The sequence below is a fragment of the Daphnia pulex genome, chromosome 8 (assembly GCF_021134715.1).
Source record: "Daphnia pulex isolate KAP4 chromosome 8, ASM2113471v1".
NCBI lineage: Eukaryota > Metazoa > Arthropoda > Branchiopoda > Diplostraca > Daphniidae > Daphnia > Daphnia pulex.
In genome coordinates this window covers 3,644,230-3,712,120 of record NC_060024.1, presented here as the reverse complement: position 1 = coordinate 3,712,120, position 67,891 = coordinate 3,644,230, and the positions used below count along the sequence as shown (strand labels likewise).

At 38.9% G+C, this 67,891-nt stretch overlaps 7 protein-coding genes, 4 long non-coding RNA genes and 1 other non-coding gene across 19 annotated transcripts; 6 read left to right on the top strand and 6 right to left on the bottom strand.

Annotated features, from left to right (window-relative positions):
* Positions 1-13,992: 13,992 nt before the first annotated feature.
* LOC124200497 lies at positions 13,993-15,566 on the bottom strand. Its single transcript, XR_006877331.1, has 2 exons — positions 14,898-15,566; positions 13,993-14,308 (listed from the first exon to the last, which is right to left on the bottom strand). It is a non-coding gene; the product is annotated as an uncharacterized LOC124200497 (long non-coding RNA).
* A 1,569-nt stretch (positions 15,567-17,135) lies between these two features.
* Positions 17,136-20,300, top strand: LOC124200496. Of its 3 annotated transcripts, XM_046596762.1 has the most exons (13): positions 17,173-17,277; positions 17,341-17,390; positions 17,477-17,982; positions 18,111-18,146; positions 18,215-18,268; positions 18,341-18,394; positions 18,463-18,531; positions 18,600-18,674; positions 18,739-18,813; positions 18,918-18,990; positions 19,167-19,274; positions 19,540-19,689; positions 19,755-20,300. In XM_046596762.1, the coding sequence occupies exons 3-10, from the start codon at positions 17,526-17,528 to the stop codon at positions 18,938-18,940; spliced, it is 843 nt and encodes a 280-aa protein (XP_046452718.1). In that variant the 5' UTR covers positions 17,173-17,277; positions 17,341-17,390; positions 17,477-17,525; the 3' UTR covers positions 18,941-18,990; positions 19,167-19,274; positions 19,540-19,689; positions 19,755-20,300. The 3 variants fall into 3 exon arrangements, with proteins under 3 accessions (XP_046452717.1, XP_046452716.1, XP_046452718.1); XM_046596761.1 differs by having other exon boundaries at positions 17,136-17,277; positions 17,341-17,982; positions 19,177-19,274; XM_046596760.1 differs by having other exon boundaries at positions 17,136-17,277; positions 17,341-17,982.
* Positions 20,301-20,593: 293 nt separating this feature from the next.
* On the top strand, positions 20,594-23,236 carry LOC124200495 (nucleoporin p58/p45-like). Of its 3 annotated transcripts, none has more exons than XM_046596757.1 (10): positions 20,595-20,777; positions 20,847-21,121; positions 21,459-21,590; positions 21,653-21,740; positions 21,807-21,981; positions 22,046-22,176; positions 22,233-22,300; positions 22,358-22,585; positions 22,678-22,845; positions 23,048-23,236. In XM_046596757.1, the coding sequence occupies exons 1-10, from the start codon at positions 20,710-20,712 to the stop codon at positions 23,140-23,142; spliced, it is 1,428 nt and encodes a 475-aa protein (XP_046452713.1). In that variant the 5' UTR covers positions 20,595-20,709; the 3' UTR covers positions 23,143-23,236. The 3 variants fall into 3 exon arrangements, with proteins under 3 accessions (XP_046452715.1, XP_046452713.1, XP_046452714.1); XM_046596758.1 differs by having other exon boundaries at positions 23,034-23,236; XM_046596759.1 differs by lacking the exon at positions 22,678-22,845 and having other exon boundaries at positions 20,594-20,777.
* Positions 23,237-24,369: 1,133 nt separating this feature from the next.
* On the top strand, positions 24,370-31,491 carry LOC124200490 (oxysterol-binding protein-related protein 8-like). Of its 3 annotated transcripts, XM_046596753.1 has the most exons (14): positions 24,373-24,882; positions 26,539-26,593; positions 26,779-26,918; positions 26,982-27,177; positions 27,251-27,336; positions 27,410-27,548; positions 27,633-27,899; positions 28,327-28,556; positions 28,639-28,817; positions 28,877-29,151; positions 29,224-29,420; positions 29,493-29,762; positions 29,834-30,318; positions 30,381-31,491. In XM_046596753.1, the coding sequence occupies exons 3-14, from the start codon at positions 26,808-26,810 to the stop codon at positions 30,595-30,597; spliced, it is 2,652 nt and encodes an 883-aa protein (XP_046452709.1). In that variant the 5' UTR covers positions 24,373-24,882; positions 26,539-26,593; positions 26,779-26,807; the 3' UTR covers positions 30,598-31,491. The 3 variants fall into 3 exon arrangements, with proteins under 3 accessions (XP_046452708.1, XP_046452707.1, XP_046452709.1); XM_046596752.1 differs by having other exon boundaries at positions 24,370-24,882; positions 26,539-26,549; positions 26,779-27,177; XM_046596751.1 differs by having other exon boundaries at positions 24,372-24,882; positions 26,779-27,177.
* LOC124200527 lies at positions 25,203-26,202 on the top strand. The gene is made up of 2 exons (XM_046596797.1): positions 25,203-25,944; positions 25,991-26,202. The coding sequence occupies exons 1-2, from the start codon at positions 25,203-25,205 to the stop codon at positions 26,200-26,202; spliced, it is 954 nt and encodes a 317-aa protein (XP_046452753.1).
* Positions 31,492-31,587: 96 nt separating the features above from the next.
* Positions 31,588-31,661, bottom strand: Trnan-guu. The gene has a single exon. It is a non-coding gene; the product is annotated as a tRNA-Asn (tRNA).
* Positions 31,662-31,774: 113 nt separating this feature from the next.
* Positions 31,775-32,644, top strand: LOC124200493. The gene is made up of 2 exons (XR_006877329.1): positions 31,775-32,029; positions 32,185-32,644. It is a non-coding gene; the product is annotated as an uncharacterized LOC124200493 (long non-coding RNA).
* Positions 32,645-32,863: 219 nt separating this feature from the next.
* Positions 32,864-36,291, bottom strand: LOC124200491. Its single transcript, XM_046596754.1, has 9 exons — positions 35,776-36,291; positions 35,024-35,687; positions 34,506-34,619; positions 34,339-34,436; positions 34,104-34,255; positions 33,800-34,027; positions 33,584-33,731; positions 33,341-33,503; positions 32,864-33,276 (listed from the first exon to the last, which is right to left on the bottom strand). Exons 2-9 carry the CDS (start codon positions 35,100-35,102, stop codon positions 33,020-33,022), a joined length of 1,239 nt encoding a protein of 412 aa, XP_046452710.1. The 5' UTR covers positions 35,103-35,687; positions 35,776-36,291; the 3' UTR covers positions 32,864-33,019.
* Positions 36,292-41,681: 5,390 nt separating this feature from the next.
* On the top strand, positions 41,682-44,909 carry LOC124200492 (tribbles homolog 2-like). The gene is made up of 3 exons (XM_046596755.1): positions 41,682-42,088; positions 43,264-44,116; positions 44,184-44,909. Exons 2-3 carry the CDS (start codon positions 43,458-43,460, stop codon positions 44,695-44,697), a joined length of 1,173 nt encoding a protein of 390 aa, XP_046452711.1. The 5' UTR covers positions 41,682-42,088; positions 43,264-43,457; the 3' UTR covers positions 44,698-44,909.
* LOC124200494 lies at positions 44,469-46,288 on the bottom strand. Its single transcript, XR_006877330.1, has 2 exons — positions 46,253-46,288; positions 44,469-45,324 (listed from the first exon to the last, which is right to left on the bottom strand). It is a non-coding gene; the product is annotated as an uncharacterized LOC124200494 (long non-coding RNA).
* A 268-nt stretch (positions 46,289-46,556) lies between these two features.
* Positions 46,557-47,090, bottom strand: LOC124200526 (glycoprotein 3-alpha-L-fucosyltransferase A-like). The gene has a single exon (XM_046596796.1). It carries the CDS (start codon positions 47,088-47,090, stop codon positions 46,557-46,559), a length of 534 nt encoding a protein of 177 aa, XP_046452752.1.
* A 10,522-nt stretch (positions 47,091-57,612) lies between these two features.
* LOC124200357 lies at positions 57,613-59,199 on the bottom strand. 2 transcript variants are annotated; one of them, XR_006877287.1, is made up of 3 exons: positions 58,776-59,199; positions 58,627-58,714; positions 57,613-57,654 (listed from the first exon to the last, which is right to left on the bottom strand). It is a non-coding gene; the product is annotated as an uncharacterized LOC124200357 (long non-coding RNA). The 2 variants fall into 2 exon arrangements; XR_006877286.1 differs by lacking the exon at positions 57,613-57,654 and adding an exon at positions 58,254-58,568.
* Positions 59,200-67,891: the final 8,692 nt, after the last annotated feature.

Below are 67,891 nucleotides of genomic sequence, written 5' to 3'. Positions count from 1 at the left end.
TAAAAAAATGATAGAAAAATGATAGGAAATTATTAATAATTATCAATGAAATGATTTCATTGACGTCACGACATTCGGTCAAAATTGACTTGCATGAAAAGTGATTCAAAGCAACATTACGATAACTTTGAATTTTTCCCGCTTTATGGTGCAGGATTTGGACAGCTTTTTCCTTTTCTCGTCACTTGTCGAAAGATTGACGCTGAGCCTAAGGCTATTGCAATGCGGTTATTCGTTTTAACCCACAAAGGAAATTCCGGACAGTCTGTCTGGTTTCATTCATAATTTGTTGAGGGGGAAAGCTATGACCATTGGCTAAATGAGCCTATTATTCCTTTTTCTTTCTCCCCACCTTTCGCTTTGTTCCTAGCCCCCCAAATTTAGGACCAAAAGTTAAACATAGTTTCCCGCAATTTGGGTAGGTGGCTTTCAAAATAAAATCGCTGTTCGGATTTTTGTGGACCATACTGTACATCATAATCTGACATTTCTACACAGTGTTCAATGTAGCTGTGATGAATAATTTGTTGAATTGAGAGGTTGTCCATCAAATTGACAAGCAAATCTTGAAAATACTTGACAAACGCAATCATTTATCTTTTTGTTTGAATGATTTCCTGTTCCCAGCGTTTAGTCAGCATCCATGAATCAATAAGGTTGTAGGTTTTCATGAAGTTCAGTATTGTTTACAAAGATCAAAACGTGAAATCGTATGGAAGTAGATTCAAAATAAATCAATTAATTCAGTCATACTCTCGTTGGTATCATTCCAAGGGAAAAGCCTGGTTGCGTACATCTCTCTTGTCATTTTGTAATTATTCATCTCATTAATGAGATCTACTAGAGCGTAAGCTTTAGTGTTCGCTTGTTCCATTTTGGAGCGAAACTTTTCCCTTGCGGAGGTTGAATCTTATAGAAAAAAGACTAAATTAAGGGTTTGTTTAAAAAAAGAGATTTCTTATTTTTACCTCCATAGTGGTTCATCTGTTTTCGAGCCCAGGCAGCCGTCATACGATAACCTTCCAGATTGGTTTTAAAAGATACAGGCAATTTCTTACCTAATTTTTTATCGTCCACGTTTTTGTCGGACGATTCAACGGTCTTATCGGCAACATTATTCTTTACCATAGGATCGAGTGCTGTGCTCGAATCTAAAAATAAGTACTACTCGGTTATTTCAGCTTTATACTTAGAATTTATGTCAAACTCACTTTTCTTTTCTAAAGCTGATTGCTGCAACTGTTGAAGAATAGCTGGCAGGTCCTTTTCTTCTAGGCCAAGCAATACTAAAGAATTTTGTAATTTCTTGGCATAATCAGCCACTTTCTTGTTGGCCTGTTAATAATAATTACTACAAATGAACACACGAAGATACTTATTAAATGGATCATACTTTTATAAGCCTCTTTACTAATGACTGCACCATGCCCGTTGTGGTAAAATATCGCTTCAGAGAGGTGGTCTTGACGAGCTCAATTTATTTAAGGATTTTTAGTCATTAATTGATTGACAATTTTTTTATAAAACTAATTACATGCTGGGCTCATATGTTTGGTAACTGAGCCATACCTCGACAACTTAGCAAACACTAGCTCTTGCTCTTCTCCTAATGACGAAGCAGCTCCATGTTTCCATCTTCCATTATGAATAACCTATATTGAATGAAATTGAAATTTAAAAAAAAAAATAAAAAAAATTGAACGTTTCAACCAAATCACCTGAAAATCCCAAGCATGGGTCCGCCCATGAAGTACACTTAGAAAACCAGTCATTTCTGTACTCATTCGATTAGAATCTTCGTGATTCGGATTTCCAGCAGATAGCTTAGCAACATTCTTAGCAAATGTTGAATAGTTACAGATCACATCATAACAGAAATATAGGTATCCTAGTGCCCATAAAATTTTATGGAAGTGATGCACGAAACAGTAGCTTTCTCCAGTCTTTAAATTTCCTGTAACAAGAATGTTTAAATGCCGACAACATGCAGAGCCAAGTCCGGTTTCATCTTGAGTACGAAAGCGAGAACTACTTTCTCGTCCTGCTTTGTATGTAGTGTTTCCACACGAATCATGCCCTCTTTTCTGCATGACCACATAAGGATATGTTAGTTTACACCAGACCTATAAATCTAATAAAAATATTGAGTACCTGAGGTTTAAACGAATTTATCATTTCCATATGCGTTTGAATGTCTTCGTCCAATTCCATGGCTTCATTGCCATACAGAGAATCCATGTAGCCACTGTGAGAGACACAAAGTTTCACATGAAATAATGTGCAATTTTTTTGTCGTGTTCTTTTACTTTCCGGCAGACTCATATCGGTATAACTTCATCACGACATCAAAATGCGTGTACAAGCAAGGTCAACGCAACATTTACATTTCATCTTTTCTCGTTTTTTTTATATCAGCTTCAATCCTGTGACGAATATACGAGAAATACGTACTAGCCGTTTTGAACATCACCGGGTTTATTGTGGAGATCTAGAATAGAAATAAAATTAGATTGGTGAACATATTTTGATTCATTATAATCATTTAAACATACTATAGACTATTAGAGTCCTTACTCTTCCTGATTCAGCCGACATTTTTTCAAGCATTTCTATACATTTCAAAGCAGCGGTTGCTGAAGTTTTGTGTTTTAAATGGAACCATTGGATCAGAACTGACTTGGTGAAAAGAGTACAACTTCCAGTGGAAGAACCAGGCCACAGTCCAGATAACACATATTCTCTCATCGATGCCAGGACAGGTTCCTTATGATATTTGCAGTTAGGGTTGAGGCATCGAAATGATGCAGCATTGAGATCGAACCGACCTGCATTTAGAAATTAATAAGTAAATTTTACTGTTTAATTAAATGCTGATACAGAATACATGCTGTTTTCACTAACCTTCAAGAGTACAGACAATCATCGTAACTTCTTTTGAAGGTTCTAGGGTGAGTGTACTCTTGTAATCACAACCAGCGCACTGCAATGGAATAAAGCAGGGAACAGAGACTTCTGAAGACTTTTAGAAAATTTACATTAAATGTGCAAAAATAAAATAATTTTGGATTCCAAATTTACCAACCTTTAAAAATCACCACTTCTTTTGAGGAATCCCAAAACTCCTTCGCTTTCAACTTGATTAGATTGCAATTCTGCATAACTTCACGGTTGTGAAGTGTGGTTGTTGTATGAAAAGAAATGTCACAGTGACTGCAATAGACCTTCACACAAGTTGAACAGCGGATGTAGCTTTATTTTGCAAATCCAACATGTAATTGGCACTGTAGCGTTACTTTCTATTAATGCCTTCATGGCTAAATTAAGGTTGTCCTCACAATACTTAGAAATCTGGCCCATCCTTTTGGCATGCTGCTTCTTAACTTCAACCTTTTCCTTGTGCAGCAGTTCAAGGTGCTTCATTTCGCTCGCTGTGAAGTGACATTCTTGTGCAATGTCCTTTAGAATTGTTTCTAGTTCCAATGAAGCTTGACCAGAAGGAAGATCCACATCAGAAGGAAGATCCACATTAACTGAAGATTCTTCGGGAGAAATTTCACTTTTTTTTCTTTGACTGTTTGGGCACTGAAGGATCTAGGGAATAACGTTGTTTGTAAACCCGCTTTGAACCATGAAAAGAGTCAGGTATTGTTTTTTCTTTTCTTTTTTCACGTTTTAACTTTTTCATCACAGACTTAAACAATATTTTATCACTTTCATTTCCTTTAAGTGATTTACGTTTCCCCATTTTTAGCTTAGCAGCCAAAAATGGCGAAAAATGTTGTTGTTTTTCTGAAAATCCGAGAACGGATCTATGGCCGATCTCGGAAGCTTTAAGCAAAAACCCAGAAACGAGTTGAAAAGGGGTTGGGCTGGCCAGATCAGTCTATGCTCCGTTTTTCTCCTCTAGAGGATCCGTGTTAAGGAACATCGAGATTGGAGCATAGTCCGTTCTCGGTCGAAGTTCATGTTGCATGTGGACAAGTTTGGGCCATCTAAATTGTTTTGAAAATTGAGTTGCACAACAATACTCAAGACTCTTCAGTTTTGGTAACGCTTTTATGTATTATTTCGATTTTAGAAGCAAAATCAGAGGATTCTCACAGAACAGTGACAATTTGCACTTTCCCCATTAGCTTAGCATGAGCAGGGTAACTGTAAGCATAACCCTTAACGGAATTTGTGTTTCCATAGCCATTTAGCGTTCTTGATTACCTGATTCAATGTGGAAGATGCTTGAGAAAGATGAAAAATGTCTTTGACGGTTACAATGGGCAAAAAGACAATATGTCCTGAAATAATGTCTTCCGAGCAGTTGAAGACTCACTTTGAAAGGAAAATGTAGAACTAGTTGGTTGATTGTGGTGGAAGCGGATAATATTTTACTTTCTGAAAAGAATGGATTTCTTTCGTTTGAAAATGTTTTCGTTTATTATATGGCGTCGTCTTGTCGCTGTGTTGCAATTGATTTTTAGATGTTGAGTTGGTTGTTTGAATGCAGGTAACCTTTTCAGAAATATGTCGCTTTTACGTTTTATTTTCAGAAAATCGTTTGGACGTTGTTCAATCTCATTGGTTTGTCGTCTAGCTGTATATCGCCTTTTGCTTCCTAGTGTTAAATGGCGTTTCAACATTCAAATGGCGTTGGAAAACATTTTGAATCCTGTGTAGTGACGACGAAGTTTCTGAAAGAGGTTACAACAAATCAATCGTAAGTTTGTGATTTTTCAATGGTTTCATTATTTCATAGAATTATTGACAACTAATTGGTAAATCCTGTTTAGATATAGTGTCATGGTCCGCATCGCGTCTGTTTAATATACGTATCGCTGCAAAAATGGAAGTTTTTGTGTAATTTTTTAAGTTGTCGATCAGGAAAACACGCGAGCCCGTGTAAGTTTTTACAGTCTCAATAAGGCTTTGTGTGAGCGGTATCCTTTCTCCGTCGGATCTCGGTTAGCTTCTACTATCTTGATTATTAATTTCCCCGCTTGAGCACTACTGCTCACCCGTTCACGGTTCCTTACGCCTCTCTTAGCCTGAAAGAGCGTTGGTTAGTGTAAGGGTGGTGGGGGGTAGAGAATTAAGATGCATCTTCAACAGCACGTGACTGATTTTCCTACCTTTTTAAATTCGTTCCAGTCACTAAAGTTATCGGTTTTAAAGTGAATTACGTTGTTAAACTGCATAGATTCAATGTCAAGCGTGTTTCACCGCAGTACAGAATTGGCGATTTCCCATTCGACATTCAGTTGACTGAGTTTTCAAATGTCACCGCTGTTGCTGACGAAGTGGGGAGTGTGATTCTTCCAATCACTTTTTCTTAAATTTCAATATCAAACATAGCAGATCACCACGGGTCGGATCTGTCATCAGTAAAAAAATCCTTATCTTTATCAATAATGTAATTTTTCTGATTACTTTTTTTTTATTTCTATGGGTTACCTGGTATTCATTCAAAGCGTTGGTGAGCTCGTCGTTGAGGACGGATGTTCCCCTCCCAGGATGACGTGAATGATTCGAGTAGCTGACGAGTACAATGACCAGGTGAGTCAAGCTAGACTCTGTTTTTTTTTATATAATTAATGTGACCATAACTTTTTAAAGAGATCAATTTCACTTTGTGGAACGACCGGGCAAAAATTGGAAGCTTAAAGAACGAAGTATTATTGCTATTCAGTGTGCTAAAGTGTCATCGTATCAGGGGCTGTCTTCTCACGCCAACAGTGGAAATCAAAAAGTGGTATGATGGTTAATTGATTTCTGTTTGAAGCAATAGAGAGTATGACTTTTGGAACTAAGGTTGATTCTCCGGATATTGAACAAGTAAAAAATTGTTTTCCATTATCGCGTCAAGAAGGAAAGCTTGTGGCGGTGATGTCGGTAACGCTTCAAACTCTGGTCACGTTGTTTTGGAGCAAGTCAACATCAATAGTCTTGGAAAGGATCTGGTAATGTTTAATGGTGGAGGGATGTAATGTTTATCTTAATCGAATCATCCTTACCTCTCTGCGGTATTCCTGGATGGAAGCGGTGAAATAAAAGCTATAGCTTGTCGTGAGTCACGACTCGTGTGAAAGCAGCTTCTGTTGCCGGACTGTCCAGAATTAAAGCCAGAATTGAAAGAGGAACCTTTCCAGCCGCTTCTAGAACCGCGAGAGCATCCTGACTTGGGTCTAGTCGAAGAGTTGCTTGACCCATTAGCACCACCAGACCGACCAAGGCTTATTAGTTTCTGATCATCCGACGCTTCCTTAACCATCTGCTTCAGAAAGGAACGGCCAAAGAGAGTGCCACACTCCTCTGGTTCGAAACGATTGGTTTCTGAAAGGAGAGCCTCAAAACGGGGATCGGTTAGTTTAAGAATATTTTCTTTGCGTTTGATTGTCACACTGTGGAAGGCATGACCCCACAACTGGAGCGCGGAAACAGCTGCTGCCGCCATCGGGGTGTTTTTCAGATTGTCGTCCGATGTAACGGCGCTTCAAAGATACAGAAGAGGACGAGAAACATCCAGAAGTTTGAACTGATGCGCCACGACAGACTTTTCCTTCGCCTCTGTCTTGGCCGCCTCTCCACCTTTAACTTCCTTAACCCGACGGCCCATCGTATGGTCAAGTTTTACCTGGTTAGAGCGGCGCGTGGCCTCAATTTCCGAGGAAGACGAAGAGGGGGAGGATCTAATTCTAGGCATGTTCACACAATGAAAGCTTAAAACGGTCTGAGAAAGCCGAGTCGGCTAGGCCCTGAGGTGATTTCGCACGTCTTTTGTTTTTTTGTTCATACTTTGAAATAGCTACATCAATACAAGGTAAACACAAAATCAAGGTCTCGATATTATTCATCAATCTAAACTGCTCATCGTTCGCTGACGCGAACTCGAGCAATTATTCAATTGTTCATATCGACTGAAATTGAATGAGGAGTACACAATCTTCAATTTTCAAATACAAAACACTTCATAATACATTTTTACCTGGTATTGGTTCCTTGGATTGTTTGCTAATTACGTATTTGAGTATTGAATTTGTAACTTTCATACATCTGTATTTGTAATAAACTACTCAAATTTATTTTTACAGTTTTTTGCGTCCTTTATTTCAATTCCAGAATGGGAATTGGACTTGGAAGATGGGGGAGGTGGGATTCTAAGAATGAAGGAGGGATACTAGCGGCGTGCCTATAGCTATCTTGTGGTTATTATGTGACGTACGAAGGTGTAGTACGTAACGTACTAACGCTTAGTACCCGGTGGTACGAAGAGATGTTAGTGCCCCCAATACTAGTTAGTACCCTCGTAGTGCTATTAGAATAACAAAGCCAAGTTAGGTCTTTCATTTTCTGGAGTTAATATTTATTCTGATTTGATGTTAACATAATGGGAGAATGAAAGAGCAAAACATTTGTTCAAGGATTGTGACTAAGTTTTTAAATGAGAAAGTAAATATAAGCAGGGTATCTGGGTTGTTGGTGGTGATGGTTCACCAGTTAAGTCTGGTTCCATCATTGAAGTGTTCATTCGAAACCAAGAAAACAGTATCTTTCCCTGCTGATGATGTTATAATAATAAGTGATATGTATTATAAACTTTTCATGCATATTTTTGAACGGTCTAACATTTTGTCCAACACTTTTCTTTTTAAAGACCGTTGTGATGCCTTCAAGATTCAACATTATAGTAGTTGCTTCTTCAGAGGATAGGGTAGACCGGGGTCACTTGGTATACAGGGTAAGATGCTCGTTCGGCTCTTATTTGTATCCATTTGAAATGTCGCTTTTTTTAGAATAGCCATAATGTGTATTTTTATTCAAAGATGGCCTCCATCAAAAAAAATTTCGTCTGCACTTCATTCGTAAAGTTTTGTCGTCAAAAACGTGATACAGTTTTGCCGACCAACTTTTTTTCGCGGACTATTTTCCTTTTTCAAACACATAATCAATACATATTCATTTCATGATGTGCATACATTTGAGCATTGCTAGAAACCTCTTTTCTTGGTCAATAAGTTCTCAAAAGTTTAAAAAGTGTCAACACTGGAACAATCCTTGTACTCAGTCTGTGCTGATCCTGGTAAAAATAGCTGTTACTAAATGAGGGGGGGGTGAAACCTTTACCCGTTTTCTAATAAGGTTTAACGACATTAAATTCTTCTTTTTTTTAATTGTACAATTTCGGGAAATCACGCAGAACCGAAATAATTAAGTTGAAAGAATACTAGACTGTGTGCACTGAAACAAACTGGATACACTGTCTGAAACAAGTCAGTTTTAGATGGCTGGCTTAACCTTTTGCTGTCTTTAACTATTAGAGATAAAAAGTGACAAATGTTTGCTGGGTCCCACCTTGAATCCTGGGAAATCCTTAGCATTTAATACCAGATGTTCCATTTAGTGACAAAAAGAAGGTCATCACTGCAACTAAGGATCCATGAATGTACACAAGGATGCAGAGAAGAGGGGAGATGAAATAGGTTGGCTGCTATCAGTGGAAGAACCAACCAATTGGTCGAGATGTTCTTCTAGACAATAAATACAAAAATTATCATTATTTAAAAATTATCTAGACAACAACTCAAAGCGAGATCTTAAGGATATGCATTTCAATTTTCTGACTGCTAACCACTATAAAAAATCATTCAGTAGTCAATACAGTGGATCCATTCAACATCTTTGTGCAATTATTGCTCATTACCCATCACCAAAATCGGCTGTGCACATGTGGATTTTTCTTGCTCATTGGACAACGTGCTAACAGTACAGCGCGCGTGGTACTGATTACTGAGCGTACAGTTACAGTAATACATTTTTTTTTAAATGATATTAGAAATTTACTTTAAACCGTCAAAAATTTTGAGATAAACGCAATGCCTTTCAGTGGATTATTACGCTGGGACCATGCTGAACCAAACATAATATGAATTAATATGAATCAAACCTCAAGGTACAACAGCATTTTGAAAAGGAATACATATGTATCAGAACTCAGAAGCAAAGGAAATATTAGAAGAATGACAAAATGAAGTAAAAATTGTTCTTTCAAAAGTTTTCCTAATGATTCTACAGTTGGCAAAATACCATTTAAAAAATATATATATTGAAATAACCAATGAAAACGAAATCATGTAAAAACTACATTTTTGATTGAAGCAGATAACGAAAGTAAACAACATCTTACTGTTGGTTCAATGAATATTCAACCTTTTTACCTGTATTATTATGCTTTTCTACACAGTGCGTGCAATACTGGTCGGTACAATCACCAACGACAGCACCCGGATTACGAGCAGCTCACCACCCCTACACCAAAAACTGCATGCAGCAGCCGCAGCAGCCACACCAGCTGGATGTAAAAAAAAAAAAAAAAAAAAAAAAGAATATGAGCATGCATTGCATATCGTTTTAGAGGAAGGGAGAATTTTGTCTACACGTGGCGAGAAAATTCAGTGCCCCTAGTTCTACCTTGAGATTTGGTCGATATGAACAATATCTTCTCGTTGCCCCTTAGAATAAAGAGGTTGGGTACGAATAATTTTGTTTTATTAAAACAGCCACTGGGTTCGAATTGCACGGAGAGAACGCGCAGGGGTTAAACATGGGGGTATATAAAGGAAAGGGATAGACCCTTCACACCATCACTCTTGAACTGGACAAATCAGGGTAAGCTATTGTATGAATGTTTTCTGTGTTTCATCTTCGGGTATGCCTGCTTGCTAGGGTTACATTAAATTTACTTATTACTTTCATCTAACGGCAAAAAATTGTTTAAATTAAGAAAATAAATGAGTAGGTCTATCTTGGACGTTTTCCCTCATGATCGCTTCGGTCACTTCCCTTTAAAAACCAAAGAAGACTTAACGGAATTGAATACTCTTTTGGAATCGGACGATAATCTCTTGGAAAATCTATTTGTAAGATATTAGATAATGGATTTAGATAATACTTATTCCCCTTTTTAATAGATTAAAAAGTGCCATTTTGATCTAGATAATACTTATTCCCCTTGTTAATAGATTATGAAGTGCCATTTTGTTTGCGGAATCGTCCTCCATGATCAAAACAATGTTCCTTTCTTAACACGCAAAATGCTAGACTATTTTTTGGAAAAAAATAAAGTTGTGAAAGAATGGTGTGAAACTTCCTTCAGAGAATCACAGCTGTCCAAGGGGATTCATGGTAATTAGGTCTACCCTCTACTAAATATTCTTTTCTGTTTTAAACTTTTTTTGGTTTTCAATATAGGTACTTTACAGTTGAAATTCAAAGGCATGGATAACTTAATTTATCAAGGGGCTGTCAATGATTGGATTACGGAAATAATAGCTGTTTAGACGCTTCCTGTGATTTTTCCGTTGATTTTTTTGGTTGGAGAAAATAAATTTTTTTTTTATGTTCTGTTTCGTAACGTATACTTTTATTCATCAAATCGATTGGAAATCGTCCTGTTTCCAGAAAAATGGGGGGCTATCAGGAATAGGGAGTGTAATTCTTGTTATCCCTAACTTTGAAAACATTATAAGGTATGAGAAACATATTTTTGTAGTGATCTTTCGTAGATAGCTTATTCCACAAGCTATTTTACCGTTCAATTTTTTTTGCTGTAGTTAAATTTAATCAGATTCTATTTTAAAAATTCTATGAAAATGACTCATGGGGAAGGTTGGCCATTTTTCCATGGGGCAAGTTGGCCAACATGGGTGCGTCTGGCAAAGTGAGGCTATTCAAATTTTCTTCTTTTTTTTCAGAAAAATGAGAAACTACGTTAGAACAACTGAAAAAGTAAAGTCCCCATCTGATGTAATTGACAGAGCAGTTGCAATGGTGTTGGATGATGGAAAATCATTGTGTAGTGTGGCTATTCTTTTTCGACATTGCTAGAAGAAGTCTAACTAGATATGTTGAAAAGAAGAAGTCAGGTCTAGAAGAACAAAACATGCCTAATAGTGTTTCTCCAACCCATCATGGGTATTCATCTGTGCGCCAGGTAACAGTTGTGTTATAGTTTATGTTTATATGAGGTTATGTGTGTAAACATTTATCGTGCATGTTTTCAACAAGGAAGATGGGACTCTGACAGCTAATTACCTTCACCCTTCAGCAGATATTTACTTTGCATTGTCCCCAATTGATGTTATAAAGCTGGCGTTTATTAGTTGCCACAAAGCTGAATCTAAAAATTCCACCTTCGTGGACTGAAAAACTTGCAGCTGGACCAGATTTGTTTGCATCATTCATGAAACGCCATCCTACCCTGGCAATAAGAAAACCTGAGGCTACTTCCCTGGCAAGAACAGTCATCATTTAACATGCACAATAGTAATTTGTTCTTTGACAAATATCAAAGAGTGTTGGTGAGAGAGAAAATTGGGCTTGAGTGCGTCTGCAACATGGACGAACTTGGTGTAACTACAGTTTCACCACCTGAGAAGATTGTAGGTCGAAAAGGCCAGAAACAAATACGTAAGTTTTTTGTAGCCTATAGCCTAGTCTTTCATTGCTTATGATTAATTATGCATACAATTTGCATTCATTTGCCATGATCAATATTTTTTAAGGAGAAAGAGGGGTGTTGGTGACGGTTGTTTGTGAAGTTTCCAGCTACGGCAATACTATTCCACCCTTCTTTGTCTTTCCTCGGTAAATACCATTATTTGTAATAAAGTTATTTGTCTTTTCTTAAATTTCTTTTTGATCTATTTCAGAGTGAATTTCAAAAATCATTTTCTCGTAGGGGGACCTCTAGGTTGCGACGGTACAGCCAACAAATCAGGTTGGATGAATGATGCTAGCATGGACCTTTGGATTAAACATTTCATTAAATTTGTTCGTCCAAGTAAGGAACGACCCGTCCTCCTTCTTCTGGACAATCACTCGTCCCACATGTTAGTCAATGCATTAAACATCGCCAAAAAAAACTATGTGCATTTTCTATCGTTACTGGCCCATTGCTCTCATAGATTGCAGCCATTGGACGTGTCTGTTTATGGTCCAATGAAAAAATACGTCAGTAGTGCTTCTGCAAGTTGGATGTTGAACAATCCCGGGAAAACAATGGCGATTTACGACATACCTGGCATTCTCAACAAGGCATTTCCTCTCTCTTCCACACCTTAAAATATTACAGCCGGATTCAAGAAAGCTGGGATTGTCCCATTCGACCGTGAAGGATTTCATGACACAGCAGATTATAACCCTGGATTTGTGACTGATGGAGCTGATCCTGAGAACGTTACTGTTTCACTTGAAATGGATTTGCCCCCTGAAAACCAACCATTTGAAGTGTCACCGTACTTTTTTGTTGATGTCGAGCTGACAATGGAACCGATTGCGGAGCCGACTGTGCTGGAACAAACTGTGGAACCGACTGTAAAGTTGAATGAAAAAACGACTGTAGAACCCACTGTTGAGGCAAATAATCCTAAGAAACGTAGTGCAAGCGGCCCAAAAGCTAATAATTCACCTACTCCTTCTTCAATTTCTTCAGCCAGTTCTTCTTCTTCTACAGCTTCAATAATTGAAGAACTACGACCTTTTCCAAAAGCTGGACCTCACACAGCTCCGAAAGCAAATAATGGTAGAAGGAAGAGAACATCTGCTGTACTCTCGGACACTCCAATCAAAGATGTAATCGAATCTAAGAAAACAGCTGTTAAAACCACAGCGGCAAGAAAAATTTTTGCATCCAAAGAACCGACCAAAACTAAACCAATCAAACCCAAACAAACAAGGAGAAAGAAAGAGAAGGGTGAATCGTTCTGCCCAGAATATGCCGGGCGTTATTCAACAACAAAAGAAGATTGGATCCATTGTTTAAACAATTGCGGTTTATGGGCATGCGAGAACTGCGTCAACGACAGATGAAAAGATGACGCAAGTTATGTTTGCTCAAATTGCTCTAAGATGGCTCTGTAGTAGGCCCTATGTCGAATGTAAGGCCAACTTACCTCAGCAATGGGACGAATGGGAGGGAGAAGGGCGTACGAAAAAAAAGGGGATCCACGTTTCCTCTTCTCCTCCATTCGTCCCGTTCTCCCTCTTCTCCCCGTTCTCGCGCTACAAAAGTCTGCAGCCATGCTGCGTTGCCAGATAAAACGGCAAAAGAAAACAGATCCGAAAGAGCCCTATACAGTAAATTTTAAACTAATGACGCTAAAATGAAATAAAAAATACTGGGGAAAACAAAACATGGGGGAATTATCTTATTTTTTAAAGATTGGAGAAAAAAACTTATACGTAAAAAACCAAAACTGCCCCAAATAGCCCCAGTCTCCCTAAAGCCCCCATATTTTTTAGTAAAAAAATTTTAAAAATTACGGAAAAAATACAGACAAATAAAACATTTTTTTTTTAAATATACATGTATTATTTTAACCCATTTTCCCCCTTCTATCCCATCTTGCGGTGTTGCCGGGATTTCTCTTTTGTTTTGTTTTTGCGGTGAGAAAATTTCGCCTTTAGGGGATGTTTACCCCTCCTACGAAAACAAAACAAAGGAGAAATTGCGGCATCACCGCGGGATAGGATAGAAGAGGGAAATGGGCTAATATGATAAAGTCAATTTTTAATTCAAAATTCACTAGGCCTATATTAAATGTGAATAAAAAATTAAATTAGCACATTTTATTTTGACCCTTTTCGCGTTGTTATAACCTAATTACTTCCCTTTTCATAGACCAGCAAAGTAACCGGATTTTGATAAGCTCTTACGGCGTGTTCCCAAACTTTTACATCCACTTATAGCTACCCTGTCCTTAAAAAGAAAAATCTGAAAGGAATTCAGGAAGTAAGCCAAACCCCATGTATACTTTTTTTAAAAATTGTTGTCCTCCGTCAAAATTTTGATTTTTGGGAACGCCGCGAAAATTGCCTTTTTACATAAGGTTCTCTCACGCGTTAACTTCGGGTAGGTACTGTATATTTTTTTATTTTTTTATTCGTAGGCTACATCCAAATACCGAGTCGACAACTCCTCGAACTTGCATGACTAAATAAAAGCGATCTCAGTTAGTTCTCGTGTATTTCTTTAAGATTTTTTATGAGATTTTTCCGTAACGGTCAATGGAAATGAATGTTTTTCGAGAACAGAAGAAACTGATGCTGAATCCACGATAAATAGGGCCTATTGCTTTCAGCATTGGAAGCCAGTCAGTTGTCGGATAATTTTAATTTTTCAACGCGTCAATAAAATTTTCAAGTGACAATCGTCAACAATATATATGTACATGTATATATACATTTATTTATTTCACGAAGAGAATCCATCTTGAAGCTCACCATACTTTCTTACAATTTCAGCCGAAGAAATCTAATAGGCCTAAGTCAATAGAAAATTGCATTTATAACTTATATAATAAATTTTGAATAAATTCAGTAAATGCAACATTGTAACACTTGATTTAAAGCGAAATTTATGATTATAGTAACATTTTTTAATTCGTAAGAAACAAAAATTCAGGGATTTTAGAATGAAAAATTATTAATATTTCACCAGAAGAAAACTAATTGGTTATAGTAATAACTTCCGTAATGTTCAATGATTTATTGCAAACTAGACTTTTTTTACCCGTGGTGGCGTTTTCCAGTTGAAAATGAATATATAGTATGAATAAAAAAATATAGGCCTAACCCGAAAGGTCGAGAATCGTAATTGCAAAACTTAAGGCTGCTGCTTTATAAATGTGTGACTAAAACCCATGCGAACCCACGTAGTCTTTAAGGGCATAATGTCGAAGTTTATCAGTCTGTTGTCATTATTTACAGCACATCAGTCTATTATAATATGCAAAATATACTTTATCGCCATGCAACATTTCCTACGCATTTCGTCTACATTATGAATAATAAACTTATTGCCACGTCAAATCACATATAGAAAAAAGTAGCAATATCACTATAGAATTCACCTGGGTACGTGTCGAAGTTTCCTGAAGTTTCTCGTTTAGAAGTTTGAATATAAAAAGAAATAAAAACTCTTTTATGCTAGAAAATGCCGTTTTCCATCACAGGGCGAACTCCGAGCTGCCATTGTGGAATAGGCTTTGGAAATGATTGGATCGTGGAGTCGATCGTATTCGTTTCGAACAGTACGGTAACGACGACTAGCATAGCGAATATTGCGGACTAGCCTTTTCAGTATTTCACTGACGGTTTCTGTTTGATTTTGCCAGTAGGTTGACAAAGTATTGTTCGAACTACTTAAAGACATTTGTGAAGAAGAAGTAGTTTCCTGAAAAATCAACTGATCTTTTAATTACAATAACAACGCTTCAGCACTATTTATTTTTCCACATCCAGCTATGTGTGATTTCTACCAACTGAATCGTCTGGGCTGAAAGAGGCCATCTTTATACGCTTCGCGTGGGGTGTTCCTCATTTTAAGCTGTTTATGTGTACCAACACATTATTGCAACCATGTAAGGACGAGCTGCTTAAAACTTTGCTATGCGCTGCGTATATGTAATGGGATGAATTGGCTTAGTCTACTTTCGTACCTCTTGAAATCCAATTAAAGGCTATACTCGAAAACTGTTCGAAAACCGTAGAGTGATATATTCCGTCTACGCCAACTTTACTCGTCCGCCAAAAGCTCTGCAAGTTTAAGACTTCTTGAATCCGCGTTGTCGTAACTCCAGTTCATGCGGTGTCTGCGTGACGCCATAATAACTGAACTGAATATTAATGTGCATGCATGTATATCACAGCGAGTGGCCATAATAGGATGCTTATTGCGTATTGTCTGCATGCTGTGTAAATTGAAATCTGTTGATTGCAGTATACTACTGAATGTATAAAAGTCTTGATTTAAATTTTGGTTTTTACCATAAGGAGTGCGTTACTCTATTATTATACGGTCGATAAATTAAAATAAATTTCCACTGTGCCTTTTATTTTACAATGAATGAAGCTGAAAACGAAAATTACGGTAAATGCTGACGATTTCTAGCGAGATTTCTAGCAGCCTACAGTATCATCTATACAGGCTAATTAATAGAAGCTTTATATACATAACCACCGGTATAAACCATTTTCTTTCACAGATTTACAATAATAATTGTTTAGCCTACTACTTTTTTTTCTATTTAAAAATAAATTTAAACTGGGGCGGTTCTGGTTCATTTCCTAATATTTTATTGATATTATTTAAGTTATTTAGCTTATAACTAATCGTCTTGACTGAAATTTTAAATTTTAGTTTAATTTATTTTAGTACCGCTGCATAAGCTTTGCATCAACAGTGCCATTGTAGCGGATTTTTTAGGTACTAAAATTTAAAAAATCAATCAGTCACTGGCGCGGTCAGTGGTCTGATTGATTAATAAAATTCTTTCGTATAATATAATACGTATTTCAAATCAGATGTTCGAATAACACTGTAAAAATATATTTTCAACGCTATTTTTATTCATAATTTGAGGTTCCGTTGTATATTTTTATGCTCTTATTATATGTCGATAGAATGAAGGAAGAAAACTAGTCGTCGCTCTAGCTGTCAATCTTTATTGGGGATGGTTTGTTCCTCCTAAACCACTTAATGAGAATTGGATGCTAAGATGTTGAGGGAAATTTGAATTTGGAGTATTTATTTCCGTGCGCTGGAGAGAGACGTTGGGAGAGTGGTTAAGGGACTATCGTCAATATTGGGATCGATCCAATCACGCCCCAGGTAATTACGGCGAAGAAACCAGTTTAAGTTTGCCCGTCCCTTCATCCCTATCAGTTCAGGTGAAAAACCTTTAGAATCAACAACAGGACGATTAAAAGTTTTGAAACTCTTTTAATTGTATAATAAAATGATGTGTCAGCTTTTATACCATCGCCCAGTTAAATTTTTTTTTTATTGGAAATTTAAATTGTCAGGTATCCATACACTGGTCGTCCACATATACCAGTCGATTCGAATTTACGGACGCCCTGACGAAAGGGCATGGAAAACTCGTTTTGATAGCAAGATTTACAGAAAAATAAATTTTTATTTATTGATTTTTCTTTGCTCTCTTTAAAAGAAAACACGAGGTTTAGAATATTTTCAAAACTACAGTCCATATTTTTCTCTGGGGCTTTGGCTACTGGGATGTTTTTCCTCAGGCGCTGCTGGCGAGTGACGAGTAGTCACAATAAGATCGGAGATCCTGTTATATGACCGACTATGACAAGAATAAGGGCAGCACAAAACTTCGTTGTAGTTTTTTTATACAACCCTAATACGATGAGTTCATAGCTTCACATCTTCAGCTGTACTGTTCCCTTAAGCAACCGCACAGATTGTCGTTCTATTTCAGATAGGTAATTAATGTTAAACATTTTTTCATCCATAAGCCTACTGAAATGTCATTTCGAAAATGTAAGCTGTCATTTACAGCGATTTACAGATGGATATTTTTTTGTCGTGGCAACTGGTAGTTACATCGATTCTTTTTCTGACAAGTGTTGCTTACTCGGAATTGGAATTATCCGAATTATTTGATCCCCCAATCGATTCTAGCCCATACTACCAAACTCTTAAGGATAAAACGGCAATTAAATTCTCCTCCATGCTGTACAAATCTGTCTGTGTCAATATTTACGACAGTCAAACCACTTCAAACAACAAGAAAATCTATTTCTTTTCGCCGATCGCTCTCCTAAATAACTTGGACGTCGCTTCTATTCACAATCTAACGGTTCCCCAGGTCAGTGTCGGTTTTTCAATTTGGAATCAAGAAGTCAGAAAAGAAGTCACCGAACACCTCAACCAGCTACTCAGTGAAAAAATCGAGCCCAGTCACGTGAAAGTCCTTCCCTTCAACAGTGTTAGGCTGACCAGCAAAGTGCAATCTGCTGATTTCTCAATGACCAATGAGTGGCTCCCGTATGGCAATCAGCAATTACTCAGGTTTACCTTGATTTGTCCGACACGGGAAGATTGCAATCGAGTGAAAAGTGAAATGGAAATCAACCCTAAACAATTTGAGCATTTGCAACTTGATTTCAAACCTCAGTTGAAGGATGGTATGGTAGGCCTACGATGTTTTTTGGTTTTTAATTTTTTGTTTTAACTATAAATTTATAAAATAAGATGATTCGCTAAATTTTATTTCCATTTCTTAAAAAATTTGTTTCAATGATGGACTATAAAGGAATAGCTCCGAAAGATTTTTCAACACAAGTGGAAGGTATTTAATTGAAAATTTCACGACATAAAATTATAGAAGGATGAAGGAAAACATTGAAATATTTTTAGAATTAAAAAGAAAAATTGAAGAAACCAATTTGAATTTCGACAAAGAATTGAAAAGTAATTTAAAGATTTTGCAAAATAGGAATTTTAATTTAATTTAAGTTAACGCTACATAATTTAAAAATACAGAATTTTCAGATGCTTCTGATGACGTCGCTGAAAAATTTTACAGCATGTTGCAAGGTTATCCCACACTAATTGAAAAAAATAGGCTAGAAAAATTTTAATTTGGAAATCATTTGAATCGTCAGAAACGAAACAAGAATTATTGGGAAACATCGAAAACAAATTTGAAAAAGAGCTAGACGCCATAAGGGATGGTAACATAAAATAAAACTGGTGAATCATTAATGAGCTATGAATTAAAATTCGATCAATATTATTGTAGGATATTTGGAAAATTTACGAAAATCAGAAGCAGCATCTCAAGTTGCCACGGACATTTTGAAAAAAGAACTACATGGTTTTTTGTCGATCTACATAAAGAAGAGGAATTAATTGAAGAACAATTTTGTTATAAATTTCAGTTACCAAAAAGGAATTTGCAGCAACTTCACAAATGTTAGCAGATAAAATCAAAGTCACGGAAGAAAATCTGGCAGATAATTTTTATTATTAGCCTAATCAGTAATGCCTAGTGAAAGACGTTTAAAAAAATTCTGAAACAATTCTACCTGTTTCGGATGGGTTTGCAGTTGCATTGCAGAATTTAGAAATCACGAAAAATGAGCTTACACATACGAATGGAATAGTCAAGAAATTGTCGGCAAAATTAAACGGTAATTGTGAGTAATGATTGAATTCGAAAAAATTAAAGGCAAGCGATAAATTTTACATCAATTAAAGAAAAAAAATTTCTAAAGTTGTTATTTATATTCTTCATAAATAATTCGCGCGATTAAATTTCATTTTTCATATTTTAATTATTTTCATATTTTCAAATGCTACCGTTCAGAAACTTTAAGTGATTTGGAAACTGCAACGACAAACTTGGCCTCAGCAACGAGAACGCAATTGAACAGTACAAAGTCTGCTATTGCGGATTTGACAAGAAAATCAAATGGTAATTAATTTTAAAATTCGGTCAAATAAATTTCTAAAATTATAAAGAATGCTACGAATTTGTTATTTTATGAAACAAAAACCGTGTTTTTTATCTCAATTTATTTTAACTGCGAGAGCAGAAGAAACCTTGTGGTGCCATTTTGTATGTGAAAACTAATTTTACAATTTTACAATGTATTGAATTGGTTTAGTGGCACAAAGGAATTAAGTTTAAAGCCACCGTTCAAGTTGAGAATAAAATAATTTGAATTTTCTTTCAACAGCCCAACCAAGTGAAATAGTTGACATTGGCCAAATGCCTACCTCCTGTGCGGATCTGCTGAGAACGGGACATAAACTGAGCGGATTCTTTTTGGTGAAAGGATTGAAAAAGATGGAAATGGTTTACTGTAAATTTTATCCTAATGGAAATGGTACTACGACGTGTTCATATTTCCGAGTTATTGTTATTTGCCCATTAATTATTTTATTTGCCCAGATTTTCAAAAATGGATCGGATATGCCGACGTCAAATCAGCGACTGTTCATTTCTACGCCCAGAGAATCAAGTCATATTCCACAGAATCAACTCCGATTCGTTCGATTTCGCTCGGACGAACGAGGGAAATGCCATGGATTTGACATCGGGAATATTCACTGCTCCGCGACCCGGAATTTATTTCTTTTCATTCACGGGACTGGCGAATTTTCCATACTCATCATCTGTTGTCTATTTCGGAGTTGGTCTTTATTTGAACGGGGTTCGAATCGGGTTAGGTTACGTTGAAGAGGCAAACACCGCCGCTGGTCAATCAAGTCCATTAACCCTCCAGTCGACGCAGAACTTGAAAAAAGGCGATCGGGTCTGGGTGCAGATTTATTTCTTGTCAGTGGGCGTGAAATTGCTTGACAGCAGTAACCACTACACCCATTTTACTGGTTTCATGTTGGAGGAGGAAATTGTCGCGTCCTTATGAGTGCCGATCATTCGAAATGCGCAAAATGCAATAACGTGACAACAAAATACATGATTAGCTGCTGATGATTGACAGAGTTTTTGTAAAGTTATTATTGGATTATATTAAGGGGAAATGGGGAATGTAAAGAGATTTATTCAATTCTATTTTGTTCAGGAGTGGGACTTCATCAAGCAAGCCTACAAATTTTTAACTGTGTATGCAAACAGATTTAATGAATAAATTCAAACTAATTTTCAAGTTTGAGGTAAGTTTGAAAAAATTTGAAAAATGTAGGCGTGGCAAGTAAAAATCCGATTTCGATTGCCAGATTTGATGTGAAACGAATTTGTAAATCCGGCACTGCCGCATGAGGGAAAAAAACAGATGACAATCGGTAAACTTAGCAACGGGACGAGAAACGGACGAGTTTGTTCGGGTGCCGGTTTATTCACAATTTAAATGTTGTATAAAATTTCGAAAGAATAGAATATCACAATGTCTTTTAATTTAACTTCCAATCAGCCCTCTCAACCGTCAGCCTTTGGAACGCCGTCGTTCGGAAAGTAAATATTCAATTATTTAGACTGCACTTATACTCTTGTCTGTGAGTAACATGCTTTTTGGTGTTTTAGTCCAGCACCTACAAATTCTTCATTCTCCTTTGGTTCTGGCCCTGCAACTTTAACAAGTAGTGCTGCTCCTTTTTCATTTGGAACCACTACAGCTCCACAGCAAACTGGAGGTTTTCAAATGGGTACTAGTAATGCATCTTCAACAGGCGGTTTTGGCTTTGGATCCACATCACAGGCACCGGCTTTCAGCTTCTCCAGTGCTCCCCTGAATACAGGAACTGCCACAAAGTCAATGACTGGAGCTCCTTTTGGATTCGGTGCACCAAGCTCAACTGGTAACTTACAAGGAACTAGAATATTTAGTTTTTAAAAAGCAGCATTATTCCCCATAATAACAGGAAAACAAAGATTTACATTCTAGAGTTTTAAAAAATATTGATGGCTTAATTTTCATGTTTTTTTGGAAAATGACCACCTTAAAAACCAAACAATTATTTTGATGAATGAAAGACTGTGAAAACCTAAAATTAATGGAAAGCAGCTGATTGGTTGAATTTTGCAAGATTTTGATCAATTAGTTTTTGTTTGGTGTTGCCATAGAACAGTGGGGTCGCTGCAATAGTTTAAAATTTGTTTCCATTTGAAGTAACTTTCAACTGATTGCTTTTATAGGATTTGGATTGGGTGCAGCTTCAAGTGCTCCTTTTACTGGGCTCACAACTAATGTGATATCTACCACAACAACAGCCCCCTCTCTTGGTCTTGGGGGTATCAATTCAACTACATTTGGAGGTGATCTTTCTGGTAGGCTTATATATTTCAAATATTCATCTGTACAAAACTGATTTTCATCCTTTGAAATCTAGCATCCAACTCACAAGGAAAATCTGATTCAAAAGCTTTTAATGAAATGCCTGTACCTGCCGAAATCTCTCAATCTGTTGAAGAATTCAAGTAAGTAAAGACGGCCAGGGTATTTATATAGTTCTCACAATCACTGACAGTGTATTCAATCTGTAGAAAACATGTGAAGGAACAGAAAGCCAAAAAGGACGAAGTTAGTCGAGGCAGTAACAAGGCCCCAGAAAAAGTGGGCGAGGAGGTTGAAACTTTGAAGAATATCCTCTCCAACCTGGCCAATAACATCCAGCAGCATTCCGCATTGGTCCACAAATTGAAGCATGATGTAGCACTTGTAAGACGCATCACGTCTCATTTGAAAGCAAAGCAAGATTTTAATTTCTTTCAACTTGTTTCAGGAAATTAAAAATGCTGAAATCGCCCAGCGTACAAAAGAAACAGCACCCAGTATGCAGCTCGACAATACGGCGCCTCTTGAATACTTTATGCGTTTAGTGACTGATTTCGAGCAGCGAATGCAGTTTTACAAGTACTTTCGTATTCTCATTTGTGCCTAAGCATTCACTAAAATTATTCTCCGTCTAGGCAACAAATCGAAGACACGGAGAGGAATCTGCTGGCCATGACCAAACAGCATGCATTGACTCCTCAAGGTAATTTTCCATCCCAATGTCTTCAGACTGATGAAATTTAAATTATTCATATCTTAGAACTGATGGGGACTATGAAAAAGTTGCACGAGGCATTTGTTTTGTTGGCTGGACGTGTCCACATGATTCACACTTCGCTTCAAAACTACAAAGACGATTATTTGACGTACCGACGACGGGTTCTGAACGACCCCACTGATATTTTCGCCTCAAAGAGCCACGCCCCTTCGAAATCGGTGCTGGTGAGCCAATTGAACAAGATCGGCAGTGGGCCGTCCCCATTTGGAGGTAAAGAGTCCGAACAAAAACAAACTTTGAGCTTTCAGATTAGTAGTTCACGCACTGTAAATTCTTGTTGGTGATGCGTCATCATATCATAGGTACCTCGGATCCGCTTTCTCGGACATTAAGCCACCTTACCAACGCTGTTCAAGGTTCTGGTGCAGGTTTAAGTGGTGGCACTAGTGGTGGTCTCAGCTTTGGCTCCTCATTAGCTAGTAGTAGTAATCCAGGTAGTCTATCGTTCGGGACACCAAGCCGCCCGGCAGGTACTACAACATCTTTGACCAAAGAGTGGACCATTTTTCAATAAACCACCTTACTTTTGATGGTTTCACATACTGTATAATATTTCCCCCTTAGCAAAATGTTTGGAATGTTTTTTTTCTTTTCCTCTTTGATTTCGTTATTTTTGATTTTGTTTTTCCTTATTTTTGTTTTCTTTTCGTTTGTGTTGTCGGTTTCTTTTAGGTTTTTTCGGTAGCTCTGCGCAGTCGCTGCAGTCAGCCAACTCGAGTTTCCAGCTGCAAAGCCCTCCTCCCGGCAATAAAAGGAACAAGCGCTAAATTTACTCTTAAAAACTCTGTTCTCTCTCTCTCCTCAAGATTCTTACTGTAAACATCCGTTTTTGAATAAACGATAATTCCCATCTTTCCCTTACTTCTTTTACTTTCTCGAGTGTTTTATTTTTTGTTTCCCCCCTCTCAAAGTTGCCCGATAAAATAATTCCGGGAATAAGAAAAGAAGGCCGGTTTGTGTTTTCACTACAAGATTATCCAAAAAGTTTTGGGTTGCCGAGCGGAGCAAGTGCCAGGTTCCGCATATAAGAAAGTTTTGTTTTTCTTATATTTCCCGGGCAAAAAAACCAAAAGTTTTTTTGTTGTAGACGATATATATATCGTTGAAAACGTAGTTGTAGAAAAATGAATCAATAAAGCAGTGCGTACGTACATTCCTCTCGTATAAAAGAAAATAAAAAGAACCTTTTACGTAAAATGCGTCGTAGGGTAGTGATTTGCTTTGTACTCCGTCAACTGTTGCCCAGAAGGTATGTCCTTTATATGACAGTGGAGAGAGATATACCTGGGGAAAAAGGAACTAGTGGTGCATGACGTCGATAGTCCCAACACGACGACTATGTAGCGCGCCCAGCAGCAGTTGCGGCAGAGAGATATTGATTTCCGTTCCAGGGGCCAGAGTTTCGATCGCTGAAAATTGGTCTTTCACGGGAAACCAGTTGGTCGGTTGCAGCAGCTCCTATATAGCGCAGTGCGCCCCAGCAGCAGCAGCAGCAGTTGACCGATGTCTTGCGTTCATCAGATTATACGTGCATAATTGCATTCCTATCTTTTGGCGAATAAATAGATAGAGTTCCCGCATGCTGTGACTATACTCCACGAGCGCAATCGATTCATTGCCGACAAGATTGTTGGAGCTCTTTGTTGTTTGATTCGATGCGGATGATGCAGAACGTGAGTGCACCAGACCGAGGACAAAGTGTTTGTTGACTCAGCCCGTTTAGATTCTTTGCAATCTGATCACATAAACCTAATAGAAACAACAGATAGTCTATAGTAGTATATCTCTCTCTGTTTGGCCGATAAAAAAGAAGGGGGGAGCAGCAGGCCTCTGCTGAGTTGCGCAGTTCAATTAGTGCCGGCCGCATCCATCACAAGTAAAATGAACTTTGTAGAGTTTTTTCTTTTTTGGGACATCAACAGTGTGATCTTTAATGCATCCTTGTATAGTCGAAATAATGATGGTTGGATCAATATAAAGAGGATGTGGCCCTATATACTGTTAACGAGCTCTTCTTGCTCAAGTCATCGCTAACGATCGTACAACTATATAGAGTTGAGTTGAGCAGGCAACAACTCTATCGCTTCGGCCAGTCTTGAACAGGCAACGGCGAGAACAAGTTCAACTGGCGACACACTTGTTCCCCCCCTTATATACTCGTGTGCCTCCCATCTTTTTTAATTTGACGCTGTGCGTTACGCTCTTTTTTCTTTCTTTCTTTCTCTAAAATAGGCAACGGATGGTTGCCTAGTTGCTCCCCCACGTCGCAGTCAGATGTTGTCCGGTTGCCATAGCTGGTGGTGTTGTGAGACTGTCTGTTTATTGAATTTCTCTCGTCCGCTGCTGTCGTCGTCAGTCCTATCTCGTGACTGTTGACTGGATCACGACAATTTTTTTTTTTTTTCCGATTACTGATGCTACCATCGTTTGTTTTCTTCATTTCGAATGGAGCGAGTGAAATTGTGCATGTTCTAGCCCCGGTGCTTTTCAGTCCCAACGTAGTAGCCGTCACTGTTGAGTATAAAAGATAAACAAACTGGACAGTGCGGCAACGCAGGATAGCCAGGAAAGAAGAGAGGGGGAGAAGGACCTACCCAGACAAAGGAATAAGAGAGGGGGACTCAGTGCTGTTGACGATTGTGGCTAGGCGAGTAGCAATACAAAGCGTTCTTTGCAGCAAACAGGTTCACGTGTTAATTTCTATATCAACAGGTTATGGGCCCAGCTGTACGCACAGCTAACAGCTACTCTGTCTGAACAATTATTTTTTTTTGTGTGTGTCCCCGGCTAACTGTTCCCAAGAAATTAGAAATTCTTTTCTGGAGTGATGGAGAAAGATGGCCGCCGCCATGTTGTATGGTGTCTGAATGGGAAAAACTACGCGTCTTGGAAATTTGGAATGAAGCTGGCGTTACAAAGTGTTGAGCTTTGGGAAGTCGTGAACGGGACTCAACGGCAACCTGCTGAAAGACGCAATGCTGACCAGGTGATTGAAAATGCAGCTGATATAACCAACTGGAACAAGAGAAATACCACGGCAATGCAGAACATATTTGGCGCCATCAAAGAAGACCAATCAAGGATCCTGATGTCTTGTAGCACAGCCCAAGAGATGTGGATGAAATTGGAGACTGAGTATGAAGAAGATGCCGCAGACAATGCACCTCTATTGTGGACAAAGTTCTATGGATGCACATTTCGACCAAGCCAAAGTGTATCAAGCTTCCTGACTGAGTTGGAACAGATAGCATTCCGTCTGAAGAGCCTCAACATAGCTATTGATGATAATCAAATAATGGCAAAGATACTCATGTCGCTTCCTCCAGAGTTCCGTGTTTTTGCCTTTGCATGGGACAGCACGCCTGTTGCAGAGAAAACTCTCAAGAAACTGACTACTCGCCTTATAGCATTGGACAAGAGCCTGCGCAACGACGAAGAAGCAAAATCGACATCTGATACTGCCTATCTCAGTAAGCCGAACAGAGATGAATCACAGCACAAAGAGCAAGCACTTCCTGCCCAGTACGGTCAGAACAAAGGAAAAAGCCACCCTTCCAGTCAACATGCTGGTATACCGAGAACATGCTGGGAGTGCAACTCCACTACGCATGTTAGAGCTCAATGCCGTCAATACAAACGCCGGCGTGAGAGAGAAGGAGAAGAAGCGGACAGAAAAAGGAAGCGTTACGATCGACATGACAGAAGAGATGATAAACTATGTAAGCTCCCAGGAGCAACTGGCCGATGCACTCACGAAACCCCTGGCTGCTCCACGCTTCAAGTATCTCCGTGACAAGATTGGCGTTCGGGGTGTAGGGGAGGTGTAACTGAAGAGTTAAAGGAGGCTGATATTTCTTTTCTTATTATTTGTCTTGTGACACTGAACCTAGTATTTATGTCTGATTCAAATATGCTGTGTATTCTGTGCTCATGTTTATTTTTGGGGGTCCAGTTTGAGGGGAGGTGTTGAGTATAAAAGATAAACAAACTGGACAGTGCGGCAACGCAGGATAGCCAGGAAAGAAGAGAGGGGGAGAAGGACCTACCCAGACAAAGGAATAAGAGAGGGGGACTCAGTGCTGTTGACGATTGTGGCTAGGCGAGTAGCAATACAAAGCGTTCTTTGCAGCAAACAGGTTCACGTGTTAATTTCTATATCAACAGTCACGACGACGTACGTTTGTTATTGACATTTACACACACTCTGGCTAATGCTAGGTAATCCGTTCGATCCATAATCGTTGGCTTTTGTCTTCTTTTTTTTCTTTTCTTTTTCAAATGTTGTGTCGCGTGATAACGTTTTAAACAATGTTTGGTTCTCTGGATTTCTTGACATAAGATTTTATTTATCTAACATTTCTCAAACAACATACTGCTCATCATTCTCTAACAATTTGCTTTAGGTTTAGATAACTTGTGCCTGCTTTAGGAAATGGATCGTTCTTCTGCAGAACCTTCTCCTTCACAGCCCTCTTCACCTAACCTTTACACATCCACGCCAAACAAATTCAAGATTGCTTCATCGTCTACAGAGAGTGCCCAGGTGCCTCAGTCTGTTATAGATCGAGTTCAATGTGGCAATGAAACTCAACAACTTGACTGGCAGGGACCGGGGAATGGAGAGTCTGCACCTTCTAGTAGTCCTGGAACGGTACCACCAGCACCTGGGTTTATGGTGGCCAGAAAGGAATCGTACAAGCTGCAGAGGAAAAACTACAGGTTCGAAAAGAAGAAGGCTGCCAATGAACTGTTGTGTTCCTTTAAAGACCCAGCTGTTGTTGTCTTGGCAGATTGGCTCAAAGGTATAAAGACTACACCAGATTTCATGTGAAAGTGTTGAAAAACCGTTGAATAACTTAAAATCTGTGTTTTTAGTTAGAGGAATGCTCAAGAGTTGGACGAAACTGTGGTGCATTCTGAAACCAGGTGTCATCTTACTTTACAAAAGTGACAAGGCAAAGGTAAAATATTACATTTGATTTCATGTGTGTTGGACCGATTACATAATTATTTTTGTTTGGATACCAATAACAGGACTGGGTTGGCACAATACTCTTGAGTATGTGCAAATTGATTGAGCGTCCTTCGAAAAAAGACGGTTTCTGCTTCAAACTCTATCATCCATTGGACCAATCGATATGGGCGCCGAAAGGGCCCTTGGGAGAAACAATTCGTAAGCTCACTTGTTTGATATTTTGCAACATCCTGTGGAAATCATTTATCATTATTATTATTATTTTAACTCTCTCCATTTTAGCTGCTCCAATTCAACCGCTGCCCACCTCTCACCTGATTTTCCGAGTGTCTTCTCAAGGAGCTGGCAAATGTTGGATGGATGCGCTGGAATTAGCCTTGAAGTGCTCATCGCTTTTAATCCGTTCCATGAGCACTCGAAGCACCAACATTGGCGAAGGTCTCGTTTCGGACCTTGCGTCTGGCCATCCCATTTCCGGTGCTTCAGCCTCTCAGAGCGGCGATCTCCACTGGAACGACTCGGATTTTGAAAAGCATTTCAAAGACCAGGGTAAAATTCAATTATTATTATTTTTTAAAAATGTCCGTCCACCGATCCCGTCATGATGAAAATTGTCAAAAATGTTGATTGCTGCCCTGCTGTTGAAAACAATAGAGCTAGAGCGCGTTAACGATACCCTCAAAGTAGTGCCTTTGGTTTCCATTATCTCGCCCTCCTTTTCCTCGAACGAATCGACTCCCAGGAGTCCCCGATCCACTTGCTCCGGCTCGAGTGTGAACAACTCTCCACAACTCCGCAAAATGAATTATTTGCACCGATTTCCGCGTCATTCAGCCAGGAAATTGGTGAAACAGAATAGTGGTAAAATGATTCTGGTCGTATGCTTTTGACGTTCGTACGCTTTGTTGTGTAGATGCTCTCTATTATTACAGCTTCTCTCCTTCCCCTTTTTGTCTTTTGTTTGTCGTGCCCGCAGATTTCGACGATACTAGTCATACGGATGAAAACGACATTACCGAAGCTGAACGACGCTCCGGCTCCGGGCTGGATGTGGCTGATTTCGCCACCGTTGGGCCTCGTCTTCCGCGCATACGACGCGATTCCCATCACTCCGATTCGGAATCGGAAGAAGACGAATTGAGATCACTCGACGATTTCCCAGTCGAGACGCCGTACGTTGTCCAACAAGAAGAAGAGTTTGGCTCGGTATATACCTTGTAGACCATCTCCTGAATATTCTTTTAATTATTTAAATAAATTTTTATTCATTTGCATAACAAAAAAAAAGACTGGAGAGTTGACGGAAGAATTGGCCGATGATAACAAAAGTTTGATTTGGTTTCTTGTCAAGCAAGTGCGCCCCGGAATGGATTTGTCCAAAGTGGTCTTACCAACGTTTATTCTGGAACCGCGCTCATTTCTTGACAAGTTGTCTGATTATTATTACCACGCCGATATCCTGTCCAGGTGAGAGATTTTCTCCCGCCATTTTTTATCGTTTATTTCATGTTTTATTTTGTGAATAGAGCTGTTTTGGAAGACGATCCTTTCACGCGGATGAAAACAGTGGTTCAGTGGTACCTTTCCGGTTTCTACAAAAAGCCAAAAGGTCTCAAGAAACCTTACAATCCCATTCTGGGCGAGGTCTTTCGCTGTTGTTGGAAGCATCCCAACGGCTCCACCACGTTCTACATAGCCGAACAAGTGTCCCATCACCCTCCCATATCAGCCCTTTACGTCACCAACCGTAAAGACGGGTTCACTCTGTCGGCCACCATTCTGGCCAAATCCAAATTTTACGGTAGATCCCGTGCCAAAAATAAATTAAAATTATTTCCCGTCTCCTAAATTAAATTAAAAATTTTCACAACAGGAAATTCATTGTCGGCTCTGCTGGATGGATCGGCTCGGCTAACTTTATTGCCGCGCGGTGAAGATTACGTCATCACCATGCCTTACGCTCATTGTAAGGGGATTTTGCTCGGGACACTCACCATGGAAATGGGCGGCGAAGTCTACCTGAAATGCGAAAAGACGGGCTACCGGGCCGATTTGGAGTTTAAACTCAAGGTAAAGCTGTAACTTTATTTTTAATTGGCCCTGGGATTGCCCGATCTGATTATTTTATTGTCTTTTTTACAGCCGATGATTGGCGGAGCGGATTTTATGAACTACGTGACGGGCAAGCTTCGACTGGGCAAAGAAACTTTGGCCACCATATCAGGCTATTGGGACGACTGCATCACGATCGAAGACAAGCGAACGGGAGAGAAGCAAACGCTGTGGAATCCGACGTCCGAAGTCAGGGCCACCAGACTCAAACGCTGGACGGTGGCCAGCGAGGAGCAACTCGGCTACGAATCGGACAAACTCTGGAGCAAAGTGGCAGCCGCCATTCGTCAAGAAAATCAGGTTTTTGATTTGAATAAAAATGTGAATCTTTTTTATAAATTTAAGCTGAAATTGTTATTCAATTAAATTAGGAATTGGCCACGAACGAGAAGACGATTTTGGAAGAGGCTCAAAGGAACGCCACCAAATTGCGCATATCTCAGAACGAGACGTGGATGCCTCGCTGCTTCGAGCTGGACCCAGTGACGGATTCGTGGCATTACCGTCACGCCGACGTCCGCCCCTGGGATCAGCGCAACGACGTTATCCAGTACGAGAGTAATTTCGTCATCGCCACCAAAACTCGGCACCGAACTCCCATGATTCGCGAGGCCAGCATAGTCAGCGTCGAGAGACAAACGGAATCGATCCGGCAACAGTTAGTCCTGTCGTCGCCCAATGGGCCCGAATTCCGGAAGCCGTTGAGCGAAGCCAACGTCAACGGGGCGAGTGTCATCCGGCGGAGGAATGCCGACGGAAGCATCAGTTCCTCCGCCGAAGGCGATCTATTGCATAGCTCGGAAGAAGACAGTCGCTTGAAAGCGGATAAACGTCAATTGCGGAGTGGTTTAACCAGGTATATAAAAATTCAAAATTAATTAAAAGTCAATTTCTATTTAATTTCTTTATTCTATTCAGCTGGAACCACGTGCTGCAGTACCTGGAAGAGTCGCACCGGGAAACGCAGGATCGATTGACCCGGATCCAGACGAGCATTCAGTCGATGGTGTTGCAACAGCACCAGACGTTGGGTCCAAAGAAGATGATGCGCGGCTCGTCGTCGCGTGACCTTTACCTGGTCGTTCTAGTGCTGGTCCTCTGCCAGGTGGTTCTCTGGTTGTACTGGAAGAAATGATCCCCACCCACCCACCAACCCTACTCCTCCCTTTACCTTCAAGTTTCGAAACATTTTGTGTTTGCAACAACGCCATAACCTCACCCGTATGTTAAGAAATCTCTGTGCCGGCAAGCGGGAAAAAAACAAATGAGTCGTCTCTTTGCTAGTACGAAACAAACAAAAATATGAGGTAATAGTAATGGTGAAGTAACGAGTGCTAGTCGGTCCCCCCTTGTCCTCCACCCACTCACCCCGAAATGCGTTCTACATACCCCTCCACACTAAAAAAAGAAAAAAGAAAGAAAACAATTAATAATAATTTTTCTGTTTTGTTTGATAGTGATGTGAACTACTGGAGCAAAAGCATTCCTTCCATGTTCTATTTATCCAGATATTTATGAGACATTTATTTAGTATGACCTCATGGCATGGGAGACTTGTGTGTGTGTGTGTGTTTGTGATGCAACAGGGATTTTTTTAAAAATGGGCGGAAACACACAACCAAACAGGGACTCGCAGCCGAAGGGATAGTTATATAGAAAAGAGATCAAGTGCCATGACATTTGAGAGAGAATATGATGTGCCGTCTTGACATTCCTCCTCTTCCATTGATTATATATCTTTCGACTTTGCTTATTTGCCACTCTCTCTCTACTTCGCTTCGAATTTTTCCTCCCTCTCATCTTTTCTCTTCAAGTCGAAAATATAAAACCTTTTTTCCTATTTCCCTTTCGTCTTCTCATCCATCGTGCCGATTTTTACTCGTTCGCCTCCGTCAATGCGAAATTGTCCATTTCCCAATGATATACTGTGTTACACAATTGTGTGGCAAGATCTGCGTCAATTGTCTCCTTTTTCTTCAATTATAAAGCGATATCTTCTCAATACACGTCAACGTGTCCCCCTCTTAAATTTTCGGATTTAATGTCCATTATTTTTTCGTACTCTTGTAGTTGACGAGTTAATTCTGATACTTTAATAATTATGAAAAAAAGTTGAAAAATGAACCGCCCCCGGGTGGGCTCGAACCACCAGCCTTCCGGTTAACAGCCGAACGCGCTAGCCAATTGCGCCACGGAGGCTCTATCTTTACTCTAACTAGACCCGTATAAAATTGCTTTGCCAGTATTGTCTCAATGGTCTTTTTGTTTCTTTTTTTCTTCAATGGAGAATCGTTAATGCTATATTGTTACTGAAATCGCCAACCGCAAACACGGTTAAGGGCGAATTCGGCCGACGAAAGGAAATTGCCCAAGTGTGTTGACCACTACGGCTCAACCTTCACAGTTGTGGGAAAAGAAATGAATGGGATAAAAAGCTCGTATTTTTTATTTTTCCAAGTAAAACAAATTGGACCCCCGAGGAAACTAGAACCGTCTATCTGATTCCGAATTGTCTCGAATTTTTCTTGATTCTAACGGAATCCATGACAGACATTACAACACAGCTGGTGGGTTTTCCACGAAAAATTTGTTCAAGTTTCATCTGATTCACATTTTCTACATCCAATTGAATCATCCCCTTTTGTATGTACATCATCCGTACGTCGTTGCTTCACTTGCGGGTCGACCGTGTTGCGTGTGCTGTGGTTTGGGCGTGCGATAGCACAACCCCCTAAAGTTCGAGATGTGCCAAGAATAGACGTCACTGACGCAACAACACCGGAAATGCCGAAATATTTTCCACCCATAACAAAAAACCACGCACACGCTGCCTTCTTCTAGACTCTATACAAGTTAAGAATAGAAGAAAAAAAAAACTTTTTTCTAATTGGGTAAAAAGGAATGTGACAGTAGTAGTCGCTCCAAATATAGAAATGAAATAAAAATCCCTTTCAAATTTTTGTTTCTTTCAAACATTTTTGTCAAACACATATTTTTGTATTGCGCACAAGCTGCGTGAAAATATTTTCCCAGTTTTAGTTTTTAATTTTTTTCAAAACGGGAGCGAGAGGGAAACTTGCGGGAGTTGAAGGCTCCTGCGGCTAGGAGCTCGTGAGTTGACCTCAATAGCTAAAAGCGCGCAGCTCTTTCGCAAGTCGACGACACACGTTGGTAAGAGAAAAAGAGAGAATGAACCCAAAAACACAACAACAACCAAATAATGCGACTATCAAAATGCTGTTGGGAGAGAGAGAGAGAGAAAAGAGAGAGAGATGTTCGGGCGAGAAAGTGGAGCGGGGTCGATGACGTCAGCAATTGCTATACCCATAATAGCGAGGCTATGTAAGACCACCCAATTTTTTAGTTTTAGTTTTTTCGCAAAAGCACCTTTCGGGCGTTTGTTTTAATATTTTTTAATCGTCTCAATAGTACAAAGATTGCACAACTCCGTGGGAAAACAAATCATGTCGGATATTACACACAGAAAAATTTGAGTTAGGCGGGTTAATTTTAGTTTTTTTTAGTCCCCCTATTTAAAAAATTGTTGAATTAGTTTATTAGTTGTACAGTAGGCCTGCCAATAAGGCGACAGCAATCCAGTAATAGTTCATCTGGACGGCCAGCGAAGCATTTTTAGGTTCGGCGGATGCTGCTGGCTCCGGTTCCGGTTGAGGATCGGTCTTGTGTGAGGGCTGCTGAGGAGCAGTAGCTTTCAACGAAGGTTCAGACTCGTTGAGAACCGATTGAGATTGCTGGGCTTGGATGGGCTGTTCCACCGTGTCGACTCCTTTGGCCTGGGCCGATTCCAAAACATCTGCAAATCAATTTTTTAAAAATAGAGTCAAATTGTTTTATTTTTAAATGACAAGAATCGAGACCTTTTTGGAGTCCAGTTTCAGAGTCAAATTTGACCAGCGTAGTCATAGAAACTTCAAAGACTCGGTCAGTCCGGTCCAACTTGCTGCTGCCGGCCGCTGCTGTGGTTGGTGAAGCGGCTCGTCGTTTACGACCGAAAGCCAACTGGTCGTTGCTGCACTCGACCTACACAATCCAGAACATCCACAATCGATTGAGACATCGCAATAGACAATACGTCAAAAGACGTGACAGATTTATTTTACCCCTGAGCAACGGTCGAGACAGACATCGATAGTTCCCCGGAAGAGAACGTAATTGGTCTCGGGGAATTTAAAGGCCCTGAATCGGGCCGTCAATGTATCGCCATCGACCGTGTTGAAATTCTCGAAAAGATAAGGATCCACCGAACACCTAGGAAATTTAATTGAACATTTGGATTTGATTTGGATGAATTTTGAAATGAAATGTGATTATTCTACCCGTTGAGAATGATGGTCTCTTCTTTGGTGCGTCGATCTGTGACGTCCATGTAAGAGACTCTAAGGCCGTAAGTCGACGTGCTGTTGGGGTCCAGGAAAACTTCCATCTGGAGGAGGGTGCCCGGCTGGACGTTTAAATCGGAGCCGACCAATTGGCCGTTCTGGCGGACGGCAATGCCCAAAATAGGTTCGGGCGCCCGTCCTTCGATCACCGTGATGTCATACTCTCTTTTTTTTATTTAATTTTAAAATTAAATTCTATTTTTATAACATGTTATTTTAAAATTGATTAGATAAAACTTACTCGTCTTCTTGAAAGTCGGGGGACAGTTCACCTTGACGTTTGGCTCGGTGACGTTCCGGATGATGCGGCATCCATCCGCACTTGACGACGATGGATTCCTTCTCGAGTGATTCACTTTCGACCACGATCCGGTGGTAGTAGACCCGATGGCCCTGTCCAATGAAACATCCGGTATGCAAAATAACAGATGACAATTTTAAAAATAAAATAAAAGAAGAAGATGGATAAAACTAACATTCGTCTGGTCGACGACTTTGGTCATTCCGCAGCGGTAGAATTGGGCGATGGATAGGCGGAAGGAAGCCGTATTGCCTTCCATCATCGGTTGGCAACCTGTACACGACAGAATTTGGGAATTTGTCACGCGTGAGAGAAGATTAAATTTGACATTTTATTTCGTACCGATATCTTTGCCGTATTCTTTCATGCCTTCCAGGTAGACGTCGGTGACGGTGTCGGGCAGGACCATTTCGACTGTCATTTCGGCCGTGTCGCATTTGACTTTGTGCTGCACACCTGTAAAAGAAATAAAATTTATTATTCCCAGTTATTTTAAGTCAATAATCTCAGCTCACCGAGGGAAAACAAGAATTGTTTTTCCTCAGTGATTATGGCCTTGGTACGGGGGGCTGTATGGTGTGTGCGGTTTTTTTAAGATTTTTACACAACATTCACTTTTTTTTATTATTTTATTTTTATTTCATCACGGTAATCTTCCCACGCCAGTGAATTTTGATCCCAACGGGAATGAATTCTCACGGCTAAAGGCGAACGATCGCAGGTGAATCTTCTTCTCTCGCGGTGATTTACGGGAAAATGTTTGTTCAAATACCCTCAAGGCCTTTGTAAACTTAACATCTGATGACGTCGTCTGCTTTCACTTGCTAGAATGATCGAAATGAATTAAATGTGACACGTACCTGACACTTTGTTGGCGGAAATGTGTAGACAGAGAAGAGCTGAGAAGACGAATAAAACCATCCACGTTGGCGCAGCCATGATGGTTGTTTGTGTTCTTGTTTTTGTCTTGCCTTTTCTGACACAAGATTGGAAAATAAACCAGTGGTAGAGAGAGAATATAAGAGAAGACGGTGTGGAGCTTGTGACTGTTGGAAAGTTGGCTCCGTCACTGACTGAATACAAATCCTCCCCTCCCGTCTTTGTCGAACGAAAGAAGGAGGAAAAATAAAAGGAAAAAAAACCTGTTCAGGTGGTGGTTGGTGGTTTTTCTTCTTCTTTCATTTCCCTCTTTTCATTCTTTATATATTCCTCCAGCAGCCAGCAGCCAGCAGCCAAGACCCCCGGTCGTTTAACAAGTGTTGCACGGGCCGTGTGCCAGCCAGCAACACACGTAAGAAAAGGTGTATATCCTCGGGGCGATTTCTTCTTATATTCCCCACCACTTTTTATTTTCCTTTTTCTCTTTTGTGTCGTCTTACCATTCTTAAATAAGGAGGGGGGAATTTTTGAAATCTTCATGTCGTTTTTTCAAATCTTGATTTTACGTGAAATAAAATGTTGATCTTTTCTCTCCACCTTTTGATTTTTCAATTGGAAAACAATATGGCGGTCGCCGTGAATATTCTGCCATAAAAGGGAAGAAGAAGAGAATAAAAAAGATGAACTCAAGAAAATTTCGGTTGACTTGGCATACGTGCGAAATGCACCGCACCTTTTGGAGGCCCACACGACATCTTATGGCCGCGTGACTAGGGGGACGTGACGACGTTGTACCTGGTCACTTTTTTGGCTTGGTGGTGGTTGAAACTTGAAATTAAATATGACGACATATATTTCAGGTGTTTTGTTGTTGTTTGAAAATAACAAAATAAACTTGATTATCACTCTCGACGGTTGTCATGGGCAACCACCTTTAAACGAAACTTGCGTCATATTTTTTTGTTTGACGTCAGCCCGGTGTTGCCATCACCTGTTTGAACGTTTTTTTTAAAAAGCTATGTGGCCAAAATAGAACTCGGAACCATTTATGTTGGCGTGTGTGTGTGTCGAAACGAACAGATATACCAACACGTGTGTGTAAATGGCGTCGATATTCTAATCCTTGCACACACACACACTATACTGGCTCAACACGTAAAGATAAACGTTTATCCTTGGCGTGTCTAAATTATAAATAAGAATCAAGCCCCAAACGGCTAGAGTGTGTGTACGTAACTAATCAATAGATTGAGCAAGACCTTGCACGGCTGCTGGCCTGGCCGGCCTTGCAGCTCCGCACAAAACTGCCATTTGGACTCTCCGACAACTTCCGTGTTAATTCGAATGGAAAAAAAGAAGAATAATATAATTTTTTGGCCAGACTTGGCAACCCGCCGTAGTCGCCTTGAGAATGCGATGAGGCAATCGCCATCCATTTTTGTATTAACTCCCGAAAGATCTGGTATATTTAAAAAGAAAAACAGAAAGAACTGGAAAGTTATGTATTTCTCCGAACCGAAAAAACGAGTTGAAAAGATCCTGAACCGTCGATTGTTGTTGCGTCTCTTGGCCCTTCCTTACAAAGGCAGACATTGGCCGCTCTTATCGACGTCATCACGTGACGTTGTTCCACCACTACGCGCCTGCGCAGACGACATTTTCCAACTAGAAATTCTATTCCAACTTTTCTAGTTAAAAACTCGAATGATTTAGACGATTTTATGATGTTTTTGCATCAGCTAATGATGAAAAGAAAACTAGGAGGAGGATTCGGTACAGCGATATTTAAGTTTTAGTTTGAATAAAAAAGTCTGATGAAAGATTAGAGGAAAGATTGCGACATACATAGAGGAACGTCGGGTTGGAGCCGGAGGCGAAATCCGGGGTTGGGCGGCCATTGATGACGTAGGTGTTCCCTTGGCGCAACCAATGGCAATCAGACATTCCACACGGTCTGCCTCAGTCCCAGACGCCAGTCATCGCTCGACCATCATGGCGATCGGACTTTAGGATTGTCGCTGCTCCGCGCCATTTCCCCCCAAGTAGATTAACCAAAAAATTAATTAACTAAAAATCAAATCGAGTCAAACGGGGCGAAAAACTGCTACCCCAATTCTTCTAGTGTGAACCACCTCCGACGTTTGTTGTTTAGTTTATTAAAACGGTGGAAGGAAAGGGCAAGGGCCAATCCCAATTTTTGCAAGGACCGTCGTCTGGGGCATTTGTTTTTGTTGTCGTCCATTTTTGTTGGTCCCTTCTCTTTTTGTCGGCGCTGCTGAGCTCCTGCAAATTGCGTCGAGTGTTGTGTGCACACACCAATTCATTCGTATAGTCCTCGATTCCAAAATTTCCCGTGACGGCTCCCCGTGAAAATTGGGAAATCCCTGTTCCCAGCCCTGAAACCTCGAAAACTACATCAAGAAGAATCCAATTTTTTGATTATCTGCAAAGCCAATTTGGATGACCCACTTGGAATTCATGACCATGTTGGAAATGGAACTCTTGTTGGCGGTGTCGACCGTTCAACTTCCAAGATTGAGATAAGAGATGACACCTTTGTTGTTGCTAGTTCGTCCTTATATTTCACACTGCCGTATAATACAGCATTTTGGTATTTCAATAGTTGGTTTAGGGTTGAGTAGGGTAGGGAACAATAGATTGAATGGGAAGAGAGGGTAAAATTGGGGCCCTCTGTTGAGGTCCCTACAAATTACACAGAATTAACAATAGCAATAATGTCGATCACTGTTGGGATGCAATAAATTCCCAACACACTCCCCAGTAGAGCCCGTTCAATTGGCTCGACATCCTGATCGACTTGATATCCGTTGGATTGGAGATCTGAAAATGCGGTTGAAGATGGATGGCCTGGATTAAGAGGAGCTGTTTCGTTGACTGGCTACGGATTCAGTTAATTGTCCATTCCATTTGATTCCGATTGAGAGTTGGCTGACTCTTTGGAAGTTTGCCACCAGGATCCCATACCGATTGGTGTGTGTTGGAATCTTCTTCAATGTCCTTTAACACAAGAATATTTTTTAGTAGATGTGAAACGATTTTGTTTGGTACCTGGGTTAACGAATAAGAGAACAGCAACTGGTTGATGAGATGTTCTTCTATACTTGGTAACCTTGAGATGCGTTTAGGAGCTGGTTTTACTGGCTCCAAGCGCTTCCGTTTCATTGAGTTTTGTTGATTGGCCAATTCCGGAAGAATTGCTGCTTGACTGCACGGCGATCTGAACTTCGGAATGATTTCTTGGTTGCTTTCTACGTTTGTTGAATTGACAAATGCAGCGGCTTCTTGAGGATTTTCTTTCGAAGCTTCCTGGATTTCTGGCGACGATGATAAATTTCCAGAAGAAGAGAAGTTGGTTTGTTTAAGTTGACTCGGAAAAGAGTTAAGTGTTTCCAGCGATGCAGCTGGCCTTCCCGAGGGGAAAAAAAGAAAGGTAGGAATATCCTTTTCTTTGGAGCCGGCTGGCGGAATCCTAATAATTGAATCTTTAGTTTTTAGACAATTGAATGTGTCAGGAACTTCTGCTTGATAAGTAGGAGTTTCTTGATGACTAAGAGAGTGAGGAGCTTCTGCCGGATTGGCTGGAGCTTTTTGAAGATTGAGAGTACCAGGAGCTTCTGCCGGAGTAGCTGGAGCTTCTAGAATAATGAGAGGACGAGGAGCTTCTGCCGGAGTAGCTGGAGCTTCTTGAATAATGAGTGTGCAAGCAGTTTTTTCGTTGCTAGAGGAGCTCAAGAGATTTTTGGACTCCACTGCATCTACACCATCTAAGTTTGCAAATTTGAGGTTAGTTGCTTTCAGCTCGTCTTCAAACCTTTTTTCGTCTTTGTTTCCACTGGATTTGACCGGAATATCTGAGATTGATAGCCCTTTTTTTGGTCGTTGTTGGAGACTGGCTGTTCCAGGCTCCTTTTCCATCGGGACTTCTTTTGACTGGGCTGATTTGACGTTTTGGTCGCTGTAGCAACTTTTCGCGTTCGATGATGGGATTTTTTCTGCTCCTTCCAGATTTGCTGAGTTTTCTAACTTTGAAACAAAGGAATTATTTTCTTTTATTTCGTTCCTTTCAAACCTTTTTTTGTCGGGATATCCGTCTGGCCCATCCGGAGAATCCGAGAGTGAGTCTCCTTTTTTCGGTGGGTGAGGGAGACTGGCCGTTCCAGTCTCTTTTTCTTCCGTCTGGATATTTTCTTTTGACTGGTATGAAGGGGTGTTTTGAAAACTACAGCTTGTTGTCGTAAGCGACGACACTTCTAGTGGAGTTGGGTTTGGCACTAATACTGCTGCAAATTGAGATGTTGAGAGGGTTTTGAGAATTGACTCTATTACTTGATTTGTTTGAGAAGCTGGCTCCTGAGAAGCTGTTGGTGATAAGTTGACATCTCCTGGAGCGACGGGCACTGAAAAGGCTGTTGAGATGGCTGCGATCACCTGACTGATTATGTCCCGATTGAGTTGTGCTTGGGTTGCTGCCTGGTTTGCTGCCTGGGTTGCTGCCTGATGTTGGAGAATTTGGAGCATTCTTTCTCTGTCCTTCTCCCATTCTTCGTCATCTGCTTCCTTTTCGAGTTTGTCTAACCATTCTCTTCGTTTTTTCTTTAAGATGTGAATTTTGGCGACAATAACATCGTCCATTGTTTGGTACATGGTGTCGATGTCTGCATTGATCTCTTCTTGGTCTTCGCCTTCTTTGTACATTTCAGCCTGGACCCTTTTTGAGAATATCTCATAAGTTTTGTAGAATCCATCTAGCTTTTTTTCTAATTTTTCGACTTCGATAAACGCTTCCAACGTCATTTCTGTTGATTTGTACGTTTCGACGAGGTTAATGATACGGGTGATATGCTTTTTAATTAAAGTTCTTGCGTAATTTGGAGCCATTGTGAGTTGGAGGTGGCTCCTAAGGAGCTGCTGAGAGTACGAAAAGAAGATAATTAGTTTAAATTAATGTTTTGATTAAGTTGATTAGCCTTTTTGTTTGTTGTTCTGCTCGGTCTTCGGAGATTCGTGGTGCCGAATTAAATTCTGCTGTCTTTTCCACTTTCTTTGAATTCCTTTATGTGAAGATATCTGCAAAAACTGAATGATTTTGGAGCTAGGGTAATTTTCTAGCTCCTTACAATCCCACAAACGGCATAATAACAATTTTTAGGAAAGAGAATTTAAAGAGTTTTTGCCGCAAGACGGCGGTTTCTAATTCCCAATTTTGTGCTCAGAGGGCGCTTTGTGCCTTCTCAGAAAAAGAGAAAGATTTCCCTTTAAGCAAACAAAAAATGCAAGAGCGTAAGAGCGCGAGATTTGTTTCGAAATGGCGGAAGGCCTTTGTAAATAGAGAGAGAGAAAAAAAATTCAAGTTTTAATCACCCTAAGGCGCACACGAGGCGAACGCGTTGAAAGGGTAGAGAATTTTCCCGCGTTTTTTCCAGTTTAAAGGGGAAACCGGCCTAGCCCCCCAAAAAAGAGAATATTTTTCTGTCGTATTTAGAGAGATCGTTGTGCCTTCTGAGACAGAGAGAGATTTACCCAAATGATTGAATAACAAACAATGCAAATTAATTCAAAAAATGAGAGAGATTTGTTTTCGGGAAATGGTCTAAGGCCATAGCAAAGAGAGCGATAATTTATTTAAGTCTTTTCACCCTGGGGCTCACACGAGGCGAACTCATTGAAGGGTTAGAGAAGTTCCCGCGTTTTCCCAATCTAAGAGGTAGGGAAGCAAGCCCCCCCAAAAAAAAATTCTTGAAAGGAAAGAGATTCCCGCGTTATCCCATTTTTAAAGAACGGGCAGTGAACCCAATCAGCTGAGATTCGTTTTTACAATGCCGGGAGGCGTATCAAGAGATAGAGAGGGAATTTAACCTAAGGCTCACACGAGGTGAACACGTTAAAGAGGTAGGGAAGTTCCCAAGTTTGCCCAATCTTAGATATTGGAAAGCAATATCCCCCCAAAAAAAAAAAATTTGTTGAAAGGGAAGAGAGAATAATCAACTTAGGCGATGATAATTTACGTGACAAAAAAAGAAATCCCCCTTCAAAAATGATTTAGGAATCCTATTTTAATTTTAAGAAACTTTGAGGAAATATTTTAGCTTTAATTCAAGAGAGAGAAGAAAAATAATTTACTGTTTAGAGGGATCTATTTGCTTACTAGACCCCTGAGAACAAGTTAAACTCAGAGAGAGAGAAAAAGATTCTAATAAATGACTGACCTGCCATAATTAAACACAATTTTCTTTGATAAATGGCGGCAATGATTAAGCAAAAGGAGATAACGAGAGAAAGATTTGAGTGTGATAGAGCGAAACTAACTTAACACTGGTTGGAGAAAACTCCGGTTCGAAGGACCATGTTGGAAATGGAACTCTTGTTGGCGGTGTCGACCGTTCAACTTCCAAGATTGAGATAAGAGATGACACCTTTGTTGTTGCTAGTTCGTCCTTATATTTCACACTGCCGTATAATACAGCATTTTGGTATTTCAATAGTTGGTTTAGGGTTGAGTAGGGTAGGGAACAATAGATTGAATGGGAAGAGAGGGTAAAATTGGGGCCCTCTGTTGAGGTCCCTACAAATTACACAGAATTAACAATAGCAATAATGTCGATCACTGTTGGGATGCAATAAATTCCCAACAATTCTTCTAGTGTGAACCACCTCCGACGTTTGTTGTTTAGTTTATTAAAACGGTGGAAGGAAAGGGCAAGGGCCAATCCCAATTTTTGCAAGGACCGTCGTCTGGGGCATTTGTTTTTGTTGTCGTCCATTTTTGTTGGTCCCTTCTCTTTTTGTCGGCGCTGCTGAGCTCCTGCAAATTGCGTCGAGTGTTGTGTGCACACACCAATTCATTCGTATAGTCCTCGATTCCAAAATTTCCCGTGACGGCTCCCCGTGAAAATTGGGAAATCCCTGTTCCCAGCCCTGAAACCTCGAAAACTACATCAAGAAGAATCCAATTTTTTGATTATCTGCAAAGCCAATTTGGATGACCCACTTGGAATTCTCGACATCTTTTTCTTCGCCATTGCTGGGTAAGATTTCTGCAGTGCTTGTGTGATTGTGTGTGTGAGAATTATTCCTCGTTGATTGCGAGTCTGTGTGTGTGTCCGCCCCTCCCATTTCTGTGTCTATGGAATTGTTAAGTTACGACGGCCGATTGCACCATCCTGTTGACGAAGAGAAAAAGAGAGAGAGACGAAAAGGGCATACATTATTGTGTGTTGGCTGTGCTGCATACGTGACGTCTCCCCTAGAAATGAAGGCCGGCTGAATTCTTAGCCAACGCCATCTAGGTGGCGGATCTGCCATTCCATCAATGGATTCCTTACGCCTCTTTGTTTTGATTTTTTTGCAGTGTTTTAATAGTTTTTTTTTTAAATTTTGTAGAAACAAATAATTGGGAATAGTTTATTATCGAATTCGATTTAGAAATCGGGGTAGATCTTTGGTCAATGCCAAGTTTCGTGAGATTTGTTCAGCTGACACGTTCGACAACCAAAGTCCATTTTTGTTTAGATAAAAAATCGATCTGTTATATAAAAATCTATCACAATTATCACACCACGAAAGGTTTTTCCCATTACGAAATTGTCAATATTTGCCATCACAAAATAACTCTCATCTCGTTGAACAGAAAACAGTTTTCTCACGTTTAAAAAAAAATTCCAATAGAAAAAAAGAACCTTTAAAACGACTTTGATTCATAAAAATGATTGCCATCAGAAATTAAAGGCCTCGGTCAAGAGCTTTCGAACGTAACAAATTGCAATTCTCACAATCGAGGGAAACCGAAATTCTTTTTAAATTTTCTGTGGCTGGCCTTGTCTTACAAACACACACGCCATGATGCAAGATGGTGGCCTGAATTGCAAGGGGGGCCCTTTTGTGTGTCGTCATCGTCATCGAGTATTTTCTGGACTTTTATTTCTTCTTATTTCTTCTTGTTGTGCTTTACATTCTCAATGTGGGGAGGTGCTTACCTTCTCTCGTACGTACACGTCACACTGCAAGCAAGTAAGCTCCGCCTCTACTCCCTCCCCCTTCGAGTTGTTGCGCAATGGTTTAGTGTACGTGTCGTGCGGGAAATCACTTTGCGGCCGCGGGGGCTTAAAGCTCTACGCAGACTCTGACGAAATGCATCTCGTGACGAAATCTCTTGAATCTAATAGTCGCTGTATTTTGTTTCGTTTTATTTTATTTCTTTCAGGTTTGTCAATCGTCACTAACGTTGCAACGCTGTTGGAAATCATTTAGATATATACTCAAGATCGAACAGCTGCTTACCAGTCAGGCAGTCTAACTAAACGAAACTGAAAACTACCCCCTACCGTCTCTATACGTGTGTGTGTCAAGTTGCCAAGTGCCATCACCGGAGAGATTATTCGCCATTCAAACGCGACCATGCAGGTGGCCCGACCGACTCTGCCTCTGCTCAACATCGAGCTGGCCCAGCGGAAGCAACCTCTCCTGCAGCAGCACCCGTCCGTTCAAAAGTCGGACGACGTTTCTGCCGAGGCGGCTGTGGGCAATGTCATCGATCCTATCCCGCCGACGCCTCTCTCGCCGCCGACTTTCCTGTCCAAGATCCCGGCGCCGGCCTTGGCCGCCGACGTCTCTCCCGCCGAGATCCTCTTGCTGAACGAGCGCTACCTGCTGCTGGAGTGCCTCGAGGGCGCCGTCTCGCCTCAAAGTCAACCGCTGCGGCGCTGCATCGACACGGTCAGCGAGGAGATCTACTTTTGCCGCGAGTGCTCGCCGACTTCGCCGTCGACGGCTACTCTGCTCGAGGCCCACCACCGCCTGAGGAACTCTGACGTCGTGACGCCCATCCAGCACGTCGTCCACGCCGAGGGTGACGCTCAAACGCCAAAGCTCTATCTCCTCTCGCCGGCCTCCTACGGCGACTTGCACTCGTATCTGAGATCCAAGCGACGGCTGAAAGAGATCGAGGCCAGAAATCTCTTCCGCCAGGCCGCCCAGGCCGTTTTCGATTGCCATCGCCACGGAGTCGTTCTCACCGACTTGAAGCTCAGACGCTTCGTCTTTGCCGATCCGCAAAGGTAATTAAATCCAAAATAATTCAACAACTTGTGACAGTTATTAATGACATTTATTTGATTTGTTTAGGTCGAAATTAAGATTAGAATCGTTGGAGGAAGCGATAGTGCTGGAGCGATCGGATTCGGACGATGGGGTTTGGCGGAAGCACGGGTATCCGGCTTACGTGACGCCGGAAGTGTTGTTGAGTCGTGGCGCCCGCTATTCCGGCCGTGCAGCTGATCTTTGGTCTCTGGGCATCATCCTCTACACGCTTCTGGTTGGCCGCTATCCGTTCCAGGACTCGGGACCATTCGGGCTCTTCACCAAAATCATCCGCGGCCACTTTACCGTTCCGGATTTTGTGTCGTCCAGGGCCAGGTGTCTCATCCGCCACCTGCTCCGTCGCGATCCTTGCCAGCGACTGGAGGCCGGCGACATTCTGCTCCACCCTTGGTTCTCGGCAGTTTTGCGCACGGCCAAAGTGGATCAAGTGAAAAGCAAACCGGAAGTAACTGGCGTGGGTTTCGTGAGGCCCGAACTCTCTGTCGTCGATCAAGTGGTTCCCGAAGCCGTGGCCGACTCCTCTCGAATGGAAGATTGATTGGGAAATGAATTCAAAAAAAGACATAAAAGAAAAAAAAAGGAACCCGCTTATTTCACATTTTGTTGATAATCATCATACTATTGTGTCATAAATTTTCTTTGTCAGTGTGATTGTGCGCGAATCGTATGAATGGAGAATATTGATCGTATGTTAATTTGTATCACACAGCCAACGTATTACCATTTTATTATAAATTTGGTCAAACATGGTCTGGACTTCATTAACAATTGGGTTTTTATTTCTTTACGTTATCTTTAGAGAATCGTTTTAAGTTTTAATTAATGAAATGGAATTAAAATCCGCCAGCAGAAGTACTTTTAAAAATTTGGAAAACCATTTTATGGAATAACGCTAAATTAGACTGTTAGAATGGATAAGAAGGAAAGGAAAGGAACAGTAGAAAAATTTTAATTTCCCATGACATTTTTTTTTTCTATAGGATTTTCCGATTTTGGTTTACTAGGCAACTTCAAGGATCAAGACCGAAGCATCCCGTTCAACTAAAGGCTTGGCTGATCCGTGAAAAATGAAAAATGAGTGGTTTTTTGGTTTGCATTGAAGTCCTACAAACTGCATCCTAGTTAGTTTGTTCACTTTGTTGCAGTGAAGTGTGGAGTAGGAATCCTAAAAAGTAATAATTAAAACATTTAAACACCTTTAATTAAAAGGCTTTTAAATCTAATTACATTTAGATGGCCGCAATTAGATGCCCACAAGTGGATGCCCATAACCGAAGAGGAAACGTGGGTCCCCTTTTTTTTCGTACGCCCTCCTCCCTCCCACTCGTCCCATTCTCCCTCTTTTCCCCGTTCTCGCGCTAAAAAAGTCTAGAGCCATGCTGCGTTGCCAGATAAAACGGCTAAAAAAAAAAAAGATCCCGAAGAGCCCTATACAGGGCGGCAGTCGGCAGAAAGATTGATTTTGATAAGTTTGAAGTGTTATTTTATTAAAAAGGCAGGGCTGGGTAAGACTGACCACAATTTTTATAAAGAGCTGATCTGCGCTGACCACAACCAACCTATTGAAGCTTTTATTTTTTAATCTAGTTCTTTCCCAAAGACAGTAACGACGTAACATCTTTTGTGCTGATAACATACCGAAAAAAGTTTAATGGGATTTGATTTAGAAAGGACTATGAGAAGGATTGTTGTTTTATTCTTAGGCCCTACAATAAAAAAATTTATAACTTAGAAAATAAAAACTCATATCTCTGTCACTTATGATTTTTTTTACAAAAAATTTAAAAAAAATTAGATTGAATTGCATATTCGGGTTTATTGTTTATTCTCGCTACATTACAAATGAGTATTTTTTAACAAAATTTTCGAATCTGCCCCCAACTTTCGCAAGACTTTCGAAAAATGGAGATAGATTTTTCTACTGTATTTTCGGAGTAAAATCCAATATTTAGTAGGCCTAACGCCCTAATCCTTCTAACAGTGATGTAAGGCGCGCTTACTTCGAAGAACGGTTCAAACATTTAGGCCGAACTAGTTTATTTGCTACATAGCACAGAGTACAAACTGAGAGAGAGAGAGAGAGTTTAACTTACAACTGTTGCCTTAGGTAGAGGACCAGTGAGATGACTAGTCTGACTCTAGAGGCTGCGACGGGAGTTTATATACTCCCGCGCGGCCTATGCAACGGCTGAGTGTGTCAGCCATAGAAGCAGTTCCAAAATGGCGGGCGACAATCATGAGAGGTTATTAAAACGGGTGGGAAATTATGTACGGTTATTAAAAGAGGAGAAGAGCATGAAGGGTGCGGGCTTACAGAATATACATACAGTAAGCGATATGTACTCCTTTAGTCAGTGCGCGACTGCGCATTACAGTGAGAATGAAAGATGAGCTATATTAGTTCGAGGTGTTAAGACATTTAACGCTATCGAACCACCATTCCTTAATATCCTGGTATATTTTGGGTGGAAGGGTTTCATCATGGGCCATGCGACATAATTCGCATAAACCATGATTGTAAGGCATTGCAATAGAATAATATTTCTTCCAATTAAAATATTTTGCAAATAATTCATCCGAATTCTGCAGCATCAAAATATATTCAGCGAGCTCTTTAGGAGATCGAAAATCTTTAACGTTCATGTAAGAATTTAGTGGTGCAAAGCGTTCGTATTCAGACCCACCCATCACAATTGGAACAGTGTTATATTTTAAGCTCCTGTAAAACTTTTTTGTCACATAATCTGGACACCAAGTGTTTTCAAAGGCCAGATAGAATTTGTAATCGTTGCGTAACATGTCATAGCATTTCTGCGAACAATTTTGCATATTAGTGCAGGATCCGAAGATGTCCTCGGGAATATACTTGCTGCTCAGCTGCTGAACGTAGTTTTCGCGCCGAACTGGGGTAACGCAGTTGGACATTTGCATTTCACTACTAGGGGAGAGCGGAGTTGGATGGGACAGGGGTTGGATGGGACAGAGTGGTTATATGTTAGTTCCTGTAATGACAGAAACATTTCTTTTAGCCGATTTAGAAAGATTAAATAGATGCCTTTAAAGATCATTTGAAACATTTTCTTAATTCTATATATTTAAAAAGATATAGGAAGTTACACTCGGTGTTATTTTTTTTTGTCCCTTCCAACTCCGCTCTCCCCTATACCATAATAGTGAAAAGCTACCACATTCACAGTAGCGGCCGCTACGATCGCACTAGCCTATATGGAACCTGTTTAACTTGTTCTATTACACTAGACACAATCATTATAACGTAGATTTGTGTTTGAATAATAATGTGCATGCGTGTATTTCATCGATGAAACGAGTGTGTTTGCTAAGAAACGGTCGAAGATACACAATAATAATAAAATAGTTGTGTCTGGAAAGACAACACAGAAAGCATTCGAAGTTAGAATTCTTATAAATATACAACAAGGTATAATTTGCATCAAAATTTATAAATGAGGCTTTTAATTCGATGCTGTAAGTAATTTACCAAGACGGCATAAGGTGCATCTATGTAGTTTATGGAACGATTAAACCCATATGATAAGAGAAAAGTAGAGTTAGAGGGCAGTGCGGGCACGGGGGGGGGGGGAGGGGGTGACGGTCGAGGAAGGAGAGAGCTAGAACGAGGACGGGTTCTGGAGCTGTTAGATCAAGAAGTAAGAAGGATTGGGATCAGAAGAGAATCAGAAAGGAGAGCGTAAATAATTTTACATGTAACGATTGGCGTAGTGATTAGCGTAGGCCTACAGTGCTTCAGATCCCAAGGGCTAAGGTTCGATCCCAACCTCATACATCTTATTATTTAAAAAATATATTAAGTTGCAAATCTACACTCTAAGTTTTTATGTCCTACTTTTTCCCTACTTTATATGGTAGAGTCGAAAAAGTAGGAAAAAGGTAGGAAATTCCTTCTACTTTAACGAAGTAGGAAACTATTTTATTCCTTCTACTTTTGAAAGTAGGGAAAAGTAGGAAATTTCATTCCTTCTACGTTGGAGAGTAGGGAAAAGGTAGAAAATTCCTTCTACTTTAATAAAGTAGGAAATTATTTTTTCATTCTACTTTTGTATAGTAGGTTGAAAGTAGACTATCTAGCATTTTAATGCTTAATAATTATTGTTAAGCTTAATAAGAATTTTGGGAACATGATTATGGTTAGTTTCCCTACTGCAACGGAAATGTGACAAGATTCCATTTTATACCATAAACGTTAATCATGACTTACGATTTTTATGCTAGAACCATTTAACATAGCGGTTAGCAAGCTGGAGTGCCACTTCAAAGGTTGAAGGTTCAATTCTGGTTGAAGGGAGTTGGTAGAGTAGGGATCAAGTAGACAAATTGTAGATACTCTACTTTCCGGAGATTTTTTTAATGGTAGACAAATAGTATATACTCTACTTTTGGACTACTATTTCGCGACTTTATTGCAATGGTAGAAGTTACGTCCATAAGGTAGAAAGCCCTACCAAAAAGTACTATGTCCATTTCGCTACCGAAAAAGTAGCCGAAAGTAGACAAAAGTAGGAAGAAAAATCTTAGAGTGTACTAGTGAAAGGTGGTTGCGAAGGTTACTATGTAAGAAGCGTTTCTCAACTTATAAGTTGCGTTTTCCGTTTCGCATCTTATAAGTAGCGCTAAGTAGCCCCATTTTGAACAAGAGTGCAAGTGCGGCTTAGGTGCAGCGGGGGCGCAGTTCCCGCTACCCCACACCGCCTTGCAATTACTATCTTTCTTAACAGTTTCCATGCAACAAATTACAAATTACCGACTTACCGTCCATTTTAGAGTGACATCAGAAGCTAGTCTTTAATAATTTTCGCAAACCGCACAAACCATATCAGATTTTCCATTACATTTTAATTTTTAAAACAATTTAATCAAAGTATTTTTAGTTTATATGGATTAGGCCTACTACGTCATTTTCCTCTCTATTTTAACTAGTTATTTATATCACAAGCTAGTGCTGCTTAGGTGCAGCGGGGGCTACGCCCCCGATTTGAAATCTCAATTTTGATCAAATAAATCATAATAACAACGATTTATTTTTTCAGTGTGGTTTTTATATATAATTCCCTGGGTTAGTTTTAATATCCACAAGAAATTTGATCTAATTCAAAAATTCAGTTATTCTCAGCAATGGCAATTTTCCATAAGCCAACTAGCCCTACGGTGAAAGGCAGAAATAGCCCCAACAAGGTCGTCTACACAAAATATATTTTATGCCACTATAATTAATTTTTCTGTTTACGCCTTTACATATAGTTGATAGAGGTTAAATTCTCTATTTCACTAGTATTTTTTAATATATTAAGATTTCTATCGTTATTCTAAAAGAAATTATATGAAAAAGCTTTTCGAAAAATCTTTCATAAAAAAGTCAAATGTTTTTACTTTATATCTTCAGAACGGCTAGTCATATATTCTTGAAATTTCCAATATTAGTGCGCATGATAATGATGCACACATGGATAAAAGCTCAATTTTTTAAATTAAATACAGAGCTAAATAATTAGAAAAGAGCGACCTGGCCCCAGGCCTTTTAGCCCCACTCGCCCCTAATAATAATTATTATGAAGATTTTAAAAATATAACTGTTTTATAAACTATAGAAATGAAAAACTTTCACGTCAACATTTTTCGTCTACGTATTCTTAAACTTAAAGCTTAAACTAGAGTTTGGAGAAAAAAGAAAAAGCTATTTTTGTAATGGTAACATAGGGCCTATATAGAACCCTGGGGATAAGGTAGGGTAAAGAAGGCAGGTATAGAGTTTAGAGGTGGAGTAAGGTAAAAAGGTATAAGGCTTGGAGGGGGGCTGGCAAACAGGGCGGTTTTGATTTTCTCGTCTGATCGTCCGATGGAATAACATGACAGTTTCTTCATCATAGTTTTCTGATTTCAATAATATAATTTGATAAAGCGTGTTGCTGCATTCAAGATTATTTTTTAAAAATAGTATTTTTTCCTGGCTGTCTATTTTCTAACCGACGTATTCAAAAATTCTTAAACCGAAAAGAATAATAGGGTACTGTACTAGATGCATGCCTTGTCTCATCAACTAAATATATTATATAACATGTTCAACTTTAAAGTGCAGGTATAATATAAGAGTGCATAGTGAGTTCAGTTCGTTGTCAGACAGCGTTCTAAACGAAATCTGTAAACTCGCAGCTACAATGTAGAGTAATATACCTGATTTATTAAACTCACAATATTACTTTTTAAAATTAATTAATTGTCTTTTATACAATTACAAAAAAACTGCGCTTTACATTAAATAAACATGACATATGCGAAACATAATTTAGTCTTCAAAAATTAGAAGGAATGTTAACTAGATATCGATCATCGCGACGGCTCTCAGAGACGCTTTGTGGTGATTTCTGAGCAATGGTAGCCTACAGCGCGATCAGCGCGATGCACTTTTTTGTAAGGCGCGATGCACCCTCCGATATTCTGATTGGTCAGTGGGCTTCCCCTTCCTTCATTGCACTGCTTCTCTCACGGCCAAAACAAACAACGAGTTTCTCCATGACAGTTGGTGTTTACAACCCAGAATGAACGACAAAAACTTTTTTAAATCAGTAGCTAAAAGTGTGCTGCAAGAACAACTGAGCCTAGAGATGTAAATGTGCTAGTGAAAAAAGAATGAAGGATCTCGTAATAGTAAGATCAAGTCCATTTGTAACTCCTCTTGTCCAGACTAATGTATATCAGTAAAGAAAGTGAACGTTCAAGATCAATTTGTCAGCAATCATTTGGAGAAGAGCATGATGTGTTATTAACCAACAAAGTGATAAGTATCATTTAACTTTGTATTAAACCAAACACAATTAGCAGTTTGAATAATTTTAACAGTTCTGCAGGAAAAATTGGAGAGCTCGATATTGAGTATGACCAACAAGTAATAGACAAAAGACCAAGATAAAGAAAAGACTCAACAAGGAGTTAATCAAGACCAAACACACAAGAACGAACAGTACAAGAGAATAAGATCCAGCAAACATGATAAACTAAAAGAAACAATTTGTTGAAAGCATTCGCATCACCACAGTCATTTCATATTTGTGTTTGACATAATTGCCAGTTAATATTACCACATTCCGCATAATATGCAACTGTAGGAGTTATTGACAAAATAAAAAAACGGGTTTTCGCTTGTAAAATTTTTCGCCGCCATATAAGGTTTTACGGCAAAAATACAAAAAATGCATACTTTATTTACATGGATAGAAAATCGTTCATTTCTTTATCGTTTACAAAAAAAATTGGAATTTCAGACCCATTATTTTAGGAAATATAGACATTTAAAAAAGAGAGCTTTTGGGAAATTTTGGACAGCAAATTTTACTGCAGTTTAGAAGGGCAGAAAGATTTGAGGGCGGAGCTAAGCTATTTTTTCATAAAATGCAAATTTCAATTTACACAATAATTCATTAATTTTTTTTAAAGACATGTAGAATCGATGTAGGGGAACACGATTAATTTTTTTTTTAAATTTTTAACAAATTTTAAGGCTTATAAAGCAAACGTCCCACCCTACCCTCCCTAGTGTCCTCACTTACCCCTCAAAATAGGTTCCTCCCACAAATTTTTGAAAACTTTAGCCGTCTCCTACGGGTAAACGGTTTACTCTAAAATTAAATAAAATATATAAGGGGTACCTTTGAATGTGAAATACATAAAAATGTAAAAAAAATAAAATAGGGTGATTAAATTCTGGGAGATATGCGAGGAAAAAGAAAACTGTCCCGTGTTACTCCAGTATCCCCTACACTGTTAAAAAAGGCTTTGATTTTCGGTAAATTGATATTACCGAAAATTGTTACCTCGTAGGAGAGAGTGGGGCGACTGGCTCACTTTTTTCTCTTAGCTTCCATTCCATTATTTTCTAACGGATTTAGATCCATCAAATCTTAAAAGAAAGAGAATCCTTCCTGCTCTAAATGGTGATTTTTTCAATCCGATCTAAATAAATTAAGACAAGGTTATTGCCGATTTAAAAAAAAAGCAAACCCGCCCCAGATACGGGGTCTTTTGCTCACACCGCCAGGGTGTCTCGGCCCTGTATTTCTTACGGAAAAACCGTTGACTGACAGTAGAAATTTAAAATTAAGAAAATAACCCAATAATGCAACCCACCAACGGAATATCAATTAAAAATCTTAAATAAGTATGGTAGTTGACTAAAAACACGAAAAAAGTCGAACACAAATAATTTTACTGCTATCATTTGCAATTTTATGTAAGCCAAGAAGCCCCGACACTGTGTGGCCGATGCGCCCCCAACAAAAGGGTCTTAGTATATTATTGAATATCTCTTATTTAAACTATTGTAAATATAAAACAAATTAAACAGGCTTAAAGAGGAAATAACGTAGAGTATTTTCCATATTTTCTTATAATTTTAAAGTAATCGGGAAAGCCGATACTTGATTCGAAAGTCCTAAGGGCAAAAGAGGGGGCATGCATGAAGCAGCATGAAAAAGGGTGAAAAGGGGGGGGGGGGTAAAGAGCAAAATTCATCACATTTTAAGGACCACCCACAAAAAATGACTTAAAGTCCATTTTAAAGTGGGGAGAGCTAATCTCAATTTTGAAGTGAGATTTCGGGGATAAATTTTTATTTAAAAAATAAAAATTACCATGAGCATCAGCGTGAAAAATTGATTCTAATGATATTTTTTTCAAAAGAATCCCTTATTCATGCACCAACTCTATTATAGTCAGGGTCAGGGTGTAAGATTCTGAGAGTTGCCAACCTCCCGGGAACAGTATACTATTTTAATTTCCACTGACAGTTTTTGTTCTATAAGTTTTTTGTTTAATTTGCAACTTAATGGCCAAGTCATACAGATGGCTCATTCAATCATATCCTTATGTTAACACTGTGTAAATCATGACATGATATGGTCTTAAGAAAGGAGATCGACCGCTTATTATGGGATATCGTTTCCAGCACCTTTTAGCGTTGATTAGTTCTACTTAGTTAATCAAACAGTAAAAAAACCATCAATAACAATAAATCTAGTATAACTAGTGATTTAATTGATTCACAGTTTTGGTGCCGAAACCCGGAATCATCCCGCTAGCGAAGGGATAGTAGTGCCAGCTATGTAGCACACATTTTTCTTTGGTAAATAGATAAGTACTCCATTTCCGTAGCAAAAATTTAAGCTCATACATCCCACCCATCTACCTGAGTAAATATTGTAGCCCAATTGAAGCTCCTTAAATTAATAGTGTCCACTTTCCTATCTCTCGCTTGTACTCGCGCCTGACAGAGCGTACCACGATCCCAATAGGGTCAGGACCGACCTCAAAAACGGAGGAGGTGGCTTAAAAGTCATGTGATCTTCCGGCATGAGCGAAAGGGTTCATTGGTTCATGAACAACCAATAGAAATGGATCACGTGATCCGTGAAACCAATAGAGTGCGTCAGCCTCAAAACTTTTTTAGCCCGCATAACTATTTCTTTTCAAACGACTTAGAGAATACAAGATGTCTCACCGTCTCTTGGACGGCTTTATTAAAGCTGATTCAAATAATATTCCTGTCGTCGATATACATATGTTGAAATGTTAATGTTGAAATCATCCTTGTACCCTACGATAAAGAATATGTCGAGTCTCTTCTTCAAAAGAGTTTGCAATTTTGGATAGATTCCATATGGCCTGTTCTCATTTCCATTTAATGTATCCACTGCAATACATTGATGATTAAATCAGACGATAAACTTTCACTTACTTTATGAAAGGATTTTGCAAATTGACAAGGCCACAAACAATTTTTATTACATCATCAACATGCTTAAGTTGCTGGTTTGTTATGCATTCATGAGGGGAAACAAAACAAAACTCACGTATTCGCCTAGTAGCTCTTTCCACATGAATGCGTAAACCTGAAATCCTTCTACTATCAATAGCATCTCTCTTGCTTGAATGTGAATCTTGTTTGAACCAAAAGATGAGCATGCTACATTGGCTAGTAAGCCATGCTTGGCGAAGTCAAATTTATTAGTTTGAACTGCCTTGCTTCGAACTGGTACAAACGTTTTAAAGTGTTGGTCAGTTTGCACAACAATATCTTTCAACTGAATGGATATTGGCTAGTGGCTGATGTCATTGACATTTTAGTTGGAGAAGTCTGTAAAAAAACTTCTTACAATGAAATGAATACAAAAATATATACAATGATTCGAGTCCGAATGGCGAAGCTAATAATCGCATACGCAGAAAAAAAATACCATGTCACTTTGTCTGTCTGTCTGTATGTAACGCTCCATAGCTCGGGCGTTTCAAGATAGATTTCAGACTTTTTGGTCTTAAAAATTAGAAAAAAAATATGCGGTGCGACCAGAACAAAAAAGATTCCATTTTCTTATCTCCCGTTATTAATGAAAAACTGTTAAAATAATTGCTTAACGACTGGTGACATCTGGCGGTTGCGACTACAACTTTTTCACCTTAGGTTTAAATTCCACTTTCCATTATCGCCTAATAGGTTCCCTCGTTTTAGGATACCTTTTTTTTGGTCTTAAAAATTAGACCAAAAATATGCGGTGCGACCAGAACAAAAAAATTTAATTACCCGAAGGGTTACTGGTCAAAGTTTCGTTTGCAGTATGGTTTACATGGGCACCCTCAGTTCTCGTAACACTACACAGATGGCTTTTTGCAGTTATCGTAACACTACATAGATGGATGCACTAGTTTTTTGCAATTATTGATTGTAATCAACAATTTAATTGCATTTCAATGGCAGTAATCGGTAGCTTACAACTTTTTACATCTATTCTGAAAATTTGGTTGCAATCGATTCAGGCGTTTGATCAAACGGAGTTCTTGTTACTTTTTGACAGAATTTCAATAGCTGTTACAGCAGACGATAATACAGAGACATGTGACAGGGATATAAACGTAACTTGACAATCGACTTGTAGCCCGTATGAAAAAATGAAATGGATAGTCATAGTAGTAGTACTGTGTTCTTTGTCAGTTATAGTTGACAACGCGAGTGTTATTATTTCGTTATCACTAAGTACTGCTTGATTTGAATTGTATGGTACTTTTTTTGTCTTAAGTTATCATCTAGGTGGAGAATTTTCATTAAGATTCAACGATAGAACTATAAGTCACTGGGTGTTTTCAAGAAACACCATCAATCTCCATTTTAAGTGAGCGTGAGTTACTTCAATTCTTTGTTCAACTGCATAATATGGTTGTCAGTGGTTCTCATCTAGGCTGACAAAACTTTATCAATCCAGTCATCTCTAGCCTGTCTTATTTTTCTTTTCAAAATTATCATCCTGTTGGAGTAATATTGTATGATAGAATACAAGTCACTGTATGTTATCACCAAACGCTATCAATCTCCAGTAAAAGAAGTGCTAATAGTTAGTTACTTACATTTAATTTTAACAAGATCCGGTGTGACGTGGGGTGGCGGGGCGAAGCCTCCGCCGCACCAAAGTCACGCCTTACCCTTACTCCGCGCCATATCATATTAGGTTTTTTGGAATTGAATTTGTATTTAATGTTTAGATAGAACTATGCAGAAATATGCTTTTCATCTCTTTCTCGATTTCTGCATATTACATACTTCCGGAAACTAAGGGCATAACATTTTTGTTTTAAATATTATTAATTAATCTTAATAATAGGCCTACCTTTATAACAGAATATTATTATTATTCTATAACTATTCTATAGCTCTGCCTTTATAAAACTATACCAACTCAACTAGTATACCCTTAACATCCCCTTCGGGTACCTTGCGGCGTACGTACGCTGCCTACAGTTTACTTAATTACTTCTCCCGTAAGTAATGAAAAACTGCTAATTGCTAATTCCTTTACGAATAGTGACATCTGGCGGTTGCGACTACAACTTTTTCACTTAGGTCTAAATTCCACTTTCCACTATAGCTTCCCTCGTTTTGACTCCTGCCATGTCAATGCGTGAAAACCTCTGTCGTGCAAATTTACCTCCGGAGGCTCTGCGTGAAAACCCTCTATCCTGCAAATATATCGCAGGAGGCCATTGCGCTATTGCAAAGATTGCTTAACCAAAGTAGTCGTCGATTTAGTGGCTTTGGTTTTAGGTTCGTGTGGCGAAGATGGATGGTTCTAATCCATCCCTCATCAACACCATTTATCGCGAACATCGGCTTGTATGGGCTAGGGGACTAGTATGGGCTAGGGGATGTGTAGTCAACGTTGAGTACCGACGAAATATCGTGAAAAGAAATTTTCACGAACAAAATACGACACTGACGCACAACAATAAATTTAATTAAAATTGTTCAAATTCAAAGATGAGAGAGAATGTAGTGGTTATAGCGCTAGTTCAGTAATGAAAAGATTCATTGTGCAAATCCTGACAAGATCTCATGAGACAAGTCAAAATTTCGTGAAAAAAATTTTTCCCCCAAAATTGAAGAGAAAAATCAGAGAATTATCAGAAAAAAATTACCGCAGTCGCCCATGCGTGAAAATCTATGCACTACAAATTTACCGCCGAAGGTAAAGCGTGAATATTCTCTATCCTGCAAATTTACAGCAGGGGGCAATACGTGAATATCCTCTATCATTCAAATTTACCGACGGAGGCAATGCTAGAAAACAACACGTTGGTAATTTTACCGCCGTAGGTAATTGCTCTTTTGCAAAGTTTGCATAAGCAATGAGACTGTTGGTATAGTCACGAGTAATTCCTCGAGAAACAATAACAATAAGTAACGGGCAGGATGAGAATAACGGGCAGGGAGTTAACGGGCCACAAAAAAATTCAATCGCTGTAAGTCAAAATTATAATTTGTAGCCACACCCAAAGATGTACGACGGCCAATCTATCAACAAAAAACACAAACAACTACCACAGAATTTGCCGATGCAAGCGGCCGCGGAGCGGATATATACGGTATATATCCGGTATATTTTGGGTGGAAGGGTTTCAATCATGGGCCATGCGACATAATTCGCATAAACTATAATTTAAGGCATTGCAATAGAATAATATTTCTTCCAATTAAAATATTTTGCAAATAATTCATCCGAATTGTGCAGCATCAAAATATATTCAATGAGCTCTTTAGGAGATCGAAAATCTTTAACGTTTATGTAAGAATTTGGTGGTGCAAAGCGTTCGTATTCAGACCCACCCATCACAGTTAGAACAGTGTTATATTTTAAGCTCCTGTAAAACTTTTCTGTCACATAATCTGAACACCAAGTGTTTTCAAAGGCCAGATAGAATTTGTAATCGTTGCGTAACATGTCATAGCATTTCGGCGAACAATTTTGCATATTAGTGCAGGATCCGAAAATGTCCACGGGAATATACTTGCTGCTCAGCTGCTGAACGTAGTTTTCGCGCCGAACTGGGGTAACGCAGTTGGACATTTTCATTTCACTTCTAGGGGAGAGCGGGGTTGGATGGGACAGGGGTTGGATGGGACAGAGTGGTTATATGTTAGTTCCTGTAATGACAGAAACATTTCTTTTAGCCGATTTAGAAAGATTAAATAGATGCCTTTAAAGATCATTTGAAACATTTTCTTAATTCTATATATTTAAAAAGATATAGGAAGTTACACTCGGTGTTATTTTTTTTTGTCCCATCCAACCCCGCTCTCCCCTATACCATAATAGTGAAAAGCTACCACATTCACAGTAGCGGCCGCTACGATCGCACTAGTCTATATGGAACCTGTTTAACTTGTTCTATTACACTAGACACAATCATTCTAACGTAGATTTGTGTTTGAATAATAATGTGCGTGCGTGTATTTCATCGATGAAACGAGTGTGTATGCTAAGAAACGGTCGAAGATACACAATAATAATAAAATAGTTGTGTCTGGAAAGACAACACAGAAAGCATTCAAAGTTAGAATTCTTAAAAATATACAACAAGGTATAATTTGCATCAAAATTTATAAATGAGGCTTTTAATTCGATGCTGTAAGTAATTTACCAAGACGGCATAAGGTGCATCTATGTAGTTTATGGAACGATTAAACCCATATGATAGAGAAAAGGAGAGTTAGAAGGCAGTGAAGGCATGGGGGGGGAGGGGGTGACGGTCGAGGAAGGGGAGAGCTAGAACGAGGACGGGTTCTGGAGCTGTTAGATCAAGAAGTGAAAAAGTAGGAAAAAGGTAGGAAATTCCTTCTACTTAACGAAGTAGGAAACTATTTTATCCCTTCTACTTTTGAAAGTAGGGAAAAGTAGGAAATTTTATTCCTTCTACGTTGGAAAATAGGGAAAAGGTAGGAAATTCCTTGATCAGCGAGAGAATGAGACAGTAGAGGAGGGGGCTTAGGCCTATCAATTGCTTCTAATCGATTCACGGATTTATTCGTCAATACAAATTGGACAGAGCACAAATTGCCTAAATTAAGACAGAATTAGGAAACACAGACTACGTTTGAAATAAAATTAGCTCTCACCTAGCATCCACAATTGGGGAGCCGGTCAATAAGGCAATCGTAGACACAAACGACACAAAATCAAATCTAGGGCCTAATCCGGCCTAATCTATGTACATGGGAATAGTGTTAGACAATAAAACACATAAAACTTACATATACAAAATTACCTCAAAGTCTCAAATGAATAATAGGGAGTCACAAGGTGAGAATTCACACCAATAAAGCACAGTAAGAAACGAGTTGTCAATGGCGATACACGCCCTAAAATGAACAATGGCTACCTTCTGTTTCTGCCAAGACACTTAATTAAAACATCAACTGTTCTCTTCTGCCTCGACAAGTGGCCCACCTGGCGGCTTACTTAAATTAATCGATACTCCAGACTTAGACTAAAATGGGGACATGAAATAAAATATACATTTAAATAAAACATTCTTTTTCTCTGGAACATTCCTTCTACTTTAATAAAGTAGGAAATTATTTTTTCATTCTACTTTTGTATAGTAGGTTGAAAGTAGACTATCTAGCATTTTAATGCTTAATAATTATTGTTAAGCTTAATAAGAATTTTGGGAACATGATTATGGTTAGTTTCCCTACTGCAACGGAAATGTGACAAGATTCCATTTTATACCATAAACGTTAATCATGACTTACGATTTTTATGCCACAACCATTTAACATAGCGGTTAGCAAGCTGGAGTGCCACTACAAAGGTGGAAGGTTCAATTCTGGTTGAAGGGAGCTGGTAGAGTAGGGATCAAGTAGACAAATTGTAGATACTCTACTTTCCGGAGATTTTTTTAATGGTAGACAAATAGTATATACTCTACTTTTGGACTACTATTTCGCGACTTTATTGCAATTGTAGAAGTTACGTTCACAAGGTAGAAAGCCCTACCAAAAAGTACTATGTCCATTTCGCTACCGAAAAAGTAGCCGAAAGTAGGCAAAAATAGGAAGAAAAATCTTAGAGTGTACTAGTGATTGTTGGTTGCGAAGGTTACTATGTAAGAAGCGTTTCTCAACTTATAAGTTGCGCTTTCCGTTTCGCATCTTATGAGTAGTGCTAAGTAGCCCCATTTTGAACAAGAGTGCAAGTGCGGCTTAGGTGCAGCGGGGGCGCAGTTCCCGCTACCCCACACCGCCTTGCAATTACTATCTTTCTTAACAGTTTCCATGCAACAAATTACAAATTACCGACTTACCGTCCATTTTAGAGTGACATCAGAAGCTAGTCTTTAATAATTTTCGCAAACCGCACAAACCATATCAGATTTTCCATTACATTTTAATTTTTAAAACAATTTAATCAAAGTATTGTGTACTAGTGATTGTTGGTTGCGAAGGTTACTATGTAAGAAGCGTTTCTCAACTTATAAGTTGCGCTTTCCGTTTCGCATCTTATGAGTAGTGCTAAGTAGCCCCATTTTGAACAAGAGTGCAAGTGCGGCTTAGGTGCAGCGGGGGCGCAGTTCCCGCTACCCCACACCGCCTTGCAATTACTATCTTTCTTAACAGTTTCCATGCAACAAATTACAAATTACCGACTTACCGTCCATTTTAGAGTGACATCAGAAGCTAGTCTTTAATAATTTTCGCAAACCGCACAAACCATATCAGATTTTCCATTACATTTTAATTTTTAAAACAATTTAATCAAAGTATTTTTAGTTTATATGGATTAGGCCTACTACGTCATTTTCCTCTCTATTTTAACTAGTTATTTATATCACAAGCTAGTGCTGCTTAGGTGCAGCGGGGGCTACGCCCCCGATTTGAAATCTCAATTTTGATCAAATAAATCATAATAACAACGATTTATTTTTTCAGTGTGGTTTTTATATATAATTCCCTGGGTTAGTTTTAATATCCATAAGAAATTTGATCTAATTCAAAAATTCAGTTATTCTCAGCAATGGCAATTTTCCATAAGCCAACTAGCCTTCGGTGAAAGGCAGAAATAGCCCCAACAAGGTCGTCTACACAAAATATATTTTATGCCACTATAATTAATTTTTCTGTTTACGCCTTTACATATAGTTGATAGAGGATAAAATTCTCTATTTCACTAGTATTTTTTAATATTTCTATCGTTATTCTAAAAGAAATTATATGAAAAAGCTTTTCGAAAAATCTTTCATAAAAAAGTCAAGTGTTTTTACTTTATATCTTCAGAACGGCTAGTCATATATTCTTGAAATTTCCAATATTAGTGCGCATGATAATGATGCACACATGGATAAAAGCTTAATTTTTTAAATTAAATACAGAGCTAAATAATTAGAAAAGAGCGACCTGCCCCCAGGCCTTTTAGCCCCACTCGCCCCTAATAATAATTATTATGAAGATTTTAAAAATATAAATGTTTCAATATATATTTTTGTAATGGTAACATAGGGCCTATATAGAACCCTGGGGATAAGGTAGGGTAAAGAAGGCAGGTATAGAGTTTATAGGTGGAGTAAGGTAAAAAGGTATAAGGCTTTGAGGGGGGCTGGCAAACAGGGCGGTTTTGATTTTCTCGTCTGATCGTCCGATGGAATAACATGACAGGTTCTTCATCATAGTTTTGTGATTTCAATCATCCTATACTATAATACAAGTCGTCGCTTGGGCAGGGCTAAAATAGTATGTGTTCACGCGCTGATTGGCTCCCAGAGTTTCTACCTGTTTTGGGTCTTTACCCTCAAGGGAAAATCCTCGAGTTGCAAGAGGGAGGCTGAGTCGCTGAAGGGGGGATCTAGCTAGGGTAGAAAATGTGGCGAAAGGAACACGTCAACACGGAAATTCGTTCGTTTTTTTTTACCTACGATAGCTGTTAAGCGAAAATGACGTTTGTAAAAAATGAACTTCATATTTAACACTAAGGGAAATGTGTTCACCAAATAATAAAGACTAAAATCGGCTTACTAACATATAAATAACGAGACGGCAGTATGTAAATTTCACTCACCACGGTTTAAGCTACGGCAAAGTATATAAAGGGTGGCAGAAACAGAATAAAATGAAATTGCTATTTCTCTTCTCACAAGGAAAAATGTCGTGATCAGTATTTAATTCAAAGATTTTAAGGAACTTAGAAATAAAAGGGAGAACAGGCACGTTTCAAGGAGAAAGAAAATCGCTTAAATATAATAAACCGGGGCTTCTTTGTCGGGGTCTAACACTACTGCTACTATAACTACTTTTTGCGAAAAATTTTTTTCCTATTAATAATCAAAATTCTTGAATTAACGGGTATTAAAAATTAAAGACAGAAGAAAAAGAAAATTTGATTCACGGTCTTACACAATGAAATTGATTCAATTGCTACTAGGAAAAACGTTAGTGACCGGTAACAAAACAAAAGACAGCAAAACCAGTCTTAAAATTAATAATAAAAGTATAAAACCCCGAGAATTAACGTATAAGAAAAAAAAGACAGAAGAAAACGAATTTGATGGTCAAACACAATGCAATTGAATCAATTGCAACTCGGAAAAACGTGAGTGACGGGTAACTAATCAAAAGACAATAATACCCGTCTTAAATTAAACTGTTTGACTACGCACCCGCGACTAAAACACACCAAAATTTCGGGTAAAAGACGAATAGCTGTACCACTAATATTAAGCGAGGGGCAGGCGACAGAATATCAGGCGACGAATCGACGGGCAGGCTACGAATATTGGGTAATAAATAAACTACGGACAAGAAATGAACAGGCTAATCAAGATATCACGCAATTAAAATAAATTGCAAATAAAAAAGTCTTTACAACTTAAAACAAATAAAAGAAAAAAAGTGATCAAAAAACGAAAAAGATCTGGCAAGAAGAAAATTAATAAGGTAACAAATGAGATTGACGGGCAAGATGTCAACAGGGGAGAAAAATATAAAAAAAATGGCGAAGCACGGAAATTTGTTAATTTTTAAAATTTACGAGAGCTGTGAAGTGAAAACGACATTTGTAAAAAATTAACTTCATGGTAAAAACCAAGAGGAATATAATCATGAAATAATAAAGGCGGGAATCGCCCAACTAACTTATAAATAACAAGCAGGCAATGTGTGAATTTCACTCATCTTGGTTTGAGCTAGGCAAAGTATATAAAAGGTCACGGTGAACGAAGAAACCCGTCTATTTCTGTTTCAATAAGCTCTCTATCATGGAGAAATAAGGCCGCTTTGAAGGTTTATAAAAAGTAGTCCTTCTGTCTTAGGGTTCTGTTTGCCTGTCCCTCGTCTGCCGTCTATGGCAAACAAAAATATAACTGGCAAAAGGAGAATGAGAATGAAAAGGAGTCGATAAGATTAACATGCAAGATGTAAAATGGGTGGGGAAATAATTGAATCACTCTGTTTCATAATGAAAAAAAATTCAGCAACTCCAAAATTGCAACATCGACCACTCTGAAAAAAATACTAACTGCCACTAACTTTGCCGATACAAGCGGAAGCGGAACGGATGTAGCGAGGATACATACATACAAAGCCGCGAGAGGAGTGCTGGAGATCCTCGCGGCTAAAGAGTGGAGCCCGCTTCAAAAGTTGCAACATCGACCACTCCATAAATAAAAACCAATAACTGCCACTAACTTTGGTTAGGTTAGGTAAGGATAGGTTAGGTTAGGTTAGGATAAGTTATGGGTCTATTTTCGAAGTAATCTCGAACGTCTGGAAAAGTAAAAGACCAAATCGCTTACGAAAAACACGAATCCACGTTGCCTTGGAAAATCATTAACAAACCAAATTCTTATGTTTCCGTTACGTTAGCTTACAACTGGCACAAGATTACTAGTATAATTTGATAAAGCGTGTTGCTGCATTCAAGATTATTTTTTTAAAATAGTATTTCTTCCTGGCTGTCTATTTTCTAACCGACGTATTCAAAAATTCTTAAACCGAAAAGAATAAAAGGGTACTGTACTAGATGCATGCCTTGTCTCATCAACTAAATATATTATATAGTGAGTTCAGTTCGTTGTCGGACAGCGTTCTAAACGAAATCTGTAAACTCGCAGCCACAATGTAGAGTAATATACCTGATTTATTAAACTCACAATATTACTTTTTAAAATTAATTAATTGTCTTTTATACAATTACAAAAAAACTGCGCTTTACATTAAATAAACATGACATATGCGAAACATAATTTAGTCTTCAAAAATTAGAAGGAATGTTAACTAGATATCGATCATCGCGACGGCTCTCAGAGACGCTTTGTGGTGATTTCTGAGCAATGGTAGCCTACAGCGCGATCAGCGCGATGCACTTTTTTGTAAGGCGCGATGCACCCTCCGATATTCTGATTGGTCAGTGGGCTTCCCCTTCCTTCATTGCACTGCTTCTCTCACGGCCAAAAAAAACAACGAGTTTCTCCATGACAGTTGGTGTTAACAACCCAGAATGAACGACAAAAACTTTTTAAAATCAGTAGCTAAAAGTGTGCTGCAAGAACAACTGAGCCTAGAGATGTAAATGTGCTAGTGAAAAAAGAATGAAGGATTTCGTAATAGTAAGATCAAGTCCATTTGTAACTCCTCTTGTCCAGACTAATGTATATCAGTAAAGAAAGTGAACGTTCAAGATCAATTTGTCAGCAATCATTTGGAGAAGAGCATGATGTGTTATTAACCAACAAAGTGATAAGTATCATTTAACTATGTATTAAACCAAACACAATTAGCAGTTTGAATAATTTTAACAGTTCTGCAGGAAAAATTGGAGAGCTCGATATTGAGTATGACCAACAAGTAATAGACAAAAGACCAAGATAAAGAAAAGACTCAACAAGGAGTTAATCAAGACCAAACACACAAGAACGAACAGTACAAGAGAATAAGATCCAGCAAACATGATAAACTAAAAGAAACAATTTGTTGAAAGCATTCGCATCACCACAGTCATTTCATATTTGTGTTTGACATAATTGCCAGTTAATATTACCACATTCCGCATAATATGCAACTGTAGGAGTTATTGACAAAATAAAAAAACGGGTTTTCGCTTGTAAAATTTTTCGCCGCCATATAAGGTTTTACGGCAAAAATACAAAAAATGCATACTTTATTTACATGGATAGAAAATCGTTCATTTCTTTATCGTTTACAAAAAAAATTGGAATTTCAGACCCATTATTTTAGGAAATATAGACATTTAAAAAAGAGAGCTTTTGGGAAATTTTGGACAGCAAATTTTACTGCAGTTTAGAAGGGCAGAAAGATTTGAGGGCGGAGCTAAGCTATTTTTTCATAAAATGCAAATTTCAATTTACACAATAATTCATTAATTTTTTTTAAAGACATGTAGAATCGATGTAGGGGAACACGATTAATTTTTTTTTTAAATTTTTAACAAATTTTAAGGCTTATAAAGCAAACGTCCCACCCTACCCTCCCTAGTGTCCTCACTTACCCCTCAAAATAGGTTCCTCCCACAAATTTTTGAAAACTTTAGCCGTCTCCTACGGGTAAACGGTTTACTCTAAAATTAAATAAAATATATAAGGGGTACCTTTGAATGTGAAATACATAAAAATGTAAAAAAAATAAAATAGGGTGATTAAATTCTGGGAGATATGCGAGGAAAAAGAAAACTGTCCCGTGTTACTCCAGTATCCCCTACACTGTTAAAAAAGGCTTTGATTTTTGGTAAATTGATATTACCGAAAATTGTTACCTCGTAGGAGAGAGTGGGGCGACTGGCTCACTTTTTTCTCTTAGCTTCCATTCCATTATTTTCTAACGGATTTAGATCCATCAAATCTTAAAAGAAAGAGAATCCTTCCTGCTCTAAATGGTGATTTTTTCAATCCGATCTAAATAAATTAAGACAAGGTTATTGCCGATTTAAAAAAAAAGCAAACCCGCCCCAGATACGGGGTCTTTTGCTCACACCGCCAGGGTGTCTCGGCCCTGTATTTCTTACGGAAAAACCGTTGACTGACAGTAGAAATTTAAAATTAAAAAAAATAACCCAATAATGCAACCCACCAACGGAATATCAATTAAAAATCTTAAATAAGTATGGTAGTTGACTAAAAACACGAAAAAAGTCGAACACAAATAATTTTACTGCTATCATTTGCAATTTTATGTAAGCCAAAAAGCCCCGACACTGTGCGGCCGATTTGCCCCCAACAAAAGGGTCTTAGTATATTATTGAATATCTCTTATTTAAACTATTGTAAATATAAAACAAATTAAACAGGCTTAAAGAGGAAATAACGTAGAGTATTTTCCATATTTTTTATAATTTTAAAGTAATCGGGAAAGCCGATACTTGATTCGAAAGTCCTAAGGGCAAAAGAGGGGGTAAAGGCAGCATGAAAAAGGGTGAAAAGGGGGGGGGGGGGGAAGAGCAAAATTCATCACATTTTAAGGACAGCCCACCAAAAATGGCGTGGGTCCATTTTAAAGTGGGGAGAGCTAATCTCAATTTTGAAGTGAGATTTCGGGGATAAATTTTTATTTAAAAAATAAAAATTACCATGAGCATCAGCGTGAAAAACTGATTCTAATGATATTTTTTTCAAACGAATCCCTTATTTATGCACCAACTCTATTATAGTCAGGGTGTAAGATTCTGAGAGTTGCCAACCTCCCGGAAACAGTAGGACTATTTTAATTTCCACTGACAGTTTTTGTTCTATAAGATTTTTGTTTAATTTGCAACTTAATGGCCAAGTCATACAGATGGCTCATTCAGTCATATCCTTATGTTAACACTGTGTAAATCATGACATGATATGGTCTTAAGAAAGGAGATCGACCGCTTATTATAGGATATCGTTTCCAGCACCTTTTAGCGTTGATTAGTTCTACTTAGTTAATCAAACAGTAAAAAAACCATCAATAACAGTAAATCTAGTATAACTAGTGATTTAATTTATTCACAGTTTTGGTGCCGAAACCCGGAATCATCCCGCTAGCGAAGGGAGAGTAGTCCAGCTCAGTAGCACACATTTTTCTTTGGTAAATAGATAAGTACTCCATTTCCGTAGCAAAAATTCCAGCTCATACATCCCACCCATCTACCTGAGTAAATATTGTAGCCCAATTGAAGCTTCTTAAATTAATAGTGTCGACTTTCCCCTCTCTCGCTTGATTAAGCAATCTTTGCAATAGCGCAATGGCCTCCGGCGATATATTTGCAGGATAGAGGGTTTTTACGCAGAGCCTCCGGAGGTAAATTTGCACGACAGCGGTTTTCACGCATTGACATGGCAGGAGTCAAAACGAGGGAAGCTATAGTGGAAAGTGGAATTAAGACCTTAGTGAAAAAGTTGAAGTCGCAACCGCCAGATGTCACTATTCATTAAGGAATTTGCAATTAGCAGTTTTTCATTACTTACGGGAGAAGTAATTAAGTAAATTAAATTTTTTTGTTCTGGTCGCACCGCATATTTTTGGTCTAATTTTTAAGACCAAAAAAAAGTGAAGGTATCCCAAAACGAGGGAACCTATTAGGCGATAATGGAAAGTGGAATTTAAACCTAAGGTGAAAAAGTTGTAGTAACAACCGCCGGATGTCACCAGTCGTTAAGCAATTATTTTAACAGTTTTTCATTAATAACGGGAGAACTAATTAAGTAAATGGAATCTTTTTTGTTCTGGTTGCACCGCTTATTTTTTTCTAATTTTTATGACCTGAAAGTCTGAAATCTATCTTGAAACGCCCGAGCTATGGAGCGTTACATACAGACAGACAGACAAAGTGACATGGTATTTTTTTTCTGCGTATGCGATTATTAGCTTCGCCCTTCGGGCTAGCAAAAAAGTTTTACGAAATTTTTTTTTAAATTACCAAATAAGATATAAAAGCAAGCTTATCAGCTCGCCGCGAAGGGATAGTCGTAAGCCGGTTGAAAACTGTTTTAAATGAAAAATTCATGGCCTATTGTTAAGTCGGACTTGTTGCTAAATGCCATCCTAATTTTTCAGAATTTTTCTATAAATTAAATGTTTTTTCTATGAAACTTTGTGAAAAAATTCTATCGCAAAATTTTGATTTGTCTGAGTCATGGTTACCAAAGGGCATGGGTAATAACAATATTTTTACAGATGTGCACTTTTAGGAACCCAGTAAGCGTATCAACACTTTTTTCGCAACTGCAATGCGGTGTGATTTTTCATTCACAGTTCAATATCCTTGCAAGTTATTTATGTTTAGTTTGCTCAAGTCATATTTTCCTATTTTTACACATAAAGTTCAATGATTGAAATTAAAAATAACTATATTTTAGTCCTTTTAGTTAGTTTAACAAAACATAAATGCAAATCTTGTTGTTGCGTCAAG

What these genes read in the sequence shown, in the direction of transcription:
- LOC124200526 (XM_046596796.1), bottom strand. Translation starts at nt 47,090, where the DNA reads ATGCAAATGTCCAACTGCGTTACCCCAGTTCGGCGCGAAAACTACGTT.
- LOC124200495 (XM_046596757.1), top strand. Translation starts at nt 20,710, where the DNA reads ATGTCTTTTAATTTAACTTCCAATCAGCCCTCTCAACCGTCAGCCTTT. An exon ending in ATTTGGAGGTGATCTTTCTG is followed by an intron (nt 21,591 to 21,652) that starts GTAGGCTTATAT and finishes TTTGAAATCTAG; the next exon opens with CATCCAACTCACAAGGAAAA. An exon ending in TGGGCCGTCCCCATTTGGAG is followed by an intron (nt 22,586 to 22,677) that starts GTAAAGAGTCCG and finishes ATCATATCATAG; the next exon opens with GTACCTCGGATCCGCTTTCT.
- LOC124200490 (XM_046596752.1), top strand. Translation starts at nt 26,808, where the DNA reads ATGGATCGTTCTTCTGCAGAACCTTCTCCTTCACAGCCCTCTTCACCT. An exon ending in CTTGGCAGATTGGCTCAAAG is followed by an intron (nt 27,178 to 27,250) that starts GTATAAAGACTA and finishes CTGTGTTTTTAG; the next exon opens with TTAGAGGAATGCTCAAGAGT. An exon ending in CCATTCGTCAAGAAAATCAG is followed by an intron (nt 29,763 to 29,833) that starts GTTTTTGATTTG and finishes CAATTAAATTAG; the next exon opens with GAATTGGCCACGAACGAGAA.
- LOC124200527 (XM_046596797.1), top strand. Translation starts at nt 25,203, where the DNA reads ATGGAGAAAGATGGCCGCCGCCATGTTGTATGGTGTCTGAATGGGAAA. An exon ending in CCCTTCCAGTCAACATGCTG is followed by an intron (nt 25,945 to 25,990) that starts GTATACCGAGAA and finishes TACGCATGTTAG; the next exon opens with AGCTCAATGCCGTCAATACA.
- LOC124200491 (XM_046596754.1), bottom strand. Translation starts at nt 35,102, where the DNA reads ATGGCTGCGCCAACGTGGATGGTTTTATTCGTCTTCTCAGCTCTTCTC. An exon ending in GAGACCATCATTCTCAACGG is followed by an intron (nt 33,732 to 33,799) that starts GTAGAATAATCA and finishes TAAATTTCCTAG; the next exon opens with GTGTTCGGTGGATCCTTATC. An exon ending in TGAAACTGGACTCCAAAAAG is followed by an intron (nt 33,277 to 33,340) that starts GTCTCGATTCTT and finishes ATTGATTTGCAG; the next exon opens with ATGTTTTGGAATCGGCCCAG.
- LOC124200492 (XM_046596755.1), top strand. Translation starts at nt 43,458, where the DNA reads ATGCAGGTGGCCCGACCGACTCTGCCTCTGCTCAACATCGAGCTGGCC. An exon ending in GTCTTTGCCGATCCGCAAAG is followed by an intron (nt 44,117 to 44,183) that starts GTAATTAAATCC and finishes TGATTTGTTTAG; the next exon opens with GTCGAAATTAAGATTAGAAT.
- LOC124200496 (XM_046596761.1), top strand. Translation starts at nt 17,364, where the DNA reads ATGGATATTTTTTTGTCGTGGCAACTGGTAGTTACATCGATTCTTTTT. An exon ending in CAAACCTCAGTTGAAGGATG is followed by an intron (nt 17,983 to 18,110) that starts GTATGGTAGGCC and finishes TGGACTATAAAG; the next exon opens with GAATAGCTCCGAAAGATTTT. An exon ending in ATTTTACAGCATGTTGCAAG is followed by an intron (nt 18,395 to 18,462) that starts GTTATCCCACAC and finishes TTGAATCGTCAG; the next exon opens with AAACGAAACAAGAATTATTG.